Source organism: Carassius carassius, chromosome 33 (genome assembly GCF_963082965.1).
Source record: "Carassius carassius chromosome 33, fCarCar2.1, whole genome shotgun sequence".
NCBI classification, from domain to species: Eukaryota; Metazoa; Chordata; class Actinopteri; order Cypriniformes; family Cyprinidae; genus Carassius; species Carassius carassius.
The window spans coordinates 1,265,001-1,325,573 of NC_081787.1; the positions used below are offsets into that span (position 1 = coordinate 1,265,001).

A 60,573-nucleotide genomic window follows, 5' to 3' on the forward strand; every position below is an offset into this window, starting at 1 on the left:
AATGATGACTACTAGAACGACAGTACGTTCAACTATTAATAGGAGAGTGTTTTCATCACATCCTGGAAGGAAACACTGTTGAGAGTGAAAAAGATGAGAGAAATGAACTTAAAGTAACATGGCAACATAATATCTGACTTTTATCAAATGTTTTGATCCAGTCAATAAATTAAAACCAACAGCATGATTTCATTCATTTCTGGTAGGATTGTTATAGTAAACTAAAAAAAATGGAAAATGGAAAAACTATACACAGGTTTAAAAATAATAATAAAAATGCCAAAAAAAAAAGTTTTTTATTTAGTGAGTGAAGTGATGTGACGTGACATTAAAACTTAACCTAAAAAAAAAATCATTTTTGACACAAACACGCAGATAAAATATTTCGCTTTCCAATGTGAAAAAAAAAAAAGTTTCTAAACATTTTATAGTAGCCGGATTCATTATGATTTTGGAGTTTCTACATGCTAAAGGTCTATTTCAGCCAGTCATTTCTATTTCTTGCAACTACACTGAAAACTATTTGGTGTGCAAACAGTTGCTACACACTGAATTAAATGACTGAAGCAGAAGAATAGAAAGTCTTGGAATATGGAAAGTCCAAAATAGTATTTTCTAGTAAAAACACACTCCGATAATCATAATCTTCATTTAGAATTTCAAAATCCAGTTCAGAAATTATCATTTAAAACCTTTTTTGTCAGTATTTATCACTGCTAAGCCCCTTTATATGTTTGCCTCTAAAAAAGGAAACATCAGAAAATAAATGGATTTGAAATGTTTTAAAATAGACATGAAAGTGCTAATAAAAAGTTAAGTGTTCTGGTGCCATCATGTGGATATAAAAGCAGCTTTTGACTGAGTGAGCTGCTCACTGTGACCCCTGAGAGCCGAAGAGTTGATCCTCAGAATAAACTCAAGTGTGTTTCTGCCTCAGAAGTGGAGCTGGTCTTCTACTGAAGTTTTACAATGAAACTCAAGCTCAGCCAAACTGCAAACGTTGCCTGGGGACGAAAATGAAAACCACATGAGAGAGCGAGAGAGATGTCTGTTTATATGTTCGTGCTGATTGCAGTCTGGTCATCATTAAGAACACAGAAATTGAGGAATGATAATAAGGGCTAATTTGCGAGGAATTTAAATCTCATCAAAGCACTTGAGGCCGTCTGTGAGGTGATCTGCTATTGTCCGACTGTATTTGTAAATCATAACATGCATAAAGGGTGGGGGGGGGTGTCATTCCTGCAAAATGTGAAATTAAATTTAATCAGATGAAGGAAGATGCTTGTTTGTGATGTATTTCCTGATCTGTGTCTGTGCCGGATGACAAACATGTGATGCTTGGAAAATTCATATTGGACAGTATTTCAGATTGAAATATTTTTATTGTCACTACTGACTCTTTCAATTAGAAACTTGCAGATTTTACAATATATGCTACGCATTTTACATTTAAAATACTGTCCTAGAGAATTGCAATTAATTAATTATGAGTCACGAGAACTTATACAGTAAAAATATAAAATACAATTTTACTGTTTTTTTTTTCAATGATTTAAAAATGTATGGTGAAAATATAGGCCTATATTATATATAAAAAACACTACATGTACATGTAAATAATATAAAATAACATTACAATAATAATAGTATTTAACTATAATCATTGAACAAAGCAAATGCTAAACATTTGACTTTTTTTCATATTGAGACATGTAATTGTTTACCTGAAGGTTATGTACAAAAAAAAAAAACATGTCATTATTAAAAACATTATTCACTTAAATTGTGCAATTCATGTAATTCAACAAAAAAAAAATGTGTGAATGGGCAATTTCAGATTTCATATTGAAAAACACAGTAAAATATTATTTAATTATTTTAAAACGCAGGGTTTAAGTTAGATTTTTCCAAGGTTGTTATATCAACATTATATACTAGTCAATAAAACCCACAGCTATGAACTGTGAACATACAGGTAGAGGCAAATTTGTCAGTGTATTTTTACATTTGAAAATGTGTACATTTCTAGCGATTTCTTTTTACCAATCAATTTTTAAGGTTTTTTTTTATTATTCTTTTTTTATTACTTTAATGCAATCTATTAGCACATCCCAACAGCATAAAGCAACAGCATCTAGTGGCAAGAAAAAGTATGTGAACCCCACGAAATTGGTTGGTTTTCTGCATTAATTGGTCTTGAGTATAAGTCAGAGAAGTCAGCTGACAACACATATTATAATCTTTATTGAAAAGATCACATTGAGCATGAGCGCTGTGTAAAAAACAAAAACACTTATCTTTATGGGTCCAGAATCCCAAGCGACTAAAATGACAACGAAAGCAGACACTGTTGGATTTGCATTCTGATAGAAATTATTTTAATATGCATGAAAACTGACAATGATTTTGTGTACAGGGCATGGTAATAATAAGGTAAAGTCTTTCTGCTTCAAAATGTCATGTTTGCTTCACTGTTACTTGCCATTTGTGAGATCTACATGCAATTTCTGAGTGGAAATTGCTTCGAAGTACATTTTTGTAGATTGTAGAGTTCAGCTGACATTTGTCGAATCACAATGTATAGAGCAAAATAATGCAAAGATTTGGTAACATGTCCCATTTCTGATACGCATCCACTGATTTGCAGTAGAAATTGTGCAGTCGTTCTGAAAATATGTTGAAAGATTGCAGTCTTCCCGCTTTTAATTCATTGTGTTACATGCCATTTCTTTGTAATTATTTGTGACTTTCTGAGTGAGTAAGTACATTTTAGCGTACTGACTGTAAAGATATCTGTTGAATAACAAAGTAATAATGCATTGTAATAATGCAATGCATAGTGGATGCATCTCTGCAATGCATCCACTGATTTACAGTAGCAATTTTGCTTGGCTTGTAAAGGGTTAAAGTTGGAAAACTGCAGGAGCAGTAGAAAGCTCCTCGGTATTGTCAGCTTCAGCAGCATCTTCACTGATGTCTGTCACCAAAGCTGTTCTTCATCAGTCTCTCATCCCAATGTTTTCTTACACGGAGTAATTTCCCTGTCTGGATTCTGTTTATAACTTTGAGTTCATGATCCTAATCTGTAACGCTGACTTCTCTCTTTGAACGCCCCTCGTATGTTTGGATTATTGGATTACATCAGCACTGAATTTGGAAATGATTTATTGATGGACTGCAGATTTAGCTTTGAAGCTTTAATTGTTCACAGTGTCGTTGATACCGAAGGCATTACTTTGAATCTATTCTGAGTGTATTTATAAAAAGGGATCAGGTTACTTTACAATTTGTTTCATTTGGAATCGGTAACGGATTGCATTTTGTAATCTGCCAGCACAGTTCTACCTTAGGGTTTGTTCATTTCAGTGTTAATCTTATGTTAGACATGTTAATAAATCTATTATTATTATGAGTATTATTTATTTATTTTTAACACAAACAGCTTTTGTGCCTCTTTTTTCAGAGCTCCACACAACCACTATTATCAATATTCGTTAAAATTGTTTCATGAGCGCAGTTAAATTAAGGCTAAGGTTTTCACTAGTTCTTCTTCTCTCCTGTGTATGTGTGTATGACAATCCTTCAACAGATAAGTGTGTTGTGTGTATGCCAGGTTACAATGAAACATGTGCTCTTTAAACATGTACACAAGACACTTATTACACATCCAGATCTTGATCCACTTCAACATATTCTTACAATCCCCCAGCAGAGGTCAGCCTTGCCTCATCATCTTCACTCTTTATTACCCATCATCTGATTAAAGGCTCTCATATGAAGAGCACTTGGTAAAGTTTGCATGTTTTCTTGTTCTGCTGATAAATCCAACCTGTTATAATATATAATATCAAGAGCAATTGAACACACACACACACACAGAGTTTTTTATAATCAATACATTTCAAATATGAATAATACAAACATAGTTTATAATATAATAACATAAAAGTATACAATTATTTTAAAACGTGAACTATTTTGAGACTATGGTGATATTCTTATTTGATGCAATTTGCTAAATACTGAATTTGCATGCCTTTCCATTAAAAACAATGAGATTTAGCAAATCTTATTCCAAAGAAATTGCCAGCAGGTGGCACTATATAATTTATATTTCTTATTACAGTTGTTCTAGATGGCTAACCCACAATTCATGAAACAATTCACCATTTTCTCACGACTATAAACACAGTCTCAAAACTAAACACATACTTGTGCAAACTTCAGATTCATGGTCAAACTCAAACAGTTTAGTTAAAAACATGTTCTCGTTTGTCAGACTCAAAGTTTGGCCGCAGATGACACACAAACCTATCAAACACACACTGCAGATACAGTAAATTCAGCATTAAACTGAAAGAAAAGTTGCCTATCGGTAGAATCTTTCAGTTGATGAAAAGCACTAGAAGAGTAAAGTACAAAAACTGAATATACAGTAAACACACGTTGGACTGTACCGTCAGTTACTGTAAAATAAATAAATCATGAATGAATGAATGAATAAATAAATGCATTCAGACTTGTCTGCCTTGTCTCTCATTTCTGCACAAATACAGTAAGGACTACTTGGCTACAGTTCAATTCAACAGTAAAGAGTTTGTGTTACAGAATTTACTGTAATCATGAAGGTTCTGTCATCTGAAGTACTGCTGCTATGAACAGGACTGTAAGTGTGATGTAGGTGTTGTGTAAGTATTGAAACTGAACCTGTAGGCCTAACTTCCTTAAGTGTGAACATGCTCAATTACATGCTTTGACCTCATCCCTACCAGGATTCATTTTCATAATCATCTGTGCTCCTGTCCATATCATCCTGAGATCCTGACCTGTGTGCACTGAATGTTCACACGTGGATAACTGTGTGCCGTCTGGGTTCATTTTTTGCTGCTCGAGTAAGTTCATTATATTGTGTGTTTGTGTTTTCTGAATGAGAACATGGTTAAACCTGAGAAAAATGATGGAGTTTCTGTGAAGAGTTTGTGTAGAGCAAATCAGACCGTGTGCACAACAGGTGAAAAGTGTTTTGAGAAACGGGTCTTTGTTTTTCGAGAACTGGATGAATGTTTGGAAAACTGGGCCAAATGAATCAGATATAGTGTGTTTGCAATCAATAAAAACTGTAAGGCAGCTCTTAATTTATAATTTCACGTTTAATAAGCAAATATGTTGCATTTAAAGGATGTGTATTGAGTATTGAAAAATTCACACAATGCATTACTAATCTTTATATTTGATTATATTTATACATGGCCCTTAGGAAAAATAACCATATTATAGCAAAAGTGTAGTTATTATTTAATTATTATTATTATTATTATTTTGACTACTGTGTAATGTGTAGTTAATGTTAATTACTGTGTAGTTACCATGGTTTAACTATAGCAGCCAAGATTTTTTTTTTTTTTTTTTTTCTAGTAAAACCATAGTTAATTTATATCTTTCGCATTGTTTAATGTGATTAAATATTCTGAGTAATGGTCCATACCCAACAAGCCTGTTATACATAAATGATCAAAACACTTAGTGTAAAATATTAAAATAAAGTTTAAAGGATTATAATATGACCAGTGTTGACGAAAGTTAGGCTACTTTTTAAAGCAAAGTACTTCCTAAAACAAAGTAACAAAATAAGTTACTTAGTTACTCTTATGGTATGTACTGCATTATGTTACTTATCATCTGCCTCATTTTCCCCTATTCAGAAACAAACAAACAAAAAGAAACATGTTTATCTAAAGTCATTAGTATGGTTGGTATAGTATCATCGAAGGTCAGCAGCAAAGAATCTCGTTAATAAAATAGAATTAAATACATAAAGGATATTTGTATTGTTTAACATGTGCAGTCAGTTTACTGTTTACTTTACAATGAAACTCGCTGTAAGAAGGTTACCATGGTAAACGTGTTCGAAAAAATGCAACAGTTGCCACAATAAAACCGTGCCGACTTTTTTACATCAAAAACTGATACATAAGATGTCAAAGTTATCAAAACAGAACCCCTTATAACATTTAAGGACTGCTCTGTTTAAATTGAGGATCTAATAACTGAGGTATGGATGCATTGGCTTATAACGGCCTGATTCAGAACAGAGAGTGTGTTACTGTAAGTTACGCCCATGAACAAACCAACGAGCATGTGTGTTAAAAGAGGAATAGTGAGGAGGGAGCTTCTGTTAAACATGAGAGGTTAGTATGAAGACTTCTGGAGATCTATCCCAGCTGCTCTGAAGACACAAGAAGCCGAAGCTCCGCTCAGATAAACTAGTTTGGCGGCAAAAAGAATACTTTGTTACATTTGTATTTTGTTTGAACGCCGGCACGAGAGAGAAAACCAGGAAATAACGCGCGGCTGGCATCTGGAAATTGAACAAAAAATGAAGTAAGTTGTTTAAATTGAGTTATATGCTTACTACATCTAGTATTACAAAAATATATATATTTGGGGACAAACGGTCGTTTTGAGTTGATGGATTCAGTGTAAATACAGACTTTGGTAACTACAAATAGTACAGTGGAGACACGTGGCGACTGAGACGTGAATACTTGCTTTGTTTTCCCGCGTTTCACTTATTTCTCAAATATGTATTTTCTATATATATATAAAAAAACTGGAAAGCCCATGTTTAGTGTTTTAAATTAACTCAAATGTATTTTACATGAGCTATTAACGTTTTATTATATTGTGGAAGGCTTGTTTTATTGTAGCATATGGCGCGAGCTGGAGAAACTTTGAGTTTGTTTGATCCAGAAGAGAAATCGACAGTCCAGTGGTGTTTCTCAGTGAGACACGCTGAGAAACCAAGCCTTTTGTCCTTGGGGGAAAGGGAGAGGCCAAAATTCTGGTTTCAGAAAGGGTCCATACATGGAACAGAAAACCATTTCCCGTTTAGTGACTAGAGATGACGATATTAACATTTTGATATCGGAATAATCACGGTAAAGTGCTGACATATAGATCGTTCCACCAAGTTTTATATATATGTATGTATGTGTGTGTGTGTGTGTGTGTGTGTGTGCGCGCGCGTGTGTGTGTGTCTGCATTTAAAATCAGTAGTTACATTTTGTTTACATAAACACTAAAAACAGTAACATAACAAATGTCTGAATTGTAATGGACAACTTGACTGACAAAATAAAATGTTAAACCTCACATTTCAGCCTTTAAATAAAGAAAATATTTAAGTCAAAATGATAGTTGATTAATAAATGATTATATATTTTATCTGCTCTGTGAGTAATTCTAGGTTCCTTATCCGAATTCTTTAAATATAGAGAATCAACTGGTCAAAATTTACGGCAGGGCATTAAAATCAATCCATTTTTTTTGTGGCCAGACAAAAACTGCACACACACAGGCAAATGTAGATGTAGCTCTCTGTAAATGCACTCTCTGTCAGCAGGTGGCGCTGATGGAATAGCAGAATTAGAGTCTGATAGCATACATATATCATGGAGACGTCTATTTAACATCTAAAAGACATATTTTTTAGAGTGAGACTTTACATGTCACAATTCTGACTGTTTCCCATCAGATTTTTCTTTTCAAGTTTCAGTTTTGCAAAATAAAAGTAATTCTGACTTTTATACATTTTTTCTACAATTCTGACTTTTCTTCTCAGAAATTTTAATATCTCTCTATTCTGAGTTTATATCAAACAATTCTGCTTATTTTATTTTTTAAGAAAGATTTTTCCATTTAAAAGATTTGATTCTTTATCAGAGGAGCTCACGAAAAGAGTTGATTCGATTATTACTAGAGAGCGTAAAGGACTCGACACTTTATATTTCATTCTCCACCAGACCATAGTCACTTCATTGGAGGTGGGGAAGATGGTAATATATCCTGACATCATGTGGCTTTTAGTGAGGGTCACTCAGGGTCAGGCATAGATAGAGAGAGGACACAAATGAAAACTTAAGGGCACACTTAATATTTCAATCATAAAATGCTCTCATGACCTGGACTTTATTATAAAACATTTTCTGCTTAAACTTTTAGAGAAAGATGCATCTGCTCTTTCATGTGTACACACAGGGTCAATGGTAAAAATTCACTGGGCCAGGGTCCAGAACTAGCACTTCATACAGGCCATCCTCTATTTCTCTGCTCATACGTACTTTAGAGGACATTAGCGGACCCCTTTAAACAAACACACTGAACGTCACGTTGTTCAAGTCGAGTGACGCTCAACTCAGTAGACAGAGCTGTTAATAGTTAATTTTTAACTGTGCAGTGTGAGAAATGTGGCTTGCACACCTGTATACCAAGAGGTCTACAGCAGATGCCTAATGTTTTTACTAAACACAAGACGCCCGAAACCATCTTCATGCTTACTGTAAACAAACACACACACACACACACACGTGCAACTGACCACGACTCGATCCCGAGGAAAACTGAAAAAGTGTGATCTGTCCAAATGCGGATTGATTTCGATCACTGCCAAACCTGCTATTCCTCATTCAGGAGAAGGTGAATGGAGATCTTTTTAAGCACGTGTCTTAACATGCTGTGTGCATTACAAAAAAAATCCATTCATAAGCCTAGCTTTTGAGGACAAAGAAGTCTAGTGGACTGTGTCTAATCCGAATCAGTGTCCTGCTAAGATCCCTGCACTTTCTGCTCTCTTTCTTTGTATTGCCTGTATTCTCCCACCATTACTCTGATCTCTTTTTTTTCTGTGTGTGTGTGTGTGTGTGTGTGTGTGTGTGTGTGTGTGTGTGTGTGTGTGTGTGTGTGTGTGTGTGTGTGTGTGTGTGCATGATAGTGGGTGTTTTGGTTATCTGAGTTATAATGACCGATCCCTTTCTGTCATGTCATGGCATAAGTTGACCCTGTTTTACAAACAAAAACATTGACGCATTAGAGCAAAGTCAAATTATCTCTAGAATAAGAAGAGTCTTGTTAGTATGGTTGAACTGGATCTTCAAAGATCAGCAGCAAAGACATTAGTTAATAAATTGGGATTAGATAAATTTGTGTTATTTAACATGTTTAATTATTGCAGGTCTGCGTGATATTCTTAGTTTGCATTTCAATGTTTTAATTTATATTGATGAATACAATTTTTTATTTTTGCGAGTGGGATGAATTAATGCACATTTCACATTTTGTCTAGAGCTACATATTGTTTCCTTCGCGCACACAACTACTCTGTACTTTTGATTTCTCCCAATATGGGGACAGGAGACTTGTCAGTCAGTAAATAGACAAACAAAGTAACTGGTGTTACTTTTTGGAAAAAGTAACTCAGATATTTTCTTGTAGATTAAAAAGTAATGCGTTACTTTACTAGTTACTTGAAAAAAGTAATCTGATTACATAACTCAGAACTCCAGGAGGACAGCCCATCGATTTAGCGACACAACAGACCTGTAACAGCAACCCCTCTCTACTGAACGAGCTGAACACCTTCTTTGCTTGCTTTGAGGCACCACTGCACAGAAGAGTCCACCTCCTCCCGGTGACCAGGTGATGACGCTGACCCCAGACAGCATGAGCAGATCCTTCAGTAGGATCAATGCACGCAAAGCTCCGGGTCCTGACAACATCCCTGGGAGTTTACTGAGAGACTGTGCAGCAGAACTCACTGATGTCTTCACAGACATTTTCAACATCTCACTGAGTCAGGCTGTTGTTCCCACATGCTTCAAAACTACAACCATCATTCCAGTCCCGAAGAAGCCGTCTCCATCCTGCTTCAATGACTACCGTCCTGTTGCACATAGCCATCACCACGGCCCTCCACTCACCACTAGACAAAAAAGACTCATACGTCAGAATGCTGTTCATCGACTTTCAGCATTCAACACAATCATCCCAGCTGGGGCTCAACACTTCACTGTGCAACTGGCTGTTGGACTTTCTGACTGGAAGACCTGATGGCAGCAACACATCCAGCACCATCACACTGAACACTGGGGTCCCCCAAGGATGTGTGCTGAGCCCCCTCCTCTTCACTCTACTGACCCATGACTGCACACCGTCACACAACTCCCACCTCTTCATTAAGTTTGCGGATGACACAACTGTGGTGGGTTTCATTAGCAACAGAGATAAGACAAACTACAGGAGCGAGGTGAGCCGCCTGGCCGGATGTTGCAGTAACAACAATCTCTCTCTGAATGTGGAGAAGACGAAGGAGATTGTTGTTGACTTCAGGAGAGTGCACACTCAACATACTCCTTTGACGATCAGTGGACTCACTTTGTGCAGCATTACTACCTCATTCAACTACCTCTTCTGTCAGTTTCAATAAAGAACTGCTCTCTGAGCTTTTTGACATTTTAATCAGACTGAATAAGCTTTTTTGCACTACAATCATTTTATCTGCACTGTTTGTTTACTTTACTGGTTTGCACTATCTGCCACGTGCCTTGAATTGCTTTATTTAAATTTATTTATTCATTTATTTTTTTCACATGCCCTTATTTGTATTGTTGTATTTTATATTTAATCTGTATCTGTCTCTATTTTTATGCTCTACTGTTAGTGGTAACTGTATGCACCAATGGTCTGAGAGCAACACAGTTTAAATGTTCTCTATGTATGTGCTGTACATGTGAAAGAATTGAGAATAAAGCAGACTTGATAAACTTGCTTTACCTGTAATATGCATGTGCATGTGTAATTTGTATTGCTTGTGGGTTTTATTGCAAGTGGTTTCACAAACAGCAGTGCATGCAATTCGGTTGGGTACACCCCTATTAAGAGAAAGCTTTTGTGTGTCAGTTGTAGCAAATGTTAGGGAGTGTCTCTGTTTTACATCTCACAGTAAACTCCACATTGAAGAGTAGAGTAATGATGCTGAAAATTCAGCATTGCATCATAGAAATAAATTACAGTTTACTATATATTCACATAGAAAACGTTTTAAATTGTAATAATATTTAAAAAACATTACTGTATAAATCTTACCAACCCCAAAATGTTTAACGGTAGTGTATAAAAAAACAAATGTATTGTATAAATATTCATCTATAAATGTAATTTATAATGCAGCCTATGTATTCATGCACGTATATTAAATTATATTATACCATAAAGTGATTGCGGAGTGGAATTCATAAATCACAGAGAAGAGATTTCAGTATTATTTACACCATCACATTATTGATTTTATGTTGTTTTTAAAAGATTTGGTTTAAAGATTTGTGTATGGTAATGACTTGGGCCCACAAAAGCTGACAAGATTGCACATCTTTAAAATGCAGTCCTCAAAAGATTATGCCAGTAAATCAGCTAAAGTAGCTAAATTGGGTTTCCAGAAACGTATATATTTTTTACATGCTAGTGTTTACTGACTGAGCCCTGACACTGTTTTTCTCTGTCTGGATGATAGGATGTTTGCTCCGTCTGAGTCGCTGGCGTACAGGAGGCGCTGGTGGATGGCCGTCACAGCCGTGTTGGAGAATCTGTCGTGTTCAGCCGTGCTGTTGGGCTGGGGCTCTCTGCTCATCATGCTCAAAGGACAGGGCTTTTACTCCCACTTGTGTGAAGGTAATCAGTCATAGAAGTCAAGCAGATCACAAGACGGTCACTAACAAGCTCCAAAAGAAAACCGAGCCAGGGTTCCTGGGAAACTTGAACTGAATGGAGACTTTAAAACTTAATAAGTCTCTGTCTCTTTCTTTAATTGACCTCCACTCTCTCTTTATGTAGAAAATAAGACTGAGAGTGTGAACACTAGTGCACAAGATGATTGGCCCAGTTGTGTGGAACAGGAAGAAATGCTGAACTTGGGCTTCACCATTGGCTCATTTCTGCTCAGTGCCGCCACATTGCCTTTGGGTATATTGATGGACCGGTTTGGCCCCAGGCCTCTGCGCCTCGGGGGAAGGTGAAGACACTCCTACACACTAATTCTTTGAGTGCTTGCTGTGTTTTACAATGCCATCACTCCATCAAGTAGAAACACATTTTTTAAGAAAGCACTTGAGTCATGAAATCTCTGCATGCGTTTGTGCACATCAAAGCACTAATTAATTTATGCATGTAAGAGCACTTTTACATTCAAGTGGGAATTTATTTAATAATCATTTGTGTGTTGTGTTTTTTTACTTAGTGCGTGTTTTGCGCTCTCTTGTGGGATGATGTCCATATCAGCCTATCATCCAGAAGGTGAGCTGCAAAGAAAAAATACACAAATAATCTGCATGAGTCTTCAAATTACAGAAATAATCTATCCGTCATTCTTCCAATAATGGCTGGAGTTTTTTTTTATAAATATTAACATTCAAAAAAAAAATTGATAGTCAGTAGAGGCTATTTTAGGCTATTGTTGCTGAATTTAAATATAGATCAATGTGCAATCAGTATACTGGCAGGAATGATTAATTAGACATTTTTTGACCAATTTTGTGAATTAACAGAAGTGGTCATTCCTCCTTTAATTAAAAAAATGTAAAATGGTATTTTATATTTACAAGTCAATTTTGTGTAGAATTTTTGTGTTCATAAATATTCACAGTCATACCCGGATTCTCAAATGTTGCATTTAGTAGCAAATTTAGCATATGAATTCTACTGTGTACAGAAGACACATAAAATTAGATTTGTCATATCAAAGTCATTGCCACAGTTTTGAGTTGTTAAAGCACATCTTTTGATTGTGTAATGATGGTTTGTGCCTTCTGTTCTAGTCCTCTCTGCACTCATTTTTCTGGCGCTTTCACTCAACGGCTTCGGAGGGATCTGTCTGACCTTCACATCTCTCACGGTAAGAAAAAAGAGAAAATGGTGGAGAAGGGAGTACACATGGATGTTTTGTGGTGCAACTGACACACAAAGCTTTTTGAAGTTTATTTTGTCCGGACAGGTGTGTGTGTTTGTGTATTTATGTGTTTGGGCCAGTAAGAGGATTGACGCACATATCTGAAGGAGAAATTCTGGCTTTTTCAGTGCCCACCAATCAGAAGGCTAAACTGCCCACACGCCTTCTCTTACGCCCTCTCCCTCCCATCAACCTCTAGATGAAATGGGCAAGGGCACAGACGTTGTACCCACATCAACAAACAGATTGTGACTTTCCAATCTGTTTAGTAATATCACCTGGTGTGGGAAAGAATGACTATATATATCAGCTGCCCTCAGATAGCCCACTGCTATCATGCAGATGCCAAAACACACTTATCCTTGTTCATACACATGGCTAATCTAGGGTTGCACAGGTATGTGTGCACACTGTCCTACACATGACAACACACACTGCTTCATTTCAGTGTCCTGTTGTACGCTTCTGAGAAAAGCACATGCTCTGTGTCTTTAACAGTGTATTACTACCAGCATGGAGACAATAGCAGCTGATATTCCTCTGATCACTTTATTTACCCTTTTTCACTTTGTGCGTGATTTGATGTTATCTGAACTCAACAAGTCAATGACCTCCATGACTTTGTGTGCTATTTTTCCTAGTTCCTTCAAATTGGCAGGGAACCAACCATAAGAAAGACCCATCAAAAATAAGATCTCTTTAATCCCTTGACTAATTGTAATAGACCAATATTTGTCATGCCGATATTAAGACGAAAGCAAATGCAAACTTTTGCTTAAGATGTTTCTTACAATCAAAGGGCCTCACCAACCTCATACCCAACAGTCTCACACTGTGCTCAGATTTTTCTAAAAACCAATGCCTGAAATCAGAATTTATAGAATTAAATAGGAACCTTTACATTTCTTATCAAATTCTTCCAAGATGAAACTACCATTGGTGTGCCTCAAGGTTCTGTATTGGGCCCCTTCCTCTTTCTTAGTATATATAACCTCTCTGGCATCTATCATCCAGGTATAGCACTTTTTACAATACAAAGTTTTTACTATATATTTAGTAGCAGCTTTTCAGTGTTGAATGTCAGTTTATGAACATATGGCAGAAATGTACGGAAGAAATAAAACAATTAAAGACGTATCCATACAGACGATGAACACTAGTTATTATATGATGCAATCAAACTTATAGCAAAATTTGGTAGTTCTGTATGTTATTTCAGAGTTGGCATCATCTGAAGTCCTTTGAGGGGGTGACATCATCTCTTCTCAGGTGTTCTGGATCCAGAATGAAGCTTGTGTAAATCCTAGTTATCACGGGATGTAAATACCGTGGCAGAAACAGAGAAACAAATAGACATAATAAGTGTAGCTGCTTTTCCAACCAAGCAAAATTAATAAGTTTAACCCAAGCTAAAGAATAATAACATTTTACATTACATTTATCAGACGCTTTTATCTAAAGCGACTTACAGTGCATTTTAGCTATAAACCTTTTTTTTACTAGAATGCCTGTTCCCTGGGAATAGAACCCACAACCTTTTGGGCTGCTGACACAATGCTTTACCACTGAGCCACAAGAGCACAATAATGTGCATTTTATTACATATAACTGCAGTTCAAGATTATGAGATGCATTACTTTTAGAATACCTGCCCAAAGAGATGTGTCTTTAATCTAGCTTTAAACAGAGCAAGTGTCTCTGAACCCCGAACATTTTCAGGAAGGCTATTCCAGAGTTTGGGAGCCAAATGCGAAGAAGCTCTACCTCCTTTAGTGGACTTTGCTATCCTAGGAACTACCAAAAGTCCAGCGTTTTGTGTCCTTAGGGAGCTTGATGGATTGTAACATGGTATAAGGCTAGTTAGGTACGCAGGAGCTAAACCATTAAGGGCCTTGTAGGCAAGTGATACTATTTTGTAACTGATACAGAACTTAATAGGTAGCCAGTGCAGAGACTGTAGAATTGGGGTAATATGATCATATTTTCTTGACCTGGAAAGGACTCTGGCTGATGACACATCGCTTTAACTCTGTCTCATTCTGTATGATCCAAGCTGTGCTAAATTATAGATTTTATTTTTATTTTTTACATACCTCTGTAATGTGAACCTTAACATTTCTTATCAAATAACCGTTGGTGTACCTCAAGGATCTGTGTTGGGGTCCCTTCCTCTTTTTAGAATATAACGTCATTGGCATCTATCGTCCACTTAGCTTTTATTGCCATACACTCACACTTTGTCAATAATTGTCTGTTTTATGTCTATATATATTGATGAGGAAATTTAAAAGAGAAACATCTGAGATAAAGTTTTTAAAGTGCTTGCAATAAGCATTGCTGAGATCTCTCTTGAGACAAGAACATCTGAGAAATAATGAACATTGCTTTGGATACTGTATTGGTGTTAAAGGTGTGCTGCCTTCTGTTACAAGTTCAGGTTGAGGTTGTTATGCCACTCTGTGTTTGTGTGTGAAAAGCACAAGGAATACAAATGTGCGTTTTCACAGAAGTGTGTGTTTTTAACCTTCTCATTTCACACAGTGGAGTAAAACACACTCACACATCCTTGTTAGAGTCTGGAAAAATGAAGCAGTGCTTGGAAATTCTTGGAAAACAAATTTGATATATGTCCACACTCCACAGCAGGACTTCCTGCTTACTGAAGCATATATATTTCTCACGCAGCAATGCGTTTGTTTTTCACTCAATTAGTGATACTTGTGGTTGGATATTATGTTCACTTGACACTTAATTTGAGCCATTAGGCAGCCACCCAGATGTATTAGCATCATTTGTTCAATGCAAGTGTAGGCTCTGCTGCCTTTGTTGTGGTTTTTTTCCAATACTGATAATGATTGTGTTTCCTCTCTTCATCTGATAGCTGCCAAACATGTTTGGAAGTCTGAGCTCTACTGTTATGTCGCTGATGATCGGCTCCTATGCTTCATCGGCCGTCACCTTCCCTGGAGTCAAGGTATTTTCTTTGTGTAAATAAAGGTTAAACCTGTTTGACGTGTACAGTTTGCTCTGAATTAAAGCCTGATGAAATGTTGCATCAGATTGAATGAAACTGAATCACCTACATCGCAAGTTTAGAACTCATTGCCTTTAACTTCATAATATAAAAGCAGTTAGCCTAAAGTATGAATTCATTTATTAATTCAAGGTTTTGAGCTATGCTTGTGTACAATCAAATATAAATTAAATACATTAATACATTACATTTGATTTAAAACACATCTGCTGTTAGTGTTACTCTAAAAAAATAAAATTTGTGTTTTCATAACCATTTCTTTCATAATGTAAGTGTACTATTTTGATAGAAATTATTTTTTTTATTGAATGTAATGAAAGTAATTTAAAAGACATTACCATGGCTGCACTTATTTGATTAAATGTGCTGTAAAAACAGTACAATTGTGAAAAATTATTACAGTTTAAAATATCAGTTTTTTTCTATTGTAATAAATTTTAAAATGTGATGCTCCGCTGTATTTTCAGCATCATTCCTCCAGTCTTCAGTGTCACATGATCTTCAGAAATCAGAATAATATGATGATTTACGTACTGCTCAAAAAACATTTCTGATTATTATCAATGTTAAACACAGTTGTGCTGCTCAATATTGTGTGTGGAACTGGTGATGCATTTTAATTTTTCCAGATTCTGTCACTTTTTTTAATTATTTTAAAGCATCCTTGATAAATAGAAGTAATTTCTTTCAACAACAAAAAAAAACTAAAGAATAGATGATATTAGGACCAGGTTGTTCTTTGATATTTTGTCAAGCTGAACCCATTGTTCAACACTTTCCTCAGCCTCATTTAGACCTAAACCCATCAACCAGACACTGCAGACAAGCGAAATGCAATCAAGCATGTCATACAAATGGGACAAACTCATCAATATTGCATCTGCTCTTTGTGTGGGTCTCTTTCTCCAGCTGATATATGATGCCGGGGTCTCGTTTACTGTTATCATGTGGATGTGGGCTGGTCTGGCAGCTCTGGTCTTTCTCAACTGTTTCCTGAACTGGCCAGAAAAAGGCTTTGCTACACCGGAAGAGATTAAGAAGTTAGTACAAGTCCTGTTAACCTCAACAGATGACTCTATTAGTCTGAAAACAGATCTGTGATGTCACTAACCTTTACCCTCTTTGAGGAGTATCACTGAAACCTTCAGAGCGGGGTAGATTACTTAAATTATAACACATTACTGATTTCAAATTACATGACAAAAATGTAGTTAGTAATGCAATCCATTACAGTACACTTTTTAAGTAATATAATAGACTACTCTTGATGTAACGCATTTATCAAATTGATTTAAATAAGATAATCTTGTACAATATTGATATAAAAATACAAATAGATTGAAAATATATTCCATTTTTTGTTTTTAAAAACACTAAGTGCACTAAACATTACATTATGTGGAGGTTTCTTAAAAACTGTGAGTTTAATGAAAAGCTAATAATCAAATAAAAATGTAAAATTCAAATAAATGATTTTTAAATAACATCAATCAAAATTAAACGCTAAAAATAAAAGGCTGTTTTAGAAGGACACATTTAAAAGAGGAATTAGGGAGAATCAATAAATTATGAACGATGTGTAAATAATATGCAATCCATAAAAAATGAACTGAATCTGATTGTGAGTATTTTAAAATGCAATATATATAACTGCAAGGATTTTTGCAATCTGATCACATGCAATCAGCTCTGAATAATAAATCCTTTTTGCAACCATTTAGTAGGAAAGAGATGCGTTCAGATGAAAACCACAAGTCTTCTGTTGAAGAAGCGACGGGAGAAACAGAGAAGCTGTCGGCTGTAGCTCAGGACGCACAACGTAAGACATCTCGAGTCGGAGTGATACATTTTGAGGCCGTTTGTTACAGTTGTGTGAAAGTGTATCTGATGATGTGAAATATAATGTGTGAACTCCTGGAAATCTGTTCCTCAGCTTCGGTGCCGTTCCGGCGCTCCGTGTTCTCTCCCATCTTCTTGTGGAGTCTGATCACTATGGGAATGACTCAGCTGAGAATCATCTTCTTTATGGGAGCCATGAACAAGTTGCTGGAGTTCCTGGTGACCCACGGAGAGCAGCACCGTAAGCCCAGCCACCAAACCCATGCCTATTCACTGTATAAAGCTGTCTTATAATGTGTTTCTGTCTTGTTTAGCTTCTGGAGTACTGGCGCATGAGGCTCAGGAGACAGGTGAGATGAACCCTTCTTAGTCTGATACTGTCCACCAAAACCAAGAACGTTTTTAGGGCCATATTTACAGTATATTCAATGCTTTTATACAGTGTGTATTTGAACTTGCAGTGAGCTTCTACTCGTCCATCTTCGGCACGCTGCAGCTCTTGTGTCTGGTCACCTGTCCTCTGATCGGATACATCATGGACTGGAGGATGAAAGAGTGCGAGGTGGATCAGAAGACGGCACGGGGAGGAAAAGAGTAAGAAACTAAAGTCCTTCTGCTTTCAGAAATAATGTCGCCATCTGGATTTAAAGAAGAAAATGTAAGATTGGAGTGTTATTGCATTATTGGATCACTGTAACTTCACTGATGAACGTACAGCAAGAGCCCGAGCTTCTCTTTCACAGCTTATTGCGCTTGAACAGTCAAACACACATGCAATTACTTCAAACATATCCACATAAACTCAGTCTGTTATGTCTTACGCAAGCAGATTCAGAGCAAATCAGATGTGTAACAGTATTAGATCGGTGCGTTCGTTCTTAAAGGAACAGCAGACTAATAAACGGTAACATCAATGTTAATAAAAAAAACAAACAAAACTAGAGAATAAGAGTCAGTTTATATCTAATGTTTTATTTTTATATTTGATTATTTAATTATTTCTAAAAATGTTAAACCTTGGCTACTGTACCTGAAAAACATTAAATTGTATATATATATATATCTGTTTATTTTATTTAGCATTATTTTTTTATATAAAAGACTTAAATTTTGGCTCACACTTTATTTTAAGGTCCAGTTCTCACTATTAACAAACCATTAACTATGACTTTAGGCTCAAACTCTTAATTTGCTACTTATTAATAATTAAGTTGAGGTATTTGGTAGAATTATGGATGTCGAATATGCTTTAAAAGTACTAATAAAAAGCCTAGATGTTAATGATAGGCATGCTAACAAGCAAGTAGTTAACAGTGACAACTGATCCTTATAATAACGTGTTACCATATTTTTGTATCAAATGATTTTATGTACTAAGAAGTTTGTTTCAGGGTTGCATTGCTTTATTACAGTGTCATAATTGCAGTCTGCTGAAATGGCATTTGTTTTATAATACGAGGTTGACTAAAATAGGAAAGAAGAAAAAACATATTTTAAGGTTCTGTGAGATTTTTTTCTTTAGTACTTATTAAACTATCTACTGTAGTCAAATAGGAAAAATAACACTAAACATTAAACTAGAATCAAATCAATGCATAAATCGAATCAAAATATGGTGAGGTTAAGATCAATCAATCAACTCATGCATGAAAATGATTCCTCATGCTCAATGAAGCACTATTTCACAACTTGGGTCCAATGAATCGTGACATTGTCGTCCTGAGATATAGACATGGGTACATCTATCAGCACGGTAGTTTAAGAAAAGAAAAGCGCATCCTGCATGAGTTTAACTGAAATCCTAGACTCTTCACTATTTGCATATTTAAATACAAACGGCTACTTCTCTTTCTTTTCATTTTTTGCCCGGGAAGAGCATATAAGAAGCAAACAAACCGACTCTCTCCTGACGGCTCTTTGACTTGTTGTCTCCTGTCAGATCTGCTGTGGTGCCGAAGCGTGACGGAAAGATCCAGAAGCTGACCAACGCCATGAGAGCCTTCATCTTCACTAACGTGCTGCTCATCTTGTTTGGGATCCTCTCGCTCGTAGACAACCTTCCTCTACAGGTCGAACAATCTGATCAGCCTCGGTGTCAAGTCTGCTTCATTTCTACAGCGCTGTGCCAAAGAGTGTTAAATTCAGTTCTGCTGTGAATCAGCTCTGAAGAGATGATGTTAAACAGTCGCTCTTTTAGTTAAAGTCAGTTCAGCGTAGATTCGGTTCAGTTTCAGAACTGTGTAAAAGTCTAAACTAAAGCCTAGTTGTCGAATACAGATAGCATTGTAAGCTTAAACTAACCTGATTATTTTAGAGAAATCTCCTGGGTTTCTGTCTGTATCTCTCGTAATATTCAATTTTAACACGTTTTTTTGTGTTTATTAGACAAAGCAGGTCAAGTTTATTTTTATAAAGTCCTGGACATGACATGAATTAATTCCTATGACTCATTAATTTGTTCTTTCTCTCATTTTAGTTAAATCATGGGTTAACACGAGAAGAAATTAAAGAAACATGGAGTGTGGCCGCAAATTAATAAGTCTTAGGAACATAAAGTATTAATATCATTTATTTTTTTTAGCATGTTGAAAACTATTGTGCTGGACAAATATTGTTGTGAAAAATGAGTTTTTCAGGTTATTTAGAAACAGAAAGTTAAAAAACAGCTTTAATTAACAGAAATTATACATGTCTTTTGGTCTATTTAGGGTAAGGGTTAACCATCCTTGTTTAATAAAGAATGACAACTAATGATAAAAATAGTTTTAAAAATCATTATGAATGTAAAAAAAAACAATCCCGATGTTATGATAACACCACAGGGGAATGATGTCATACCCCCCCCCCCCCCAGCTGATTAATGATAAAAACAATGACAGCCAATCAGAATCAAGCGTTGGATGACATCAGCCGTATACACAAATAATAAACAGAACAATCTTTATAGTTATTGTTCTTGATGTGGATGGGTCTTAAAAGTATTTATTTATTTATTTGTAAATCCCTAACTATGGAGCATGAGTTTATTTGCATGAGAACTGGTTTAATTACAGTAAATGGGAATGTTCTAATGACTTTCGTTCTCTTCATCCAGATTCTGACGTTTATTTTGCACACTATGGTACGAGGTTTCATTCACTCGTGTTGTGGAGGACTTTATGCTGCTGTGTGAGTACACACACACACACACACACTGCTTCCTCTAAACCTGTTAAACAGCAAGCAAAGACTCATCCCGCTCTTATAAAATCAGATGTTTATAAAACCTTTATCAGGTTTGCTCTGTCTGTGTGAAGTTTAGCGCAGAGGAACATAGGTTCTGTCGCCTTTATATGTCTTTCATTTCAGTGCCACATGTCAAAATGAAAGAAGCCTCTCTCTCTCTCTCTCTCTCTCTCTCTCTCTCTCTCTCTCAGGTACCCGTCCAATCACTTTGGCACGCTGACCGGGCTGCAGTCTATGATCAGTGCAGTGGTGGCTCTGCTGCAGCAGCCGCTCTTCATTATAATGCTGGGACACTGCAATGGAGACGCTTACTGGGTAAGAAGCGCACTTCTTTACCCGAAAGTATAAGTCATAAAGTCATGTGATCTCATATTTGAGGGCTGTGTAGTCAATGCAGATCTCACGGGGGGCGATCAGATGAGTTCTACATAAACACAAGGCTTGCTGCGGTTGTCTGTTATACAAGCGTTAAGTCCTATACCGATTATATTACTTGTCCACACACTGTCATTTCACTTGTTTATAGAAATACAAATAATTTAGTGGAGCTAGAAGACATACAGTACAGTTCTAAACTGAAAGCATCAGGGGTCTCATTTATAAAACTCTCTGTAGATTTCATCCTAAAAGTGTACGTATGCACAAAAGCTAGATTTTGCATACGCACAAACGTTTTCAGATTTATAAAACTATGCATACGCCAGAACTTGTGGGAAAATCCCTCCTTCCCGAAATCACCATATATGGAGCTTTCAACGCCTAGTTTTATTATGCATGACCTCATCTGCATATCATTTCCATGCATATTCCCATCCACGTAACACCATGTTTAACACCTAGACATTACGGAAATATGATACACATACATTTTTATTGCTAAAAATTGCTAAAAAGTTATGCCTCGCCTGCGTGAAAAACTAGCCCAAAGTTCCACAATGAAAAATATCAAAATGTAATTTCCATACCTAAAATACATTGTTTATGGTTACTGCTCAAAGGCTTTATCCAGTGGCTCTCCTTCACAAACGTAACATTAAGTGCAGTTTTAATTCAAGCATTTCAGTTTGAACTGATGTTGTGTTGAATTAAAAAAAAACAAAAAAAAAGTTTAACCCCTCTGAAGTCTCTGGGGTATATTTGTAGAAACAGCCAAAAACACATTGTATGGGTCACAATGATAAATCTTTCTTTTATGCCAAAAATCATTAGGATATTAAGTAAAGATCATGTTCCATGAAAATATTTTGTAAATTTCTTACCTTACATATATAAAAACGTAATATTTGATTAGTAATATGCATCGCTAAGAATTCATTTGGACAACTTTAAAGATTTTATATTTTTGCACCCTCAGATTCCAGATTTTCAAATAGTTGTATCCCAGACAAATATTATCTGATCCCAACAAACATAAGCTTATTAAGTCAGCTTTCAGAGGACGTATAAATCTCAATGTAACCTTTTTTTTTTTTGTGTGTGGTCTAGGGTCACATGTTGGTCACTGTAGTCGTGATATGCATTTTCTAACCGTTTCATCTCTGCATGCAATTTCGATGATAAATGTGCTTTCTTTCACTCTGATCAGATCAACGTGTGGCTTCTGATCTTCTCATTTGCCGGTTTCTTGTTGCCGGGGTACTTGTTCTACCACCGCAGACGGCTGCTTCAGATGAAGGCCGAGGGAAAAGCAAACGGACACACGCTTGTTGAGAATAAACCGCTAAACCATCCGCTGGTCAACGGACACAGCAACGGTCACGTCCCGCTGGATGACTAGTGGAGCATCACAGGACTGTCACGGGACCGCTCACATTTCAACATGCCATCCTCATTAAACACCAAACCCCTTCTGTTTTTTATTTGTTGTTGTTGATGTATGAGAGACATTCGGCTGATGGCTGCTGAAGCAAACGTCAGATCAGTGTTGTCTTGTTCCATGACTCGACAGTATTTGTACTGGAGCTCTGCTCGAGAAAACAATGCAATGTTTTTAGAGAGTTTTTTCTTGAACTTTGCACACATTGGCTGGAGCGGCGTCCGTCTGCTCGGCGTCTTCACCAAAGAGAAAGAGCAACGCTCGATCGTGTTTATCTATCTTTTGAAAACTTGAGAAACATTCAACATCTGCATCTCAGATGCCACCAAAGACACTGCTTCTTGAACCTCAGGTTCGCTACGTTAAGTGTTATCCCAAACGAGATTCCTTCTGTGTTTGTGTTAGTTTTAGTCACTGAAAGGGAAATGTATTTTTGTATTTATGTGAAGCTTGCAGTAGATGTGCTCTGTAAATAGTGTGAGAGGATATTTACGGTTAGTTTGCGGGATGGGTTTAGTGGGTTTTTTAAAGGTCAGGGTGCAGCCGGGAGGAGCTTTAGATGATGTGCGTAAAGCAGTTCCTCTTTCAGATGTTTCGTGTGAGTCGAGTGCCTTACTGTGTGTTAATATTGAATGTGGGAAACCAAAGCCATTCTTAGACATGGATGCAGTGAAGCCGTATGGGAGCAGTGGAGAATGTGCAAGAGGAAGAAAGCACCAAAATAAATCTGCAGTCAGTCCTTGTGAGTCTTGATTGAGTTCACTTGAAGCATGTCTCCATCTGGTGGAGTCTGAGGTATAAAAACTAACCATCAAGTCCTGAGATCCGAAGTCTTATTTATACCGCAATATTTCTTATTTTAAATTAGCTTTTATTTTAGTTTATGTTCGGCAATTGTGTGCGTTTTTCATATTTCTATTTAGTAACTTCAGTTATTGGTTTATTTCAGTCATTTGCCAATGCAACATTTCTAATTTTTTCATCTAATATTTACTTTTTTTCAGTTAAGGAAAATGCATTTTGTGTTTTTAATAGTCTTGGTTAACAACCCCAACACTGGTTTTATTCAGTAAATGTCTCTTTTTGGCTACTTTGTAGTTTTACAAAGATATTCGCAACTTTTGCCTCTTTTCTTGACAGAAGCCTTTGACTTTTTAATTTGACGTAACATAATTGTATTCATCCGTTATGCTGAAGAGAACTTTTTGAAGGATATTGTTTATTTTTATTTATTTATTTAATTTTGAGGTGTATGACACAAAACACTAGTTTTCTTTGACTAGTGAAACTTTGAGCTTGTATTTTAGTAAAAGTAAAATACTTAAGTTCTGTTAAAATGAGAGTCTTTTACTGTACCTTGTAATAGAGTATTTTCACTGTAAGTTATCTGTACTTTAATCAAGTATGGTTTTCGGGTACTCTGTATTCGGGTAAAATAACCTAATTTAAAATTATTATTTACAAAACAGATAGCACTATATACAAATACAAGGATTATAGAGTTAAAAAGCACAAATATACGTGCATTTAAACGGGAAATATAACAATAATGTATGCACTGTCTGTGAAGAACCATCAATACAAATATTAAATTCTAAACAGAAATCTGAAACTTAAAAGAATTACCACTTTTCTGACGCTGCTTTTCATTGACACACAAGCAAATCCGCCTTCGATAGCAGGAGTATGATTCCTAGCATACTAGTCCTATTGTTTTAACAAGCTTTATCACGCTCACAGTACAGCCTCGTATTATAACCTCCTAAAACACAAACACAGGATATTTTCAGATGTGTCTGTAATTGTTCAGACACAAGAAGCATGTGTCCTTTTATTCTAAATGTAGTTACCAATTATCTCACAGGCCTCTCTCCATCACAGGGAGAGTCACATGAAAGAATCCTCATATATCACTGATTTTGTCTAAGGTTGCCTGGAAACAAGGGGTGGCTCATCTTCCCCACAGGCTCTAATCACCCCACTCTCATTTATATGTATCCAAACAAAACAGAAAAAGGTACAACAGCTGTCACTGGGACGGTACCCTTTCGAAAGCTACTAAATTGATCCACTTTTAGCTGGTGCTCATTCTCTAGTCATGTCCAAGATATAACTTGCTATATTTGCTCTGTTGCTGTAGAAAAGATTTATTTGAAGCAAGTGTAAAGAATAGAGTTTATTCATTCAGGTTTTCTTTACAACCAGAAAAAGGCAGAAATCACACACTGATTTTTTTTTTTATCAACATTACTGTAATAACACGATCATAAACACACTCTACTGATAATAATACAGTGACTCTAAACACTAGTGGTTCACAGTTCACCTCTTATTTATAATAAATTGTTACATTTAACTATTTTTACTATTAAAATGCCAAATCTGTGTAAGTGTATTGTCATAACCACGGTATTTATTTATCATGGTGAATATTGTTTCCACCAATACTATATATTAAATACAATAATAAAACACTTAAATCAATAATACAATTAAAAATATATATTTTTTCAATATTACAAAGGCTTCATATAATGCAGGAGATCTCATATATTTTTCACTTATTTATTTCTTCCATTGCAATGATTCCATTGTGATGTTTTTTATTGATTTATTCCACAATGAAACAAGTAACGATGGAGTACACATATTAATGAAAATCGAAATAAACCTTGCAAGATGCACAATAAAATTATATTCAAGCTTCACTAAATACACACAAAAACTGATGTTAGAGAGACCCGAAGTGTTCAGACGGAGAAAGAGTCGAGACGAAAGCTTCCAGATCTTCAAGTGATGCCTGCAGATGAACAAGAAGACACAAAGCTTAATTTCTGGTTACAAATGTGTGAGTTTATCAGTGAAATGACTTAATTTTCTGGTACCCTCCACTCCTCCGCTCCTGAAGCGATGTGCTTCTCTGTGTGTGTGATGTTTTCTCGGCCGGACTGCACTTTCTGAGCAAGCCCTGTGTTCTCCTTCTGGAGCTTCTTCAGCTGGATCCGCATGTACTCCTCCTGCTTCTTATAATAAGACACTAAAGCACTGCACACGTCCTGCTCTGGAGCGCCGCTCGGACGCCTGCGACACAGAACACATACAGGACTCACTCCAAACAGGTGAGTGTGTTTAGAGGTTTAAAGGGTGCAGTGTGTAACACTGGCAGTCCAAATTTAAATATTAAATAGAGATGTTTGCCCCGCACCCTCCTCCTCCTCCTCAGAGTCCTTGAAGCTCATGCGGGTTGCCAGATTGAAGACATGAGCGCCTTTTCCAGCAACCCAGAGTGCCGAAATCCTATTGGGTAAACTGGGAGTGGGCGGAGTCACGCAGACCAAAACAAAAACAGACATTCCAACACTGAACGCACATTTCAAAGCAGAATAACTGCTTATAATTTTTTGCTATAAAAGGCAATACGTTGTGGGGTCTGGTTATCATCTCACCATGCAGCTTGTGCTGTGTCTTTAGCGAGCTCCTCCAGTCGGTCCAGCTCTTCAAACTTCACCTGCAGCTCTCCCTCATCGATCACAGAGGAGATCTCTTTCTGAACACAGGCATCACACCACAAAACATCACTGCTAATGCACTAATATGCAGCTGAATCTGTCATGTAATCTGTGAGATGACACACAAAACTGGACCATGCTTTCCCCAAGGGAAAGAAAAATACATTTGATTTCCATGTTACTAGAAACGCCACTGTCATGGGTTCGATTCCCGGGAAATGCATGAACTGATCAACCTTGAATATGGTCACTTTGGGGAAAAGCATAAATGTAATACCATGAGGCTGAAGAATACACTTGAACTTTACCGTTTTCATTAGGCCACACCTTCTGTTGCATTACAGTAATAAGAATATATATTTATATTTATTTATTTATAAATAAGTTTCATAGGTTCCTAAAAAATATTAAGCAGCAAAACTGTTTCCAACATTGATAATAAATCAGCATATTATCATGATTTCTGAAGGATCATGTGAAACAAGACTGGAGGAATGATGCTGAAAATACAGCTGCGCATCACAGAAATAAATTACACTTTAACACAGATTCACACAGAAAACATGATTTAAATTGTAATAATATTTCAGATTTTTTAAATTAAATAAATGGAGCCCTGGTGAGCAGAAGAGACTTCTGTAAATAAAAAAAATAAATTCATATTTGATCAAAGTAGTAAATTAAAATAGAAAACCAGTTTTAAAATGGTAATAATATTTCATAACATACATACATACATATATATATATATATATATATATATATATATATATATATATATATATATATATATACATACATACATATATATATATATATATATATATATATATATATATTGTTTTTTATTTTTTCTTGGTCAAATAAATCCAGTCTTGATAAACAGAAGAGACTTTAAAAAAACATGAAAAATCTTACTTATCCCAAACTTTTGAACAGTAGTGTGTATTTATTATATATGCTATTAAATTATAGGGCTTGCTTTTTAGGACAATAAGAGAGTAATGCAACTTTTATTACACAAATACGTATTATATATATATATATATATATATATATATATATATATATATATATATATATATATATACACCCACACGAAACACGATCTGATCACGTAACGTTGACGCGCGGTCCGAATCACTGACTCGGACACAAATGATTCGCAAACGACTCGAAGCTTCGTTTGGACAGCGCTCGTCATTCGCAGATCTTATTTACATTAACTGTTACCTGAACTAAAGTCTGAAGCTGGCTGATGAACTGTTTGTGCATGGCTTCGGTCATCTGAGGGTTCTGCTTTAACAGAGGCTGGAAATCGTGGGAAAACCTGTCGAAACTGACACAGAGTGAACAGAACAAACTATATAACCATCTGTTTGAACGCGAATGAGGTTTGCTTCATCAGTTAACTTACCTGGCGTTGTCCAGCAGCCACTGCAGACTCTTCTCCATCACTTTACTGAACACTTTCAGTCTCGGTTTGGATCGCGATGCCTTAACCGAATCAGCCGAAGCTCGACACGAAACATCCTTCAACGAATCCACATCAGTTTTTGCCGAAACAGACGCTCTGCTCTTCTCAGGCTCCTCCATCGCGCTCGAGATGTTTACAAAAGTTGGAAAAACCCGCGCCGAGAGAAAACGCGTCAGTCTACGGGAAGCGAGCAGCCTCGGTTTCAAACCGTTTTCTCGAAACGCGTTTCTATGACCTGAAGCATCAAGTTACCACTCAGCTGTCAGTGATCTATTTCTATCTATTTCTACTCTCTCCTCGCTTTACCTCAGCACGTGGGAGTCTGTTATACGTCTACAGCAATGAGTTTAATTAAAGGATTGGTTTCCACTTTATACTGTCTTCCAAAGGTTTATAAATGGTTTTATCGGCCCTATTATCTGCTGTCACTGCTGATGACCGTAGCGTTTCCCTTCGTCCGCTGCTGTCCGGGACTCTGCGAGCATTTACCGTCCCAGAGAGAGGACAGCAACTCCTGCGCCTTCGACTGGGTCTGTGCTGTTTTATTATTGCTTTATTATAACACTTTACACGTGCATGCATGCTCACAGCATCGTATTGTGTTTTATATAACAGTGCCATAGTTATATAGCTTAAATGTGCATGTAAGAACAGTACATTTGATTTTATTTACAGAAGTCTCTGCATTTATTTAATAACAAATAGTGTAAAAATAGTTACATTAAGTTAAATTGAAGAATTTAAAATAATTGTTTTGTTTTGTGAATGTGATTTAAAATATCATTTGTTTCTGTGATCAAAGCTGTATTTTTTATCATCATTACTCCAGTCTTCATTGTCACGTGATCTTCAGAAATCATAATGATATATAAATCTCGACTCCCTGGTAGAAGAGATATTGTATCTCAATGGGGCCTTCCTGGTTTAAAAAAAAAAAAAAAAAAAAAAAAATATATATATATATATACAGTACAGACAAAGAGTTTGGAAACATTACTATTTTTAATGTTTTTGAAAGAAGTTTCTTCTGCTCATCAAGCCTGCATTTATTTGATCAAAAATACAGAAAAAAACAGTAATATTGTGAAATATTATTACAACTTAAAATAATAGTTTTCTATTTGAATATACTTTTAAAAAATAATTTATTCCTGTGATGAAAAAAGCTGAATTTTCAGCATCATTCCTCCAGCCTTCAGTGTCACATGTAACATCCAGTCTATCACATGATCATTTAGAAATCATTCTAATATTCTGATTTATTATGAGTGTTGGTAACAGTTCTGCTGTCTAATATATTTGATCAATAAAAGGTTAAAAAGACTGCATTTAATAACTGCATTTATTCAAAAAAAAAAAATAATTCTAATAATATATTTTCTGTACTATCACTTTTTATCAATTTAATACACCCTTGCTGAATAAAAGTATTGATTTTATAAAAAAAAATAAAAAATCTGACCCCAAATTACTGACCAGTAGTGTATATTGTTATTACAAAATATTTATATTTTAAAAACATAGCTTCTTTTTTTTTTTTTTTACTTTTTATTCATCAAAGTATCCTAATAAAGTATCACATGTTCTGAAAAAATATTAAAGGGGTGGTTCGGGATTTTTGACATCGGACCTCATTTTTAGGTCAGCCTGGTTGTTATTCATCAGTGGAGACATTTTTTTTTTTTAAATTATCCAGTACTTATATTTGGATAGTTGGCCGATGCTAGGCTAGCGCGAGTCAATGGGTATATGTTAGCCAGCCATTAAAACCCGTTTTACCCACTCCACAGTGCACCAAACGCAAATCAATTATAACACTAGACTATCGATGCAAATGTCCGTTGAGAGAATAATGTTAGAAATCAAAATTACCTTTCATCTCAATGATCCTAAAGGAACTAGTTTCTCAGCCGCTGCGGAATTTTACTTTGCTCCGGTTAGTAATGATCAGTGTGCGTCATGTGTGGACCGGCTCACTCGGTTGCCTAGGTAATCAATATCACTCCGCTGCTGCTGTCGACAAGGCTTATGATTACAGGGAACAAATTATAACTAATGCAATGTGATGAAAGGTAAGTTTGATTTCTAACATTATTCTATCAACGGACATTTGCATCGATAGTCTAGTGTTATAATTGATTTGCGTTTGGTGCACTGTGGAGCGGGTAAAACGGTTTTTAATGGCTGGCTAACATATACCCGTTGACTCGCGCTAGCCTAGCATCGGCTATCTATCCAAATATAAAGACTGGATCATTTTTAAAAAAAAATGTCTCCACTGATGAATAACAACCAGGCTGACTTAAAAATGAGGTCCGATGTCAAAAATCCCGAACCACCCCTTTAAGCAGCAGAACTGTTTCCAACTTTGATAATGAATCATCATATTAGAATGATTTCTAAAGGATCATGTGATAATGATCCTAAAACTTCAGCTTTGCATCACAGAAATAAATTATAAAGTATAATAAATTTAAAAACTATTATTTTAAATTGTAATAATATATCACAATATTACATTTTTTTCTGTATTTTTGATCAAATAAATGCAGGCTTGATGAGCAGAAGAAACTTCTTTCAAAAACATTAAAAATGGTAATGTTTCCAAACTTTTGGTCTGTACTGTATACTGTATATATATAATTCTTTTTTTTACCCCTAACCTTTTAATGGTAATGTATCACGAAAATATGAAGCAGATCATCTGTTTTCACCATTGATAATATATTGATAAAAATCATCATATTATTCTGATTTCTGAACATCATGTAACACTGAAGACTGGAGGAATGATGCTGAAAATACAGATTTGATCACAGAAATAAATTATTTTTAAACAGATATTCGCACAGAAAACATATATTTTAAATTGTAAAAATATTTAGCTATATATATATATATGTATGTGTGTGTGTGTGTGTGTGTGTGTGTGTGTGTGTGTGCAAACATTTTCAAATGTGTTTATATATTTGAATAATGTGTAATTGCTCTGTGTAGAGGGAGGTGGAGATTTTAATGTTTCTCAGCGCTATTGTCATGATGAAGAACCGCAGAGCCAGTAAGTTTGCATGCGTTCATCACACAAGATATTCACGAATAATATTTGCATCAATATATGGTGCCTTATTAATTTTCCCTCTCTCTCAGTAACACTGGAGCAGCACATAGGGAATATATTTCTCTTCAGTAAGGTGGCGAACGTGGTGCTGTTTTTCCGAGTGGACCTGAGACTTGGCCTTCTCTACCTCACGCTGTGTGTGGGTAAATAAATTATATAAAACATGGTCAAAATAATCAAGAGCAAAAACTGTGGTTTTTAAAATAACTGCAGTGTCTTTTCTATAGTGTTCCTTATCACATGTAAACCACCGATCTACATGGGCCCTGAGTTCATCAAATACTTCAGTGACTCCACTTTAGATGTGAGTAAAACATTACAGCATTAAAGGAATAGTTCTCACCCTCAGGTCATCCCAGAATGTGTTTCTTCATCAGGTTTGGAGAAATGTAGCAGTGTCTCATCAATGGATGCTCTCTGCAGTGGATGGGTGCCGTCAGAATAGGAGTCCAAACAGCTGATAAAAACTTGATGATGGATTTGTTTCATCTTTTGGCTTCTCCAGACATTTACTAATGGACTGGAGTGCTGTGGATTACTTGTGATGTTTTTATCAGCTGTTTGGACTCTCATTCTGATGGCACCCATTTACTGCACAGGATCCATTGATGCAACACTGATGCATTTCTCCAAATCTGATGGAAGAAAAAAACGCATCTCGGATGAGTACATTTTCATGTTTCTTTATGGGTGTACTATTCCTTTTTTTTTCTTTCCAATTTAACCATTTGTTATTTAAGACAGTTTGACCATGTGATTTATGATTTCTATCCATTTCAAATTTGTCAAAAATGCCTTATTCTTATAAATAGCATGTTATATTAATATAAAAGGCTTCATCCAAATTGTATATCTCACTCTATAATACTATACTAAAATTATTTATCTTATGTCAGAAACTAAGACCTTTATCCTCTTTTTTTGTTTTACTCGTTTTTTTTCAGGATGAGCTGCAGAGGGACGGTCGTGTGACGTGGATCGTTGAGTTTTATGCCAACTGGTCTCCAGAGTGTCAGACATTTGCCCCCATTTTTGCTGACCTGTCACTCAAGTTAGTCAAGGGTTAATGACCTTTAATATAGCCCAGAGTTCCGCTCCTTGATTCTGATTGGCTGAGCCATGTTCAAAGCTGTTCTAAATAATGCTACAAAGTAACACACACCTTTGTTTACGTTTGTGTGTTGCTCGGCAACCACTTTGTTGCAACCACAACTGATTCTGAGGAGCTACATTCTTTACGCTGTTTTTATTAATATCATTACACTTTATTTTCTCCATTTTATGAAGTCCTGTGAAGCTTTGGTTTCACGCTGTGCCTTAGCTGTTATAAATTCACAGCTTCTTACTTTAATGTCCACTAGGTATGACTGCTTAGGTCTCAAATTTGGAAAAGTGGACATTGGACAATATGCAGCAGCTGCCGAGAGGTGAGTCTGTCTGCCTTGTGTCCTCCTTTCAGCACCAGTTCAGGGATATATCTTGCATTACTAGTTGCATTAGCTTTGCTCTGATTCCAGGTTTAAGGTGAACCCCTCGCCGCTCTGCAAGCAGCTTCCTTCTCTGTTGCTCCTTCAAGGAGGTCGAGAACTTGTGCGGCGTCCTCTAGTGGACACGAAGGGAAGAGCCATTGGGTGGAGTTTCACCGAGGTAAAGCTTCTCCAGAGAAAGATGGACAGACACTGCTAATCTAACGCAATCTGTGTTCACGTTTATTAATGTTTGTTTATATAATGCAGGGATTCTCAAACGTTTTTATTGTGGATTGACGGTCACATTAACATGCAGGTTAAACAAATCAAATATAATTCAGGTTTTTAAATTGGATAAAAGCGTCTGCTAAATGAATAAATGTAATGTAAATGTAATTTTGCATTTTTACGATTTGATTATTCAATCTTCGTTTTTTTATTACCTCTCAAACCCTCTGCAGTGCTTACATTAAGACCAGTTTAGAGAACCCCTGGTTTAATGTCACGTTTAATGCATTTTATGATGTTTATACCAAACACAAATGGAATATGGTGTTCTTTCTCTTTGCTTTTTATTTCAATATGGTACATTTAAGGGTGAGTTTAAACAAAACTTTAATATGTGACCATGGAGCACAAAACCAGTCATAAGGGTCAATTTTATGAAATTGAGATTAATGCATCATCTGAAAGCTGAATAAATCATCTCTCCATTGATATGTGGTTTGTTCGGAGGACAATATTTGTCTGAGATGCAACTATTTGAAAATCTGGAATCTGAGGGAGCAAAAAAATCTAAATATTCAGAAAATCACCTTTAAAGTTGTTCAAATTAATTTCTTAGCAATGCATATTACTAATCAAACATTACGTTTTGATATATTTACTGTAGGACATTTACAAAATATCTTCATGGAACATGATCTTTACTTAATATCCTAATTATTTTTGGCATAAAAGAAAAATCGATAATCTTGATCCATACAATCCATCATCTTTCGGCTATTGCTACAATTATCCCCCAGGGACTTCAGCTGGTTTTGTGCTCCAGAGTCACACACATCATTTATTCTGTAATCAGTAACAATGTGTAATTGATCTACCCAGCAGCACCGCACACAAAGCAACTCGCTGTTCTTCACCAAGAAATGCCTTTGTGTGTTTAACAGGAAAACATCATTCGGGATTTCAACCTAAATGAGATATTCCAGAGATGTAAGAAATTCAGCAAAGTAGAGAAGCCAGAGGAGCTGAAGACACTCCTACAGGAGGCTCCTGAAGAAGAGCAGCCACATGATGAAGAGGAGGAAGATGAGGAGGAGGAACCAGAGAGCAGGAAAGACAAATAAGACACCGAACGGAAAGGGATGCAGCATTTATGATGATCCTGAACCCACACACACTGAACAGATGGACTGAATAGTGCATCATCTTGTGACCTGTGTTGCATTTGCGCTTGAGGTTCAAATCGGAGTCATTTGTGTTTGTCCGAGCATTAGTTAATAAAATGATACATTCTTAAAAAAATATACACCCCCAAAAAACTAATCATTTATTGATTTAGATGAGCAGAAACTACTTAAACATGGTTATTGTTATGTCGGCAATGCATTGAAACCTAATTGAAAATACTGTATGGTTAACTGAGAATCTGTTTCAAAAGTAGGTAGAGATTAAGAAATATATATATTTACTCTGGTCCTTTCCAGGTACTTTAATGGATACGGACTTTGAAACAAAAATGTAGTAGCATGTTCGAAGTCTTGAAGCTTGAGAAAACTCAGAAGTATGAAACATACTCTCCATGTGAGTTAGAGAAATTATATATTATATTGTTTTGGCTCACATCGGAATCCATTTTTAAAGCAAGACGCCAGTACAGACTCAAAGTGTAGTATTTAAAGCTGCTGCCTTTTCCCAAAGCACTGGAAAAGCTCAGAAAATGCATTTAAAAGACACACAAGGACAACACATGTTAACCGGATTTGACTTTATACACGTCTGAAGTATGCATGATGTGTTGCAAAACTGAACTTTGTGCATAAAGTTTCCATTTGCAATTTTACTATAAAAATGTTTCTTTCGGATCTACTGTTCGATGGCCAACTCCACACACAATCGTCATGACAGTTCTTGAAATTCTATTGAAATGTCTTGGAAATTAAAAAAAGTCTGATTTCGGGGGTTGATGTCACCCTACGGTTTCTTTGATGGCCACAGCAGGCATCGGTCCTATATGAGTCCAGATGTAGCCTTTTTCTGGACGGATTGGTAATGTTGGGAAAGGGCAGCTTCTGGATTTGAAGTACTCTGACGGGGCGTGACAGACGAACTCCAGGTACTCCATTTTTCTTGGCAAGTCCTCTTCAGGGCCTGAGCAAAGAAATCGCAGCTGTTACAAAAAGGAAGCTTTAATAACAAATTATTAACTATGTGTCAAATTTTACATGACAGGATGTGCAATATCGATATTCTGACTTTATAACACGTGGTTATGTTTATATCTCGCAAATCTGACTTAACACGTGATTATGTCTATAATATCTCGCAATTCTGACTTTGTATCTCGCAATTCTGACTTTATAACGCGATTATGTCTATATCTCACAATTCTGACTTTATAACACGCGATTATGTCTATATCTCGCAATTCTGACTTTATAACACACGATTATGTCTATCTCGCAATTCTGACTTTATAACACGCGATTATGTCTATATCTCACAAGTCTAACTTTATAACACGCGATTATGTCTATATCTCACAAGTCTAACTTTATAACACGCGATTATGTCTATATCTCACAAGTCTAACTTTATAACACGCGATTATGTCTATATCTCGCAATTCTGACTTTATAACACGCGATTATGTCCATATCTCGCAATTCTAACTTTATAACACGCGATTGTCTATATCTCGCAATTCTGACTTTATAACACGCGATTATGTCCATATCTCGCAATTCTAACTTTATAACACGCGATTGTCTATATCTCGCAATTCTGACTTTATAACACGCGATTATGTCTATATCTCGCAATTCTGACTTTATAACACGCAATTATGTCTATATCTCGCAATTCTGACTTTATAACACGCGATTATGTCCATATCTCGCAATTCTAACTTTATAACACACGATTATGTCTATCTCGCAATTCTGATTTTATAACACACGATTATGTCTATCTCGCAATTCTGACTTTATAACACACGATTATGTCTATATCTCGCAATTCTGACTTTATAACACACGATTATGTCTATATCTCACAATTCTGACTATAACACGCGATTGTCTATATCTCACAATTCTGACTTTATAACACGCGATTATATCTATATCTCACAAGTCTAATTTTATAACACGCGATTATGTCTATATCTGGCAATTCTGACTTTATAACACGCGATTATGTTTATATCACACAATTCTGAAATTGTTTATATCTCGTAGTTCTGACTTTAGTTCTCAGAATTGCGACTTTGTTTCTCAGAATTTATAATTAATAGTCAGAGAGTTTAAATCACTCAACTCTGAAAAACAAAAATCCAGAGCTGCGAGTTTGTATCACTCAAATATGAGAAAAAAAGTCAGAACTATTTTCATTTTCTGAAAAAACACAATAGTAAGTGTGAAATGTACCTTACTCAATATTACCTTATTTTTTAAATTGTTATATAATTTTAAGATAACGTGCAATCATACGCACAAATATTCAAGAAAACGGTACTCTTGCTTGTGTGCTATTACATAACTATATCATATCTTATAAATATAAAGACAAAAACGTAAACAAAAGCTTTCATAACTTGAATTATAGGGTCATTTTAACTGCATTCTAATAATCTTCATCACTCAGTCAATGCTTTAGGACTCTCAAGACGTGTATTTATTTGTTTTTTGCAAAGTAAGCGACTCACTCCATAATATAAGTTCACGTGCTATTAAAACAATTACGATATTATCATAGATATCGCACACTTCTATTCAACAAGGAACAAAAACAAAGTATTCCTGCATGAACTTACCAACAATGTATGTGCCAGGATCAAACCTATCTCGAGGACTGCTCTGAGTCGGGATCAGCCAAGTTAACGCAGCACTTTTCTCACAGTACTGATCCTGGACGAAACCACGAATCTGTGCGTAATACGGTTTACCGTCGTCCTCGTCTATTACTTTAATGACATCTCCTATTTGATAATAGACGCCCTGAACACCAGACAAGTGTTGGTTAGTGAATAGAAAAAGGCAGAAAAACACTTTAAAAGACAGTTTGAACAGTAGAAAGATGCGGTTACCTTGTAAAACATGGACTCTGAAGTGATAATCGTTGACACAGACTCTGGTGCTTTGATAGGCTATGCAAATTTAAAAAAGGTAACATAAATGCCATTGCATTTTACTAAAGAAACAGTTCACCCCAAAATTTTAATTTAGTTAATTTAATTTAGTTTGTTTCTTCATTAGATTTGGAGAACTGGAGAGGTGTGGATTATTGTGATGTTTTTATCAGCTGTTTAGACTCTCATTCTGATGGCACCCATTCACATCCATTGGTGAGCAAGTGATGCAATGCTACATTTCTCTAAATCTGATGAAGAAACAAATTCATCCACATCTCAGCTGGCCTGAGGGTGAGCACATTTTCATTCCTTTAACCCAAATAGAGGAAGAAAACACATAAATGATACTGATTGAAAAGCACTTACATTTTTCAATTTGAATATGTGTCGTCTGCCCTTTCCTTTGGTTGAGACTTTCTTCTCGGATGCCGGAGCTTTGTACTTGGTGCTCCGTAACCGAGCTGAGCGTCTGTGGATTTCATGTTTGGACTATAAAAAACAGAGGGTAGTAGCATCAGTGGTTGTCTAGAAACGTTATTTTTAAGCAATGTTAAAAAAATAACAATCTTAATCTGTAAGATGGCATTTAAGAGAAGGAAATAAAAAAACAATAATTAAAAAAAAAATGATAGTGATCGCTGGACAATTATGACGTCATGATGGCGGCGCTCACATAAGGGCGACCCGCTCCGTGTAGAAGACCGTTACGCGTGTACATCATTTCCGGTTGTATTTTTCTTTTCCCCCAAAATGACGTTTCTATATATAAATTGTTTCTAAATTCTATATCTATAAAATATCTTAAGCAAAAAAAAATAAAACTAAAAAAAACGACTTCAAACCTGTTTTCCTCCGCCGTTATTCTGCTGGATGGTGGATGAGGCAGAAGCTCCGGAGCTTCCACTAGTAATGTTTTTACCCGTGCAGTTATTACACAAAACCTCCCCCTGGTTTCCTTTCTTCCACATGGAGGAAGAGCTGGTCTTGCAGACAGAACAGCATGGTTTTAACCCGAGAGGCATGTTTGCTGACCACACACAGCAACAAAGTGTCCTTTACAAGGCTCTAGTAAAGTTATTTCTGAACTACTCGTGTTTTCCTGTAGGAATGCAGGCTAACAAACTACAATAAATGTCGACCTAGAAGAAATATGACCTATCTCAAACACATATCTTGCATTTTGAAAACAATGAATGATAATAGGTCCCGTATGTTTGAGGGGAAGAAAAAAAAACATCCGGGAGAAGAGTTGGCAAATTTTAGAATAAAAGTCCTGATCCCTATTTTCGAAATAAAAGTACGTCTGGAGGAAAAAGACTTCACTGGAGGGCGCTGTTTAATATCTTTAAATTTTAAGTAAGAAAGAAAGTATCTATCTATCTATCTATCTATCTATCTATCTATCTATCTATCTATCTATCTATCTATCTATCTATCTATCTATCTATCTATCTATCTATCTATCTATCTATATATGTATATCTATATATGTATATCTATATATCTACTAGATAGTGCTAGCGCAGTGGATAAGACACATGTCTGTGGTGTGAGAGACCTGTGTTCGAATCCACTGTGAGACACCAATGTGTCCCTGAGCAAGACACTTAACCCCTAGTTGCTCCAGAGGTGTGTGACCTCTGACATATGTGGCAATTGTCGCTTTGGATAAAAGCGTCAGCTAAGTGAATAAATGTATAAATGTAAAGGTCATTCCTTACAACACAAGTTGATTTAATCCCACTTATGTGTTTAGAGCTGTTTTAGACTGGTTTGGCTTGTGCATATTGCTCTCCTCATTCAGAAAAGACCACTTTTTATTATTAAAGACTCATATTTTAGCTGGAAGCAACAGTTCTTAAGTGTGTTTAGAACTTGAGAATTACTCAAAAGTGAAATATTGTGATGTTTTTATCAGCTGTTTGGACTCTCGTTCTGACGGCACCCATTCACTGGGCATCAAGAGATGTTCAAATGAAGAACATTTTAGGGGTGAAATATTCCTTTAAATGTTGCATGAAAAGAATATTATTGTTTTTAAATGAAGCAACACCTTGTCTTTGCTAAATAAGTTTCACAGAAACAGATCGATGGATTCACAAATTCATATATTTTCCTCACTCGGATAAAAGTCACAAGAAAAAATCTGTTGCTATCTTCATTTCATTGTGACTTCAATAATAAGCAACAATTTGTTTTTAACCATTGGTGTTTTTGCACACATAAAGACCTTTTAGGGCCAATATGTGGCATTCTCTCTCTCTCTCTCTCTATTGACATGTGAATCATTGTGAGGCTCATTGTTTGCACTTGTTGTGATGCCTGGAGAGAAGTCCTGGATAAGTGCGCTCCAGTACTGGAGCATCATGCCAGCTTGGCACGGCCGAGGACACAGAGACAGATTGAGGCTGACAGAGCAGACCTTCACTTGGCGAATGCTGTGTGGATCACACACTCCACTCAGGAGGGCTGACACCCTTTTGCACTCCTTTAGAAAAAATAAAAAAGGGGGTGTTGTTAGACTTTAATTCTGGCTGTATTGTAACAACAGTTGTGGAAAATGTTTCTAAATCCTTCACAGTGTGATGCAATATTCTAAATGTCATCTAGGAGACTCAATCTCTGTTAAAATCACTGTTCTATATTATAAATCAGTGGTTAAAATGTAATTTATTCCTGTGATTTGCAGCTGTATTTTAAGCATCATTAGGCCTACTCCAGTCTTCAGTGTCACATGATCTTCAGAAATCAGAATAATATTTCTGATTATTATCAATGTTGAAAAGAGTAGTGCTATTAATATTTGTATTTTTTCCCTTGATGAAGTATAGAAGGTTCAAAGCACAGTCGTTTACTTTTGATCCAAGAGACGTGACATTTTCTAATATATATATATATTTTTTTTTTTTTTTTTTTTTTTTCTCTCTAATATATTTTTATTTTATGCCAAAAATCATTAGGATATTAAGTTAAGGTCATGTTCCATGAAGATATTTTGTAAATATTCTACCTTAAATATATCAAAACGTAATGTTTGATTAGTAATATGCATTGTTAAGGACAACTTTAAAGGAGATTTTCTCAGTATTTCGATTTTTTTGCTCCCTCAGATTCCAGATTTTCACATAGTTGCATCTCAGCTAAATATTGTCCTCCTGACAAACCAGACATCAATGGAAAGCTTATTTATTCAGCTTTCAGATGATGTGGTCTGTGATTTGTGGTAACATATTAGGATTACTTTTTAAAATCAAACTTGTTTAAATGTATTTCTGTATTTTTCTTCTCATAGCACCGTGTCATGCGTTGGCATTGGACGATGGTTAGGAAATATTATTAATATTATAAATAATACATAGCCTCCATAGGAGCTAGCCGTTGTCAATTATAGAGCTTTTTATTAATTGTATTCATTCTGTTTCACTGAATGTGTAAGTGGAAGCTTTGGCTGCTCATTGTGTTTAAGACTCCTGTGTTGTCTCAGGGCTCCAGGTTTATCTGCTCAGCTTCCCTCACTATGTGAGCCGTCAGGTGCGTTTATGTCAAGCATTTTCAGTTCATTCGTGGCCTGGAGTCTCAATGTCAGCTTGCCAAGCTCTCCGGCAAAAAAAAAGTGCTAGAGATGAATCTCAATAATGAGGCATGTGCTCCAGACAGCGGGATCTCTGAATGCTCTCCTGTTCAAGCTGTGACTGTGAGCATGCTTGCTTTGCCACCCAAACAAGGCAACAGGGGGCATAAAATGAGCTGCCCCGTTTTATATCAGAGGATTATTTAAATATCTGAATATTTAATCAGGAGGAAATAATTAAGCATTCTTAAATCAGCCTGCATATTCATCACCAGTGGTCTGCAGCATCCTTAATTAGCAGCTACAGTCATGCCTGTTTAACATCCCAGACCTGCATGCACATATATGAGGAAAATACATTTATGCATTGGAGAAACTTGCCTCTTATTCTGCATTCCTGCACTGCCCATTAACCGTGGAAATCTAGACCTACTTCCACATCTCACACAATGAAAATAAACCCCTCAAGCTTGCCGAAGCTCAGTTTGGTAACTAGGCTCAGGGTTAAAAGGATCCCGAGGGAAAGCTTGTGGAAAAGGAAGGTCTATAACCCTCAGCTCTGAAGGGGATCTGGCTTTTTAAGACCATCTTGGAATAAACTGAGCGCAGTCTGTGCATCAAAGATGTCAGATTGTCATGTCATCTCATTCTAGAAATAACTGTTTTTATCCATGCTTATATGAAATGCTAAAAATGATCTCAGCATACTTGTAAGATGCATGTTCTTTGCTTTAGGTGTGAAGGTTTTTGCAGTGGGTTTATTGATATGTTTGGCGCCATCTGTTGGAGCTGAAACATTAAGCAATCTAACATATTAAATTTGTTTTATAATATCAACACGGACATTATTGTACATCTTTGCAAAACATCTTATAAATATTTGACAGTTTCCTTTCTTTTTTTATCAATGCTCACCTCGCATATCTTTACAGAATGTGTCTGTGAATCTGGAGCTTGTGTTTATAAATGTTAACAAAATCATCACACACAAACCATTTGTGTTTCTTTTATTATCTGTCATTATATGAGTGTTTGCATGACCATGAGAGTCACTCCCTCAGTGCATATTTATTATATTCAGATGTTTGGTTGTTTTAGCCAAATGTTGTTGTCTTAAAACCCCTGGATCCTTCTAGAACCTTCTAGAACCCTCTAGAACATGAAACGAACCTCAAGGAAAATATCGTTCTCGTTTCATATCTAAACTATATTGTAATGTCTGATGACATAACTGAACACTACAGAATGATATGATATTATATTATATAGAAGGCTACATACATAAATTAATAGATTAAATAGATTTTAAAACAGGCACTAGCTTTTGTTTTTCATTTTATATAATTATATTGAATTATATGCATTATTTTTCCTTTGTGCCTTACAATCCATTTTTTCCTTCTGTTTCTGATGATGATATTATATCATATAATTGCATGGTATTATGTTATATTATATTATTATATGTATTTGTATTCCTTTTTGCCTTCAGTCTGCATGCTCCATATCCACAGAAAACAATTAACCCAGATGACTGGATTAAGATTCATATATAAAAGTTGTTTTAGCTTGTTTCACAGGAGTGCGCTGAATATCTAACATGCTGGATTTCACTGCACTTACGAAACGCGTAAACCCCGCCTCTCCCCTGCCTGTGGGGGCGTGGCCAACGCATACAGACGAACCCGAACCAATAGGCATTCAGAAAGACGGAGCTCTGCCCAATAAGGTGATCCCATGTTTGGATATGGAGTTTCTCCGAGTATAAAGCATGGAGGCAGACTGCACGTCATCGCCTGACGCCGAGGGTTGGGGTGTGCAAGGCGCAGAAGTTATATTGCTTTAAACTTACATACTTAAAACTTTCTTTTTAATAACTTTCTTTTGTATTTTATTTCATAAACTCACAGACTCGTCTTTTTAGTTTTTAAAACGATCCTTCAGCTCTACGAAAGGTAAGCAGTTCTTTGACTTATATAATTATTTCGGGTTTTTTATGTAACGTTAAAGCTGCAGTTTTCCTTTTACGCTACACTGTGTTTTTTCAGGCTCTAGATGTTTGTTTAAAGCTGATCGTCGAGCAGGCCTAACGTTACACATGTTCTCCACCGCACGAGACTCGTTATTCGAACGCTAAACGTAACACAAATGACTCGGAAAGTATATTTAAAGTGTAATCGTATGAATATATGTATTTAAAGATGCGATTTAGAGAAGACTGACACAAACCTAAATGCTTAATCGCTTTAACAGAGCTGAAATGGTTAGAGGACATGCCCAGGCATGTCCCCAGAGGTGTAACGTTACAATGTGGACACGGTTACAATGTGGACACGGTTAAACGTTACACGATTACCGTGGTTTTTAAAAATAGTTAAAAACTTTCATGTTTAAAGTTCGAATTTTTATTTATTTTGGAAGCTACATTCAAACATTTGTTGATTTACATTAACATTACTTTATCGCACTGGTAACACACAAGTTTGTGTTAGCATTTTACGTTATATCGTTAGTCATAGCTAACCAGCTAAGCTTATTTATTTGCAAGAAATGTTATTTTATTTTTTAAACAAGCGTGCATTGATTTGTTCAAAAATAATAAATGTATAATTTCACAATTTTATTTCAAATAAAAGCTGTTTTATGGCACTTTATTCATCGATGAATCGTGAAAAATAAATAATTTCCACAAAATAACAATATACAGCACCGCTGTTTTCAGGATTGATGATAATAATAATAATTATCTGAAATGTTTCTTGAGCAAAAAAAAAAATTGCATTTTTTTTTTTTTTTAGATTACTTATATTTTATTTAATATGCATTTTATTATTTTAGATGATTGATCAGGTGACCGGAGCCGGGGCTCTGCCCTTTGCCCTCCAGCTCAAAGCTCTTCTGGACCATGAAGCCAGATGTCAGCCCAAACTCTGTGGCCTGCGGGTCATCGAGTCCGCTCCAGACAACGGTCTGAGGATGACGGTCAAGCTGAGAGACTTTCAAGTCCGGGAATTTCTCTCCTTGACGCGGTTCTTTGGCTTCAGTTCGGAGACGTTCTCCCTCGCCGTGAATCTTCTCGATCGGTTCCTGGCTGTGATGAAGGTGTGTGTTTTTTCGGTCATATTTATATTAAGTCCTCAATCTTCTCTGTTTGAATCACGGGTGTTTATTTTTTTGTTCTTTGTGTGATCAGATCCAGCCCAAGCATCTGGCCTGTGTGGGTCTGTGCTGCTTCTACATCGCTGTGAAGACCTCTGAAGAGGAGAAGAGCGTTCCTCTGGCCAGCGACCTCATCAGGATCAGCCAGAACCGCTTCACGGTCCACGACATGATGAGGATGGAGAAGATCGTTCTGGAGAAGCTCTACTGGAAGGTCAAGGCTCCGACCGCCCTTCACTTCCTCCGACTCTTTCACTCTCGCATTCAACAGCAGCTGGACGCAGAAACGTGAGTTTGTTTGTGTATACACACAACAAGATAATTTGATCAAAAACAGTAAAATTTTGAAATATTTTTAGAAGTAATTAATAAACGTTTACTATGTGAATATAGTAACCTGTAATTTATTTATGTGATCAAAGCTGAATTTTCAGTGTCCCATGATCCTCAGAAATCATTCTGAAATGTTTCTTGAGCAACAAAAAAAAACATTATTTTTATCAATGACGAAAACCGCTGTGCTGCTTATTTTTCTGTACATTTGTGGAATTTTGCAGGTTTCACTGATGCACAAAGTTTTTTATTTATTTTTTTTTTATATAAATTCAAATAGTTTTGACATTATAAATGTATTCTAATTAATGCACGCTTGTTAAATAAAAGCATTTCTTGAAAATAAGTGACCACAGTCTGGTTTAAACAGTGTAATAGACATGCATTAAAACAAGTTCCCGTGTTTCTCTTCAGTAAGCGGAGTCTGAACATCGAGAGGCTGGAGGCTCAGTTGAAGGCTTGCCATTGCTCCTTTACCTTCACTAAGATCAAGGTCAGTGGTTCAGAGCGTTTGGAAACCGTTAAAGTGTGTGTGGAGTCTGACTGTAGATCTGTCTCTCCAGCCGTCTCTGCTTGCCTTGGCTCTTCTGGCTCTGGAGACTGACGATCCGCACGAGTGTGAGCTGATGCCTGCTCTCAGAGAGGCTCTGGATGCTCTGCAGGAGACTCTGACTGTAAGTGTCCTGCCAGATTTCTACTAAAAGATTAGTTTGTTTGGAAACTGGGGGAAAACGTACAACAGACACACCGGAGTGTAGATGCATCAAATGACATCCAATTTAAGTTGCAATGAAGCTGAAGTTGATGACCGATTGTGTGGCTCTCATTTAAGATTAATGTATTATTAAAAAGAAGAAACGAAGGGCGGGACTTGGTTGTGTTTATCTATTGTTTGAGGTGGGTTTAAAGGAACTAGGTGTTTCGAGAAGTCCTACATTAAATTAGAGCCCTATGATTTCCGTGATGTGGAAATGAAACTGGAATTTACTGTTTAACACCGTCAGCGAATTTGTCAAACTTGGAAAGAATAAATCAAAGGTAGGTTGGTGCATTTAAATCGGATTGTGATATGGACTGGTGTCTGCGACGATTAAATCACAAAAAGACGATTGAAATCTGAATTCTGGATGTCTTCCAGCATTCAAAAATAAAAAATCAGAATCCTAAAAGTTTATTTTGTGTAATTAAATGGTGTGGAAAAAGTGTTGTGACTTTTCAGTTAAATAGACGTGCTTTTTTTATTTAACCATTTAAAAGAGGCAAAAAAATTTAATGGCATAAAAAAAATGGAATCCTCAATTTTAACTGAAAAAGGGCGGTAATAAATCCATCGTTTCGATCCAGTTACATCACTTTAAACCTTACATATTACCCACTGAATAAAACCATACCATGCATTTACAAAAGTGAATTTTCACTTAATCCTGACACTAAAACTTTTTTTCTTCTTTGGGTTCAGCGTTTTAATTTGACAGAGTTTTTCTTTGTTTCAGGTTAAAGCTGGAGAGCTGGTTTGTGTGCGGGAGCTCGTGGCTAAATGTCTGTCTGAATACTCTTCCTCCAAGACCCTGAGGCCGAACGGCCAGAGACTGCGCTGGATGATCTCGGGTCGAACCGCCAGACAGCTGAAGCACAGCTACTACAAGATCGCCCATCTCCCCACGATCCCCGAATACACCTGTTAACCCCTCGGTGTCGAGCGACCTGTAATTCCTCAACACTGGTTACAGGCGCCTGACACTGAAGTCTTAACATCTCTGCTTACTTTTCCTTTCCTTTCCTTCAGTCTTTGTTCTCTTTGAAACCCGACTGTATTTATTTCACGTCTTGATGGCTAGTCAAGGGTGAGTTTGAGCGCGTGAGGCTCGCAGGTGTACAGTATGTTCATCTGAATCGGCGCAGACGCGCTGGTTGTTTGAAGCGGTGAAGTATAGAACCGCCTAGGTCCTCAATCCACCGTGTGGAAGAGGAGGGAGAAGGGTTTTGAGATTCAACACAACAACATCAGAACCAAGAGATCAGGCCCAAAACCCTTAACTCCAGCCCTAGGTTGTCAGCTGTCGTAATGCACACTCCTACCCAAGGTGATGAAACCAGATTTTTATTTTATTTTTTTCATTTATGATGCCGTTCTGCTAGTATAATCTGGATGGCTATGGAAATGCAGGCTTTGATATGCCTCGAATAGGAACGAAAATCACTAATTGGTTACTAAACCGACCAGCTCATTTTACATTTGGTTACTACTAAAGTCATTTAAACGCATAAAAAATGAGTGCTACAAATAAAGCGGCTTGAAGTCTAGACTCTGCTTTGGCTGTAATATTGAAGTTGAGAGCAGCGTTCGTGGAAATGATGTAGTTGAACCTTTCAATAAAGACAACATTGAAATGTGAAACACTTGTGCTTGTTTGTGGCGTTTAATCTGGAGTTGCATGATTTCTTGACACTCAAAAAAAAAGAAAACTTTGCATTTGTTGTAAAGGAAAACCATCTTAAAGACTCCTTGTAAAGGCTGCTTGTGATCTATTATGGCTTTGTGTGTCCAGAGGAAGGAACGCACAATATATTCTCAAGGGGGAAAAAACTACATCAAGTGCAGGGATGAAAATAGTCCTCATTTCTGCAAGCTGGAGAAATCTGGTCCTCCACCGTGAAAGTTCCCAGAGATCTCTGCTCCACTGAAGTCAAAGCCAGGGTTCTGTAGGAAAGAGTGCAGAGGGGAATTAGATCAAGAGATAATAGAAATGCACTTCTATTCTGTTTGGGGTCAGGGTTTTATAATTCTATATTAATGCACTTAACAATGAGCTTCTGATTTTTAACATTAGTTAACAAACCATTGAAAATACTTGATGCATTTATTAATCCGTTCATATTCATTTGAACCATTAATCCAAATGGACCTGAGCTTACACAAATGAACAGTTGTACTTTTATTAATAAAAGTAAAATTTTTTTTTTAAATATTTAACAAACGTATTGCTGGTTAATATTAGTTTATGCATTAGATTCAAGATTTTATTTGTCACGTATAAATTATATCACAAACAACAAGCAGTGAAATGTAGGTCTTGTATTTATTTTTTTTGACTGGAAAATTAAATACAAATAATGAAATATACAAAAAGCTTAAGAAAAAAAAATGAATACAAATAATGAAATATAAAAATAAATTAAATAGAAAAAATAATAAAATACAAATAAAATGTAAGTAAAATAATGAAATATACGAAAAAATAAGAAAATTGAATACAAATAATGAAATATTACGGAAAAATAAGAAAATTAAATACAAATAATGAAATATACGAAAAGCTAATAAGAAATAAAATAAAAATAATGAAATGTATGAAAAAAATAATAATTAAAAAAAACTAAATACCAATATTGAAATTTGTATTAATATTAAGTAATGCATTAATTAACATTAACTAATGAACCTTATTGTATGCTCACCCAGGCTGCAAAACAACAATAATAATTTAACATTTCTATTTTTATTACACTTCAAAATGTATTTATTATATATTTAAAATTTAGTTTGTTTACTTGTTTTTTTTCAGAATTGTGATAAATAGAAAGTTTAGCATTTAAAAAATTAATATTTTTTTTTAACCGTATAAATGTCTCCGCTGAACTTTTGATTGATGTTACAAAATAAACGCGGCTCCTTTGATCTTCGTGGAATCCTGAGAAATACAATGTATCGGTTTCCACACAGACCAATGTTTCTTGTGTGTCGAATCAGCACGTTACAATGATTTCTGAAGGATCGTGTGAATCTGGAGTAATGATGCACGGGATCACAGAAATAAATTACAGTTTAACAGATATTCACATAGAAACAGCTGTTTTAAATTGTAAAAATATTATACAATTTAACTGGTTTTCAAATGCTAGTTAAATGGAGACGTCGGGGCAGATGTGACTGAAGCACCTCTCTCTGAAACCTCTCGAGCGTCAGCTTCCTCTGCATCTGATCTTGAACCCACGGATCGGCCGCGTACTCGCCCTCCAGCAGAGACTGCCAGCAGTTCCCAGCCTCCCGGTTCGACTTCATCAGGACGATCCGGATCAACTTTTTATCCTCTGAACGGCAGAACAGACACATGAAGCTTCTCCAGAGACTTATTTTGCGAGCTGAGGAAAGATGCATGCACTATTGAGTTTCAGTCTCACCTAACGTCCACGTGGCTTCATCGCTGACCGTCGATCCAAACAGCTTTCCCTGCGAGGAGACAGAAAACTTGAACATTCAGAGACGAATTCTATTCAAGCTGTATTTAACAAACACTGTTTTTTTTTTTTAAGTTGCAATTGAGCGATCTATTCTTCCATGAAATAACTTAAGTAAAATTAATAAAAACTATTTAGACAAACTATACAGGATTTCCAGTTCATGTCCTCTTTAAAGTGATGCAATACTTGTTTAATATTCCTATTAATAATAATTTATGCATTTAGCAGATGCTTTTATCCAAAGTGACTTACAGTGCATTCAGGCTATACATTTGTTCCTATTAAACTCATTATTAAATATTAATATTTTACAATATGTGTTGTTCCTAAATCTTATACATCATATAAAATATTTATGACAGAAAAAAAGACACCTACAGAAAACTTGATTTGGATGAAAAACGATGAAAGTTTTTTTTTTTTTAAGTCTCTTCTGTTCACAGAGGCAGCATTTTTATCTATCTATCTATATATAAAATATTGCGAAATATTATTAGAATTTAAAATAACTATTTTCTATGTGGAAATCTGTTAAAATGTAATTTATTTCTGCGATCAAAGCTGTACTTTCAGCAGCCTTCAGTGTCACGTGATCTTCAGAAATCATTCTAATATGATGATTTAATATGATGAAACTTTCCAATTATTATCAATGCTAAAAAAATGTAAATAATAATGCAATTAGCGAGCATGAGAGACTTTTAAAAAGTATTATGTTTTATAAAGTACTGTATGTTTACGTTTTTGCCCATGTTTACATAAAATGTGTAATAAATGAATGACAAAATTTCTGACAAAATCTTTGATAGCAGAATTGAAAAATGATGTGCATAGTCTGATTAATGTATAGTTAGCAGAAGATGGAACGTTTCTAATCTCTCAACATAATCTCGTGTGGATCTCATAATAACTGGTTGATCTTCTTGATGCTCGTACCTTGAAGACCTGCTGCTCTCTCACGCGCAGATCGATGTGTTTGCTCGCGAGCTCACACTTGATCTCTTTGGCTGAAGTTCCAGGAGGAACATTGACTTCGATGAAAACCTCTTCCATAGTCTGGTACCACGAGCCCCACGCTGTTTTACACGGGATCACGCCGCTCCTCTCCTCAAAATGCACCGACATACTGCTCGCTTCAGTGCGCTTTCATTAAAACGTCTGCTTGACACCCTACAAACTCACATCAGATTCAATAACAGATGACACTTTCGAGCTATAGCTCTCATGCATTGTCGAAATGTCTTCTTCTCCTGCTGTTAACCGCTCGAGCGCGCCTTCTAGTGTATCGGAGAGCGGGTAAACGAGAGCTAATTTGTAAAGTTTTATCAAATATATACGTGATAATATACACCCAGCGTCCCATTTTCGTGAAATATTGTTTATTTTGTGTAAAATACATCGACTGAGTTTAGCTGACACTTATTTTACTCTTATAGTTAAGAGAAATAATCGATTGCATCATAAACAAACAGGCTAGCAACAAGGCTGCAATATAACTATATTATTATAGACTATATTATTATATGTGTTGTTTATCAGTGTAATGCAATACTTAACTAACATATTACCTCTCTATATATGTAGTGTTTTAATCAAAAGATGTTAAAAAAGCTGGTCTTCTTGGTTTCAGCAGGGGCATATTAGCTTGCTAAGTTTATTATAACCCTATTTTAGGGAAAATCAGACAAAGCAACGAATGGGCGATGTTTATTGAAGCTGAACAATTCCCTTTAGATCTTTATAAGATGTCAGTTTTACATTCATTCTACATTATATACATCTTAAAGAAAAGAAACATCCCATAGATGTCTTGCAGATGAGTAAACACTTAAAATACGTCTTAAAGATGTAAATGCAGAGCTCAAACAGACGCCTCGACGTTTGCTATCAGGGTAGATGGTGTGTACTTTGCTAGATATAACCACACTGTAACCTGCTGCTAAAAAAGCAAGTGGATTTTCCTAATCCTTTAATTTGATAATCTTGAAAGCATTTTAAGTCACATTCAGCCCCTCATTTACTGACTGACAGTCATACATAAGACAGTGCTTCAGTTCATCTGTACATCTAGAGTGCATTATACATTACATTATGACCTCTAAGCATTGAAGGCTTAGTTTATTTTATTTAGTATTTAGCTATTGACTTTTTCACAACAGAAATGACTCTTCTTTTGGCCTTGTTATGTCTCACAAGGTGAGTTAATGGATTAAGCATGGTATACTAACTTTAAATAAGTTAACTTTGATGCCTATTTAGGTCTAAATTCACGTAAAGGACTAATCAAGATGGCAGTATCTTTGTGTAGTGTTGCAAATGTTTTAGGAAAGCAAAGGATAAATTCAGAAAATATAACATGGATTCTACACCGACTTCTTGAGGGTTATGACAATCGCCTGCGCCCGGGATCTGGAGGTAAGCACAGGCCTCCCAGCACAGAAATTAAATGATTTAAATAAGAAATTATTAGAAATTTGAATAATTTGTCAAAGTTTCGACATTCCGTGTTTCAAAGTCGAGACGTTTATTTTTTACTCATATCGAATGCAATTTACAAAGTGATTTTATTATACTCAGAAAGCATAAGTAAAGTCTCGAATTTAATGTTTCAAATTACTTTTGTCAAAATAAAATATGGGTGAAATAAAGTTCCATCGTCATTCAGCGCAAAAATAAAACAACAAACTTATTCTTAAAATATATAGAAGAATAAGAGATCATACTAAACTCTTATTGTATTTTAAATGATTAAATACTTATTTTTGACAAATTTGTAAAACCTGTGGTTTAAAGGATTGTGGCAAAGATTTGGAAATCCTTAAATAGAGTCTTTTAATGTCATCTAATGATTCTTGTTCTAAATGTGCATAACAAGACTTTTTTGTATTGTTACACTGAATTAAATTTTCTGTTAAATCATGGTAAAAACTTATGAATTTTTGCTCAGGAAATAAATATATAAAGTAAAACGGGACACGTTCTGATGAATTAAAGCTGCATTAAACATCTATTGTTTACATGCTTGAATAACCCTTTATGTATTTCACTTAATTTAGCTGTAACAATATAATGGACTCACATCACTACATGTAAATGTAATCTGTGATTAACTTTGCAGTGTCTGTAACTGAGGTCAAAACAGACATATTTGTCACAAGTTTTGGACCAGTATCTGATGTTAAGATGGTAAGAAAATACAGCAAGTTACATCTTTATTCTTGTGTTTTATTATTGTACAAATTCAATTTCATGTCTTGTGGCTAAAGCAGATAATAAGCTGCTGTTTTATTTCCGTCTCACGTCTGCTCAAACTAATATCAGTATGTCAAGCCACACCCACGCTATGCTTAAAAATAACTTAAATAATGAATTCATATCAGTTGTAACTATATAAAAAGATCATGATTCACAGAAAGACATTTTTCTGTCTCTAAGGAGTTCACTATGGATATGTTTTTCCGCCAAATGTGGGTTGACGAGAGGTTAGCCTTTCAGGGGCCTGTCGAAATCTTGCCTTTGAACAACCGCATGGTGGACAAGATCTGGACGCCCGACACGTTTTTTCGCAATGCAAGGACATCCCTCGCACACAACATGACGTCTCCTAACAAGCTGTTTCGGATCATGCAAAATGGGACGGTCTTTTACACCATGAGGTAAAACAATCAGAGTTTTGAAAAACCCTTGATAGGATAGGTCTCAGTATAAATGTGAATGCTTTCATTAGGATATTATAATAGCAAATAATTTAGGTCACCAAATAAATGCATGTTTTAGGCTGACTGTGAGTGCGGTGTGTCCAATGGTGTTGATGGACTTTCCAATGGATGGACATACATGTCCTCTCCTGTTTGGAAGCTGTAAGATCTGTCTGTTTGTCTGTTTTCTATCTATCCATCCTTCCATCCATCATTCCTCACCTGCTTTCTCTAATACCTTCAGATGCTTACACTAATCGTGAAATCGTCTACACGTGGAGGAAGGGTCTTCAAGCATCAGTAGACTTTCCTCCAGAATCATCAAGCTTACTTCAGTATGATCTTGTGGGTCAGACTTTATTCAGTGAAACATATAAATTCAGCACTGGTATGTTTTTATTTCATGTGCAATCTTCCCTAAATATTACATATGTAGCATGCCAGATGTCTATTTATTGGCTGATATTATGGAATGTGTCACTCACTTTGCAAAGAAAAAAGCAAAGCAAAAAAAAAATTAAAAAAACACGTCTTGAGAGTCCAAAAGCATTGACTGCATGATGAATGTAAAAATGTTAAATGACCCTTTAATTCAAGTTACTAAAGCAGAAAATATGATATCATAACTGACGTCTTAAAGATGTCTATCAGTTGTTTTTTTACACAGCACAAACATTTGATAGACACCTTTAAGATGTTAGTTTTTCATAACCTACATTTTAAATCATAAACATCTTAAAGAAATATTCTAAACATCTAGTTGACATAGGAAACATCCTATAGTCGTATTGCAGATGAGCAAACAATCTTGCAAATGTCTTGCAAATGTAAATGCAGACGTCAAATAGACGTCTCACAGAAAATAGACACAAACAATACAAAGCCAGAGCAGAACATCTGTGCCTTGATCCTGGATGAATCTGCTTTTGAACGAATCATTTGAGTCAATGACTCAATGTTCCATTTATACAGACAGCCACTTGCTTCATTTCTAAATGAATCATCCGTTTTGAACGAATCATTTGAGTCAATGACTCAATGTTCCATTTATACAGACAGCCACTTGCTTCATTTCTAAATGAATCATCCGTTTTGAACGAATCATTTGAGTCAATGACTCAATGTTCCATTTATACAGACAGCCACTTGCTTCATTTCTAAATGAATCATCCGTTTTGAACGAATCATTTGAGTCAATGACTCAATGTTCCATTTATACAGACAGCCACTTGCTTCATTTCTAAATGAATCATCCGTTTTGAACGAATCATTTGAATGAATGATTCCAATGAATCACTCATTAAGACAGGGGCTTGCTGCCACCTATTGGTGATTTTATTGTCATATTTATTTATCCATAACGAGCCAAGGTACCAAAAACACAATACGCAAAATATGGTTTGATTATCATTATAGGAAAATCACAAAATCAATATCACACACCCTTATTGCTACGGAAAATTATTTATTTAATTGTGTGTGTGTTAAGAGTGACAAATCATGGCTGATTCCTATCCAGCTTCCCTTCTGAGAGGCAAACTAAGATGCTTAACTGATCAGGTCTGATTCATGCTGTCTGTCTTTAAAAATAGCTGCGTTACAATAAGCCCGTTCAGTCTCTGATCGAGTCCCGAGGATGACAGGGATCAGTAATGAGGGATTTATTGGCAAGCAAAACGTGCTACCCATCAGATCTGTGAGAAATGGATCAGGCTCACATCCGAAAGAAAGTTGTGTGTCTGTATGACTTTGCCTTTTCTTGTAATTAAGGACAGGAATTAAGAGCCGAGAGCCAAAACTCTCTCTAAATGTTTTGGAGTTGTGTTCAGCCAAATGGGCTTGATCAGAGCACCATATGGATGTATCGAATTTGCAGGATTTGTCTTCATCAGTGTCCTCCTCTAATGTCTTGGCTCCGTCTAGGTCTGTATTCTGTCCAGGTTGTCCATTTCTATCTTCAGAGGAAGCTCGGCTACCATCTCATCCAAACGTACATCCCATTGATTATGGTAGTTGTGCTGTCACAAGTCGCATTCTGGATCAACAAGGAGTCTGTCCCGGCTCGGACGGTGGCTGGTATGAGTGTGCCATATTTCTTTGAGTATGAAAATTACATTGAACATCTACTCTATTTCTGAAAGAAGTCTGTTATGCTCTCCAAGGCTGCATTTATTCAATCAAAATACAGTAAAAACAGTCAAATGTTGAAATATTATTACAATTTAAAATTGCAGTTTTCTATTATAATATATATTCAACAGTAATTTATTTCTGTGATGCACAGCTGAATTTTCAGCATCATTCCTCCAGTCTTCAGTGTCACGTGATCTTCAGAAATCATTGTAATATCTTGATTTAAATGTCTTTACTGTCACTTACAGTCAGTTTAATGCATCCTTGCTCAATGAAAGTATATATATATATATATATATATATATATATATATATATATATATATATACTAAGTATACTTTTGAACGGTAGTTTATGTTATGTTTTATGGTTTCATTGTGAAATTTGAGGCGCAGTTTTAAGATTTAAATGCACCTATTGTAAAATAAATAAATAAATAATAAGAATCATAATATTTCTTAATAGCTGCTTGCCTCCCATCTCAGTAAAGAGCTTCACTCACAACATGCTGTGGTCCATATTTATTCAATAGAATAGCATACTACTCTTACTGTTGCAATACAGAGTATGTATACTTTGTACAGTATGCAGTTTTTCTGTATGTATGGAGTAACTGGATAGAGCATAGACACTGTGTAAAACATCCCACAATGCAATGCGCTTGATTTGACCTTTCATTTCCAGTATAAATGAACTAAAAACTAATATGAGCTTCAATTTTTTTTATGTCAGCCTCAATTCCTAATTGGTTTCTTGACCCGTTATTTTATTGTACAACAAAATTTTGCATTTTACAAAAAAAATAGCAAAATAACTGTATAATAGTGTTTAGAATTTGTATTATTATTTTACATACATGTATAACTTTGCTTTTGTATATAATACATTTTTCATTATAGTAATTTAATTACTAAAATTTAATCTGCAACTTAATATTTTGCATTTAGGTTAACAATAACAACAATTAATACTTAATACAATTAATAAATCTATATACAGATAATATACCAAAATGTGCAGTGTGCGGAGTATGCTGTGATTTATAAAACAGAGAATGGTTTATAATTTATTTTTTCTTGATTATTAAATCAACCTGCCAATAGTTTCTGTGTAAAACTACATTTTAAAAAAATCATTTTAATTTCAAAGATGTAAACTGAACGCCATTTGCTGAATTAAACAACATAAAGATGAGCACAACCACAATGGCTAAAAACATAATTAATATTATTTCACATGCTATTTAAAAATATAGTACATATACTAATGGTCATAAAGGGACAGTACACCCAAAAACTAAAATTTTGTCATTATTTGTTCAACCTCAAGTTGTTCTAAACCTGTCTGAGTTTCCTTTTTCTGTTAAACACAAAAGAAGATATTTTGAAGAATGTTAGTAACCAGACAGCTGCTGGTAGCCATTGACTTCCATAGTAAATTTGTTTTAGGCGAACTATCCCTTTAACTATTAAATGTTTAGTTTTTTTTTCATGTTCTCAATGTTTCTGGTATAATTTTCCATGTAACTCTATAGTTGAGAGTTCACATAATATCTTCTGATCTTCAGGAATCACCACTGTGCTCACCATGACCACTCTGAGCATCAGCGCCCGCTCCTCGCTGCCCAAAGTCTCCTACGCCACTGCCATGGACTGGTTCATCGCCGTCTGCTTTGCCTTTGTGGCTTCGGCCCTCGTTGAGTTTGCTGCGGTCAACTACTTTGCCACGCTTGAGGCCAACAGGGAAAAACGCCGGCTCTCCAGGGCCTCCATTCTGGAGTCTATAGCCCAAGGAAGCGACGACGAGCCGGAGACGGTAACTATCTCCAATTAACACTGTACTGTGGTTAAAGAGCACAGCTGACGGAGCTCCTGGTTATAAGATATGCACCACACAAGCGCTTTTCTTCACAAACCAATGAGCTGTGTCACAGTTATTGTGATGCTAAATGAGTGTCGCTGCAGCTGCATATATGCACCTCCCAAAGGGACAGTTAAATACCTCTAAAGACATATTTAGCACGCATAACTAATTGTAACACATGGCTCAACTTTTAATGTGTCCACTGCTGTGTTCAGAAGCAAATTGTTCTGGTGTTCTGTGAGTCAATTACCTGTTCTCTTGATGCCACGTGTGAATTGTCGTTCTTATCTGTTGTGCTGAGCTGGATATGGTAATTCGACAGACGTGTGGAGTCTCCTGGGACCGCTCTCACAGGGGGAGCTCATGGTTGGTGTTTTAAAAATAGCCACCGGTATTAAAACTGCGAGCCATGACTCTTATAATCTCTCACCTGTGCTGTGGATCCACTTGCTCCAGTACTCTCTCTGGCTTAGAGACTGGATGGGAAGGAAATATACAGGCACATTAAGTGCCAGCATGAGGGGTGAAGTTTAACCTCTTATTTTTATAAAGTGAAAAAAATATTTTAGAATTATAGCTAGGCTAATCAATATTTGGCTGTTTCGACACTGTTCAGCTGCTGAAATCCAGTCATTTTAATAGAAATCCATGAAATCTAGAAAGATTTCATGCAGAATGAACCAAATTTTGGAGAATGTTTGAAGAAGCGCCACTGTCTATTATGACGTGTAGAAATTAGGGGTCGACCGATTATCGGTGCCGATATTAATAATTTTTTATTGTTATCGGTATCAGTCATTTTAAAAACCGATTTGCCATTTAAATAATTTAAAAGCATTTAAATAATAATAATTTTGTCAGAGCCCTTGTTATTCTTAATTTTGACATTCATTTTAATTTTTACACTAGACATATATATCGGTTATCGGTCTACTTGATCTCCAATAATTGGTATCGGCATCAGGTCTGAAAAGTACATATCGGTCAACCACTAATAGAGGTATATAAAGTGCTAATAAGTCAAGCCAAACAGCTTTCTTTTGTTCAACATGGTGAATTTGTGTGACAAACTTGAACCCTTGCAAATGGAATGTGTGTGGAAATCTTTCAGCAAAACAAAATTCTCAGTTGTGTGAATTCCAAAAGAAATGTCTAGTTTTCGCCTGTGAAAAATCACTGAACAATGTTAAATGTGACTGCACCTTTAAGTCTTCAATAACAATTTTATTATCATTTAAAGCTATGCGTTTTCCTATCCGTAAAATGTTATACAGTGCTGTGAAAAAGTATTTGCCCCCATTCCGATTTCTTCACTTTTTGTGTATATCTCATAATAAAGTCTTTCAGAAATGAGAACAAAATCTAAAATAAAACAAAGGCAACCTGAGTAAATAGAAAATAGCTTTTAAATGATGAACATTATTTATTGTAACAAAAAAGTTTCAAATTGATGATCATTTTTGAAAAGCCTCTTTTTTGCTTCAATAAAAATTAATAGATAGATAGATAGATAGATAGATAGAGAGGGACTGATTCAATAGAGGGACTGATTCAAGTCATTCGCTGTCTGTTTTGTTTTAGCCTCAGTCTGATACCAGTGGCTTTAGCCGCAGAAGACGGGCGAACTCTGTGTCCGAGGTGCCCAGGACTCGCTATCCCATCTTCCTTCAGGGCTCGGCCGTCCCTCCCAATATGATGCTTGCAGGCACCAGTGCCATAGACAAATACGCCCGCATCCTCTTCCCTCTGGCCTTCGGGATCTTCAACCTCATCTACTGGTTCATCTACCTCAGCAAAGACACCTTGGAAAAGCCCAGGTCTGTGGTCTGATATCTCCTAGAACCACTTTACATCAAAGAGGGAGGTTTTTGTATTTATTATTACGTTTTGTTCTTTCTTTCTTTCAGTTTTATTAGCATGTAATGAGATTAAATGTGTTCTCGCATCCATGTAGGGCTCAAATACAACATTTTTGTTTTATTTTGAAAATGATCTTGTACCTCCTGATAACTGTTATGCAGAAACGCTCAAAATAATGCTGATTAAGATGTAAAATCTAGTTAAGACGGTACCTTGTAATATTTCTATTTAATAATTCCCATAAATCACTATTTTTTATGTCTTAATGCAAGATTAATCTAAAAGCAACCTAACGACATACAATATATTTAATACAATACAGTACACTGTGCTGGGCACAATTTAAATTCACTACTTTTAGATTACCTTTGACCTTGTTTATCAGGGGATTATTGTGTACCATATTGATGGGGAAAAACAAAACAAAAAATCAAGCAGGGTTTCCCAAACTGGGGTTCATGAACCAGCTGTAGGGTGTTTATGAAAAACTAATAATTAATGAAATAATGTAAAAAATGATGTCATAAAATTGTCAAAAGCTTGGGAATCCTGCATGAACAAGCATTAATAAACATGAATATTACATGGCCAAAGTGTTCCAGGCTAAAACTTTTTAATAATTAGTAAAGGTAAACTGGATATGATGAAATTATAGTATATCACAGATATACATAATTATTACTATTGTTTATATGAGTGGAAGATACAAAAATGTAGAACTGGAGTGAATCAATAAATTATAAATAATTTACTGACAAGGTGTGAATAATATGTAATAATTTATGCCATAAGCATTTTTAAAGACTAACTTGTCTGACCTGTATTGATTTATTTTTTCTGTAAAGAATGTAGGATAAACACATGAGACAAAATTGATAGCATAAATGAGAACTCTTATTATCTCTCATGGCCTTAAAATAGAGCAATTAGGTTTTGGTTATAGAAAATGCAAAATATACAGGCCTCTCATAGGGACAAGGTCTTTGCTATTTATTTTTCCTTAATTGGAAATGGTTTGGCTATGCATATTTATTTCTGTTCTTTAGCTTATCTTCTCATCCCAGCTCCACAGAATGCTGTAGATGTGTTTCTCAGGAAACTATGATGGCACACAGGTTTGCACTGGATGTGTTATCGAGGCTGTAAATACATGAATAATTTCTGAACCTAAAACAGCCGCAGGACTCGAGCAGGTGAAAACAGGAGAGATGATGTTCCTTCTGGGTGACTCTGTTGCTGCGGTTGTTGAGGTTAGAGCCCCATCCAAGATTTATCAGGGCCAACTCTTTACAAAAAAAAAAAAAAATTCATCTTCTGTATTTTTTTTTTTTATTCATCTGATTTGTTCAAAGGGATCATGATGCAAACGTCACACTTAATCCCAAATTTCCCTCAATGCCGAAGGCGTGAGATTTACAGAATCAAGAAAATCAACACATCCTCTCAGAATAGAGTCACTTATCAAACGCAAACTCTAAAGTTTCATTATTTGTGTTCCTGAGGGGAGCTAAAGGCAGTCATTTGAGGCCTTTTGCAAAGTACCGCCTGAAATATAAGATGCGATAATCTACAACTTTAAAATGGCATCGCTCTGCGCATTAGCACCCAGATTTCACACGTGTGCGTGTGCGAGGCTGTGACCCACGTGTATCTCTGCTGATCTTGTATTTGTCTTTTCGTTGTGTTTTATCTCCACAGGGAGATCGAGTGAGTTTCTTCTGAGAGGCTCCAGATGTATTCAGCAGTAAGACCGTGCTCTCCTTTCGACCGCTCTCTTACTTTCATCCTCTAGCAACTTCATCCCTGATGGAGCACGAGGCTGTCTGACACTATTTGACAAGCATTTGATCCTGTTCCTTTCCTGTTTTATCACCCATATAGACTTTCCACTCCATTTGCCTTTACTGTATATTCACAGCCAAGGGCCACGCCGTTATACTAGCCCTGGTCCATTGCAAACCCTCCTCTGGTTCTGCTCTAGTTCTGCTCGTCTGCATGTGTGTGTGTGTGTGTGTGTGTGTGTAAGGAGTTGATGACATAATCTACAGCTCTCTAACTGGTGATGCAACATTGAACCAATGCTTTCAGTGGCCTGCCCTCTACAGAGACACGGCTCGCACTGCACTAGATCAAAAGCGCCGGGTTTATACTGACAGCTTCAAAGATTTCACCTTGAAAATAAAAGAGAAAAAGTGCATCCATAGAACTGAACTTTTACTAACACCATTCACACGCATACGTTTTCAGACACTTACGGTGCCTCTCTTGACGGGGTGGCGCTGTGACAGAGGGATGGAGTAAATCCCAGTGTGGGGGGTGGATAATATTTAATATGTATTCTCAGCTTACGGTCTATTTGATGTTGTCTGATGTTTCTCTGTGCATCCAGTTCTCGTCTCTCTCTCTCTGTTGGGAGAACATGCACATGCCCAGGAACGCATGCTGCTGCTGATGTACTCAAATATCTCAAGACAATTGTGTTTAACATTGTAAATGGCTTTTAAAACCCAATGTAGCACTGAAATTATAAACATGAAGGTGCTAGTGTAAAAATCTCACTAATTGATTACGTAGTTGTATAATGCATTCATGCATTAGTTTTTTTCGCCCGATTAGGATATTTTTTCTTTATATGTTGTATTTGTCTGATGGTCCACTCATGCATTCCACTAAACATTTTATGTTAAACCCTCATGTTGTGTTATAGTAATTATTGAAAAGTTTTTTTTTTTTTAAATAGTAGTTCATGTTATTGTTTGCTCACACAGGGTATATATATATATATATATATATATATATATATATATATATATATATATATATATATACATACAGGTGCATCTCAATAAATTAGAATGTAGAGGAAAAGTTCATTTATTTCAGTTATTCAACTCAAATTGTGAAACTCATGTATTAAATAAATTCAGTGCACACAGACTGAAGTAGTTTAAGTCTTTGGTTCTTTTAATTGTGATGATTTGGGCTCACATTTAACAAAAACCCACCAATTCACTCTCAACAAATTAGAATACTTCATAATACTTCAAAAAAATAAAAAATAAAAATTTTTAGTGAATTGTTGGCCTTCTGGAAAG

General features: G+C 35.9%; 7 protein-coding genes across 9 annotated transcripts; 4 read left to right on the forward strand and 3 right to left on the reverse strand.

Moving 5' to 3' along the window:
- Positions 1 to 11,348: 11,348 nt before the first annotated feature.
- Positions 11,349 to 23,089, forward strand: slc43a1a (solute carrier family 43 member 1a). The gene is made up of 14 exons (XM_059521245.1): positions 11,349 to 11,505; positions 11,668 to 11,845; positions 12,071 to 12,126; positions 12,648 to 12,724; positions 15,660 to 15,752; positions 16,722 to 16,852; positions 17,534 to 17,631; positions 17,746 to 17,892; positions 17,966 to 18,001; positions 18,113 to 18,245; positions 19,591 to 19,720; positions 20,746 to 20,819; positions 21,068 to 21,191; positions 22,462 to 23,089. The coding sequence occupies exons 1-14, from the start codon at positions 11,349 to 11,351 to the stop codon at positions 22,651 to 22,653; spliced, it is 1,626 nt and encodes a 541-aa protein (XP_059377228.1). The 3' UTR covers positions 22,654 to 23,089.
- A 2,153-nt stretch (positions 23,090 to 25,242) lies between these two features.
- On the reverse strand, positions 25,243 to 27,797 carry si:dkey-6i22.5 (polyamine-modulated factor 1). The gene is made up of 5 exons (XM_059521248.1): positions 27,619 to 27,797; positions 27,435 to 27,540; positions 26,139 to 26,239; positions 25,578 to 25,773; positions 25,243 to 25,492 (listed from the first exon to the last, which is right to left on the reverse strand). Exons 1-5 carry the CDS (start codon positions 27,795 to 27,797, stop codon positions 25,424 to 25,426), a joined length of 651 nt encoding a protein of 216 aa, XP_059377231.1. The 3' UTR covers positions 25,243 to 25,423.
- A 222-nt stretch (positions 27,798 to 28,019) lies between these two features.
- Positions 28,020 to 33,794, forward strand: tmx2a (thioredoxin-related transmembrane protein 2a). Its single transcript, XM_059521246.1, has 8 exons — positions 28,020 to 28,208; positions 30,676 to 30,736; positions 30,826 to 30,939; positions 31,024 to 31,100; positions 31,741 to 31,847; positions 32,158 to 32,223; positions 32,314 to 32,443; positions 33,435 to 33,794. Exons 1-8 carry the CDS (start codon positions 28,020 to 28,022, stop codon positions 33,612 to 33,614), a joined length of 924 nt encoding a protein of 307 aa, XP_059377229.1. The 3' UTR covers positions 33,615 to 33,794.
- A 446-nt stretch (positions 33,795 to 34,240) lies between these two features.
- Positions 34,241 to 37,859, reverse strand: LOC132113474 (GATA zinc finger domain-containing protein 1). Its single transcript, XM_059521247.1, has 5 exons — positions 37,462 to 37,859; positions 36,986 to 37,108; positions 36,575 to 36,634; positions 36,302 to 36,485; positions 34,241 to 34,638 (listed from the first exon to the last, which is right to left on the reverse strand). Exons 1-5 carry the CDS (start codon positions 37,639 to 37,641, stop codon positions 34,457 to 34,459), a joined length of 729 nt encoding a protein of 242 aa, XP_059377230.1. The 5' UTR covers positions 37,642 to 37,859; the 3' UTR covers positions 34,241 to 34,456.
- A 4,114-nt stretch (positions 37,860 to 41,973) lies between these two features.
- Positions 41,974 to 46,080, forward strand: ccng1 (cyclin G1). The gene is made up of 6 exons (XM_059521250.1): positions 41,974 to 42,145; positions 43,029 to 43,292; positions 43,384 to 43,637; positions 44,097 to 44,175; positions 44,246 to 44,356; positions 45,176 to 46,080. The coding sequence occupies exons 2-6, from the start codon at positions 43,029 to 43,031 to the stop codon at positions 45,365 to 45,367; spliced, it is 900 nt and encodes a 299-aa protein (XP_059377233.1). The 5' UTR covers positions 41,974 to 42,145; the 3' UTR covers positions 45,368 to 46,080.
- On the reverse strand, positions 46,074 to 49,183 carry nudcd2 (NudC domain containing 2). Its single transcript, XM_059521251.1, has 4 exons — positions 48,861 to 49,183; positions 47,865 to 47,913; positions 47,623 to 47,774; positions 46,074 to 46,383 (listed from the first exon to the last, which is right to left on the reverse strand). The coding sequence occupies exons 1-4, from the start codon at positions 49,047 to 49,049 to the stop codon at positions 46,300 to 46,302; spliced, it is 474 nt and encodes a 157-aa protein (XP_059377234.1). The 5' UTR covers positions 49,050 to 49,183; the 3' UTR covers positions 46,074 to 46,299.
- Positions 49,184 to 50,055: 872 nt separating this feature from the next.
- On the forward strand, positions 50,056 to 60,166 carry LOC132113479 (gamma-aminobutyric acid receptor subunit alpha-4-like). 3 transcript variants are annotated; one of them, XM_059521257.1, is made up of 10 exons: positions 50,056 to 50,120; positions 50,220 to 50,339; positions 51,043 to 51,110; positions 51,360 to 51,580; positions 51,702 to 51,784; positions 51,867 to 52,010; positions 53,546 to 53,698; positions 55,323 to 55,570; positions 57,200 to 57,435; positions 59,177 to 60,166. In XM_059521257.1, exons 3-10 carry the CDS (start codon positions 51,108 to 51,110, stop codon positions 59,187 to 59,189), a joined length of 1,101 nt encoding a protein of 366 aa, XP_059377240.1. In that variant the 5' UTR covers positions 50,056 to 50,120; positions 50,220 to 50,339; positions 51,043 to 51,107; the 3' UTR covers positions 59,190 to 60,166. The 3 variants fall into 3 exon arrangements, with proteins under 3 accessions (XP_059377240.1, XP_059377238.1, XP_059377239.1); XM_059521255.1 differs by having other exon boundaries at positions 50,062 to 50,120; positions 50,233 to 50,339; XM_059521256.1 differs by lacking the exon at positions 53,546 to 53,698 and having other exon boundaries at positions 50,062 to 50,120; positions 50,233 to 50,339.
- The last annotated feature ends 407 nt before the right edge of the window (positions 60,167 to 60,573 follow it).

Excerpts from the sequence above, each read along its gene's own strand:
- LOC132113479 (XM_059521255.1), top strand. The coding sequence starts at position 50,086 with ATGACTCTTCTTTTGGCCTTGTTATGTCTCACAAG. Across the intron at positions 51,111-51,359 it reads CAGTATCTGATGTTAAGATG|GAGTTCACTATGGATATGTT; the intron begins GTAAGAAAATAC and ends TCTGTCTCTAAG. Across the intron at positions 53,699-55,322 it reads CCCGGCTCGGACGGTGGCTG|GAATCACCACTGTGCTCACC; the intron begins GTATGAGTGTGC and ends TCTGATCTTCAG.
- si:dkey-6i22.5 (XM_059521248.1), bottom strand. The coding sequence starts at position 27,797 with ATGGAGGAGCCTGAGAAGAGCAGAGCGTCTGTTTCGGCAAAAACTGAT. Across the intron at positions 27,541-27,618 it reads TGGCTGCTGGACAACGCCAG|TTTCGACAGGTTTTCCCACG; the intron begins GTAAGTTAACTG and ends ACTCTGTGTCAG. Across the intron at positions 25,774-26,138 it reads GACACAGCACAAGCTGCATG|GCGTCCGAGCGGCGCTCCAG; the intron begins GTGAGATGATAA and ends TCTGTGTCGCAG.
- nudcd2 (XM_059521251.1), bottom strand. The coding sequence starts at position 49,049 with ATGTCGGTGCATTTTGAGGAGAGGAGCGGCGTGATCCCGTGTAAAACA. Across the intron at positions 47,914-48,860 it reads GAGAGCAGCAGGTCTTCAAG|GGAAAGCTGTTTGGATCGAC; the intron begins GTACGAGCATCA and ends GTCTCCTCGCAG. Across the intron at positions 47,775-47,864 it reads TGAAGCCACGTGGACGTTAG|AGGATAAAAAGTTGATCCGG; the intron begins GTGAGACTGAAA and ends TCTGCCGTTCAG.
- LOC132113474 (XM_059521247.1), bottom strand. The coding sequence starts at position 37,641 with ATGCCTCTCGGGTTAAAACCATGCTGTTCTGTCTGCAAGACCAGCTCT. Across the intron at positions 36,635-36,985 it reads ACATATTCAAATTGAAAAAT|CCTATCAAAGCACCAGAGTC; the intron begins GTAAGTGCTTTT and ends AAATTTGCATAG. Across the intron at positions 36,486-36,574 it reads CAGAGTCCATGTTTTACAAG|GGCGTCTATTATCAAATAGG; the intron begins GTAACCGCATCT and ends TCTGGTGTTCAG.
- slc43a1a (XM_059521245.1), top strand. The coding sequence starts at position 11,349 with ATGTTTGCTCCGTCTGAGTCGCTGGCGTACAGGAGGCGCTGGTGGATG. Across the intron at positions 15,753-16,721 it reads TCACCTTCCCTGGAGTCAAG|CTGATATATGATGCCGGGGT; the intron begins GTATTTTCTTTG and ends CTCTTTCTCCAG. Across the intron at positions 16,853-17,533 it reads ACACCGGAAGAGATTAAGAA|TAGGAAAGAGATGCGTTCAG; the intron begins GTTAGTACAAGT and ends GCAACCATTTAG.
- tmx2a (XM_059521246.1), top strand. The coding sequence starts at position 28,020 with ATGAGTTTAATTAAAGGATTGGTTTCCACTTTATACTGTCTTCCAAAG. Across the intron at positions 30,940-31,023 it reads CTACCTCACGCTGTGTGTGG|TGTTCCTTATCACATGTAAA; the intron begins GTAAATAAATTA and ends TCTTTTCTATAG. Across the intron at positions 31,848-32,157 it reads TTTGCTGACCTGTCACTCAA|GTATGACTGCTTAGGTCTCA; the intron begins GTTAGTCAAGGG and ends AATGTCCACTAG.
- ccng1 (XM_059521250.1), top strand. The coding sequence starts at position 43,029 with ATGATTGATCAGGTGACCGGAGCCGGGGCTCTGCCCTTTGCCCTCCAG. Across the intron at positions 43,293-43,383 it reads GGTTCCTGGCTGTGATGAAG|ATCCAGCCCAAGCATCTGGC; the intron begins GTGTGTGTTTTT and ends TTGTGTGATCAG. Across the intron at positions 44,357-45,175 it reads CTCTGCAGGAGACTCTGACT|GTTAAAGCTGGAGAGCTGGT; the intron begins GTAAGTGTCCTG and ends TCTTTGTTTCAG.